The 72,089-nt window shown below is 40.2% G+C and overlaps 3 protein-coding genes across 3 annotated transcripts; all 3 read right to left on the reverse strand.

Moving 5' to 3' along the window:
* Positions 1 to 1,166: 1,166 nt before the first annotated feature.
* Positions 1,167 to 21,413, reverse strand: sdcbp2 (syndecan binding protein (syntenin) 2). The gene is made up of 9 exons (XM_040152843.1): positions 21,168 to 21,413; positions 15,996 to 16,047; positions 15,115 to 15,211; positions 10,531 to 10,631; positions 9,561 to 9,725; positions 6,416 to 6,591; positions 4,413 to 4,584; positions 3,119 to 3,210; positions 1,167 to 2,849 (listed from the first exon to the last, which is right to left on the reverse strand). Exons 2-9 carry the CDS (start codon positions 16,044 to 16,046, stop codon positions 2,795 to 2,797), a joined length of 909 nt encoding a protein of 302 aa, XP_040008777.1. The 5' UTR covers position 16,047; positions 21,168 to 21,413; the 3' UTR covers positions 1,167 to 2,794.
* A 1,467-nt stretch (positions 21,414 to 22,880) lies between these two features.
* fkbp1ab (FKBP prolyl isomerase 1Ab) lies at positions 22,881 to 31,263 on the reverse strand. Its single transcript, XM_040153962.1, has 5 exons — positions 31,130 to 31,263; positions 30,929 to 30,976; positions 27,586 to 27,698; positions 26,663 to 26,823; positions 22,881 to 24,332 (listed from the first exon to the last, which is right to left on the reverse strand). The coding sequence occupies exons 1-4, from the start codon at positions 31,164 to 31,166 to the stop codon at positions 26,695 to 26,697; spliced, it is 327 nt and encodes a 108-aa protein (XP_040009896.1). The 5' UTR covers positions 31,167 to 31,263; the 3' UTR covers positions 22,881 to 24,332; positions 26,663 to 26,694.
* A 4,162-nt stretch (positions 31,264 to 35,425) lies between these two features.
* Positions 35,426 to 48,087, reverse strand: nsfl1c (NSFL1 (p97) cofactor (p47)). Its single transcript, XM_040153795.1, has 9 exons — positions 47,918 to 48,087; positions 47,075 to 47,175; positions 46,764 to 46,841; positions 43,673 to 43,838; positions 43,321 to 43,416; positions 40,558 to 40,667; positions 40,251 to 40,388; positions 37,784 to 37,954; positions 35,426 to 36,662 (listed from the first exon to the last, which is right to left on the reverse strand). The coding sequence occupies exons 1-9, from the start codon at positions 48,017 to 48,019 to the stop codon at positions 36,500 to 36,502; spliced, it is 1,125 nt and encodes a 374-aa protein (XP_040009729.1). The 5' UTR covers positions 48,020 to 48,087; the 3' UTR covers positions 35,426 to 36,499.
* Positions 48,088 to 72,089: the final 24,002 nt, after the last annotated feature.

Consider the following 72,089-nt stretch of genomic DNA (forward strand, 5'->3'; position numbering starts at 1 on the left):
ATCTTGTTCACTAAAGATGGTAAGTTTTTATCTGCACACAAATAATTACACTAAATCTTTTTAGGGACTTTGGGGACTTAGTATTCAGTAACTTGCTGACAAAGTGTAGACAGGCCTGTATTATACTTGTATGTCTTCACTTACTCGTCCTTATAAGGTGTGGTGAACACAGTCACACGATCATTAATCCTTGGGGGAATTTTGTCCTCTACATTTTTCTGTTTAATGGGTAACATTCAAACATTATGGCCTGCAGCATTCTTGTTTTGGGTTGTGACAGTCCAGTGATTTCCCTTGTCAAATATTCAAGTGCAGGCAGAGGCTGCAGACTCATCAGGGTGTGATTGATTTGTTCATTAAAAGTTTGATTCGACTTTCCTCCAGTCAGTCTTTTACCAAACAGCACTTTATCAAACGATTATTGCAATGCCAAGGAGGCCATTATCCTGAGTGTCCCACACTGTATCTGCGAATGTCCAGAAATAATGTCATTGCACCTCTAACAATGACCCTCTCTTTTCTGTTTCTGTCCCATAATAAACCTGAACTTCCTACTGTAGTGTGAGGTTGTGTCACTGTACAGTATGCGGCGGTGACTGATTGGTTATATACTACGTATATATCCTTAGACACACGATGCTTAATATTTCTTGGGGAAGACAGGAGGAGGTGGGGGGTGTTTGGCTTTTCTTTTTTTGGCAATATTTGAATGTGTAATGTCATTTTATGCTTTGTTCTTGTCTGATTGTCTGACTGTGTGTTCTGTAGACTATATAATGATAATTAATGTATACTGAGGTTATACCAAGTCTTTTAACATCCTACCATTAAGGACATTCAATGCCTTGTATAGTAATTCAGCTGATATTAACATCTACAGATAACGTATTGTAAATTAACTATTTTAATGGCAAGAGTAGTGTACACAGTAAAAGACATCAGTAGACTACTTCTCCATTCACACTCCCACCACACTGTATAAAGAAAGACCAAAAGCCCCTATATTAAACAGCATGGAGGAAACTTTTCTGTTGTCGTCATGTGTTTGTCTCTGGATGTTTTTCTTGCTTGATATTGTTGTTGCATTTTTACCAACCACATGTTAGTATGCAGATAAAAGTAATGTTGATGGTGAAGACAAACACCACCAAGCTAATGTGAACAGAGATTGTTTATTTGTTTTACAATATTATCTGGGTTACATTCGTATATAAACTTTTAGATTTTTTTTTTACAGAATGACAAGAGATTTTTATCAGATTGCATACCTAGAAAATTAAAGGAATGCATGCATCCAAACATGAACAGCATTAAAAGGAGCAACTATGTAACAAGTACAAATTCACAACTGTGAGCTCCGCTCAGTCTCACTGTGCTCATCAGTTACGGAAAGAATATTACAGAGGGAAGTCCGCTAATAACTCTAAGCAGAGGAGAGCAGGTTCATTGGCTAAACTCATGATGTGGAATTTAAATGCCTTTAATTTGATTTTTCAGCATCAAATTTGTGCAGTTTCCTATAGTTAACATACAAGTTCCCTCATTACACAAACACAACTATTGGACTTAACTGTTGAAATGGATACAGGAAAGTCAACCTCTTAAAAGGTAGTGGAAAGTGCACTTAGTGGGTCTGCCCAGCACAGACCCTGTCCAATCAAATACCAACAATTCCCCTGAAAACAGTTTGAAGCACTAGACCGTATCAAACACACACTCACATATTGTGCTAGGATCTTGCTTACCTGTGCTTTTCACCATCTCATGGTTCTCATAATGTCTGTGGACAGGGCCAAGTCCCAGCTACATAGGGCAACAAACATCTACTGCTGCCCTTTTCCCTACACTTTCCCCTGGATTGTGCACACACTGTTCCCAGTACCTACAATTTAACACATCAGAGTCTCATCATGACTTTTGCCCACAGAGACAGGAAATGTGATGCAATGACACATTGTCATCTCTTGGCGAAAGTACAAACTGCTATGGTGTATTTCTCACTTATATGTTAGAATCTAGGGTATATAAATGTTGGGTGTCAACAAAAAGAAGAAAAAAATAATCATAACACAATCTCGATGCAACACTAATTTTCACCAGTATATGGTATAAACTAAAAACAAATTTTTTGCTAAAAATGATTAGTATTACTGGCCAAGTAAAAATGACTGTACACTGGAATCTAGAACAAAGTCAGCGAACATTTTCACATGAGGCCCTGGGTTTTAGTTCAGCCCAGATTATTTATGTACACAGATCACAGGCCAAGTGCAGGGACTGAGGGTGCAGCTGTAATCTACATGGTACTGTAGGGTTCTGATGACTGACCATTGGCTTTTACAGCATTTTGACAAGGTGAAATGTCACGTGCCAATGATTCATCTCCACACTGAGGAGGAAGCTCTGGACTCATGATAGTGTGCATGGCTTAAAAAACATTTTGTACTGTCCTTGATCTCAAATACAAAACAAGAAAAAATAAGCATGTAATACTCAGACTAAAGGGTTAACATATAAAAAGTACAAATGTCAACAGAAATGAGGAAAATGTAGAAAAGGTCAAGAATATACTGAACAACTGAAGAATAGAAAAAAAGGCATCTTAAAATTATGTTAAGAATGAGAAACGGCGATGATGATGATTGTGATGCAGGAGGTGATTTGGTATGAAGACAGAAAGAGACAGAGAGATAAAGATGAGTAAGCAAAGGAGAGAGAGAGAGAGAGAGAGAGAGAAAGAGAGAGAGCTCTGTATTGTAGACATCCTGACAGTTGACAGTCCTCCCTCTGGTCTTCACACCTCTGGGACAGAGTGATCCATGGCTGACCGCAGGAGACCGCTGGACATCCTGGAAAAGAAAATCACACCAATAAGCTTGAAAGTGTATAGGATCCTACAAAATTCCTCTGGGTTTATTTTAGGATGCTTTCACCCCTGTAGTTTGGTTCGGTTGGTCAAAGACATAACTGAAAGAACTGACAAGTAACTCATTCATTGGCCAGTCCTGGTGGAGACCGACAGCAATTCTGTAACTGTAACTATAACTGGATCACTTACACACTGATGTGAATGTACCAAGTTAATGGCACTAGATTAGGTAAAATATTGAAGTCTCACCTCTTAATCATGTGCTCATAGATGAACTTGGGCATGATGGTGATGGTCATGGTGGTGGGAGAGGTGGTCAGAATATCCTTGATCTGAGAATCCTGGAATTTTCACACAGGAACAGTGACATGTCAGGACCTCATGTAATTAATGAATTACCATTAGATTCAAGGTTTTGTGAAACACTCACTTTGGAGTTTTTCTCCATTGTTTTGATGTATTGTTAGAAAAAAAAAGCCCAGTATTGAGTATAGATGAGATAAATGCCAAAACTGTGTTTCCACTTGCAAAACAGCACATACATGCTTCAAAGAGGTGTGTTCTCAAAACTCTTCATAAAATCAACAAAACCACATAGTGATGTCAAAAAACAAAATACAGTAACGAAAAAAATCCTCATGAGAGCAAAATGAAACGCTACCATCTTTTTCTATATAGTGTAACAAATCCTGTCCTGTCATTTACATCAGGTCAACCACATCACATCTACTATGATAATCTCCCTGCCCCTCAGACTGAAAAGCTTTGTGTGACAAATCCGGACTCGGATGTCATTGCAGACCATGACCTATACGGGCATTTGACCTGACATGAGACTTCTGCAGTGTTCGTAAATTTCTTCTGAAACGCAGCACTACAGACTTGCGGAACCTGAAAGTCTCCAATATGGAACTGTTGGACAACTTTTGTCCTTTTAAAGTTTCCTCCATCTTTCATCCATACACCCCTACATCACAGCTTTGTCTCTTTACTTATGACATCATTCTGATTATACAGTCTAAAGCTTTGTGCCTTCCTAGATTCTCCCACAGTGAATCAACCAACACAGCAGAAACAGATTTCTATTCTTTGGGAAAACAGTTAAGAGTAATGTAGACAGAAGACTCTCAGGGGAAATCTAAACTTAGTGTCTGCACCTGTGCTGTTTTGCACGTTTTCTGAATGATAGTTGTATGAAAGGTAGAGAATTATGTGACGTTACGATCACTGCATCACTGCATTTAGTACACAGTGTACAAAGTGTTCACAAAGTGATCAACTCAATGCATGTCCCACATTTTATTACATTCTGCTATTATGGGAGCAGCCATCCTGGTGCAAACTAAAAGTCAGCCACCAAACATCTTACGAAAATCACAAATGATCTATTCTAATTTTTGACTATTTTTAGTCCATGTTCTTCTCTGCTCTGGCACAATTCATCAATTTACACCATACACATTACTTCCACACCCAAATAACGGTTTATATTCATCTGACTATTTAATGCAAAGACTCATATGTACAGAAACAAGTGTCTGACCTTGAGTCCAATAATGTTTTGTCCATTGATTTCACAGATGTAATGCTCAGTCAGGAGACCGTTGCGGGCAGCAGAGCCATCCTTGACCAGTGAGGTGATTTTACCAGACTTGTAGATAAAGCCCACGTGACCTGAGCTGTCTTTGTGCATGGTGACGGTGCGCTGAAATGGCCTACAGACACAAGCAGAAACACAGAAAGGATGAGGAATCCACAAGTGTAAAGCTTTGTTACAAAGAGCCTGATCCTGAGACTTCTTTACTGAAAATTACAATGTACCAGAATGTCTCTAAATTTACATATTTAAAAATATATATATATTATATATACATATACATATACATATACACAAACACACACACACATACACACACATACACACACGCACGCATAAAAAAAACCCCAAAAAACTCAATTAGATTGGAAAATACAAGATAACAAGAGACTATTTGATAATGCTTATAAAAACAAGACTAAATGATAAGCTGAGCAGAAAAATACAAATGATGGAGGAGCCAGCAGAGGGAGCCACACATTGGTATTACTACAGAAATGCTATGAAACTGAAAACAGATGACAGATAGATAATCTCAGTTTAAATATTACAAGGATATGTAAATATACACTCATTTAGACTAAAAGTTTAATGCAAATGTGATGGCCATGTTTATATCTGGAATCTCCTTGTATGATAGGAGTCACAAGACCCTATCATGCTGCTACCTGACCCGGTTGTGAGGTAGCAGCCTCTTATCTTTTCCTCAGATAAACTCAAAAGCTGGGGAAGGCAATTCAAGGCTAATTAACTAGCTTTTTCCTTTGAACTCTAACTGTTACGGTAATGTAAGTTCAAAAGTGCTGTGAAAGTACAGCAAAAATCCTGACCATTAATACTCAATCTTAAAAGGCAAGATAATGAAATGCAAACAACCTTTTTGCTAATGAGACAAATGGATGTCAAGTAATTTATAAAGCAATTTTAAACTTCAACACCCAACATTGGAAAAGAAAAGTCAGAGATATAGATGATACATCCTATGTATGTTACCATCCTCTGCTGCCAAATATATATCTGCTATAGAAGCTAATTTAGCTGCTTGATCTGCACTAATAAGCTGCAGCTTTCATTTCAGGAACTTCTTGTCTCTGCCTTATTGGTAGCTAACATTAGCAGTTCTCAGAAGGAAAAAAGTAACAGCTTTATAGACTAATTGAATCTATATTCCACAAATTAAACAAGAAGTGGCAACAAAACAGCTGGGACAAACCATGGAAACAGGCAGGTCAGCACATCAACATGTATAAAAACGCACCATTAAAATAGCATTATCAAGAGCTGTGGATGTGCATTTGATGTCAATGTTACTTTCAGTTGGCTATTTTTGGTGTTTATAGGCTATTGGCAGGAATGAGTGAAGGATTAATGTAGGTGGTCACATACGTAAATCTCCACCTACAGCATATGTTCTCTTAAGTAATATTACTGCGTTAATGTCACTGGATATCTTAGCTGCTCATCTCAAGCTAAACCTTGATAGTGGAAAGTATTTTAGTAAATGATGACTGAATCCAGCTTCTGAATGATCATGCTTTGTGGCAGTGGAGAGAACAGACCGATGCAGCTATCCAAGTGTCAGTGAGAAATAACAACAGTGAGTGACTGGCTATGATCAGAGTTTGAGAATTCTAACTTTAATTTTAACTTTAATTTAGCTGAGAAGACTGAGTCTGCTGTATTACTGACGAGTCGATCAGCATGGTCACTGTATGTATGAACCATTACAGTCCGGTATAAACAGGTATGTTTTCCATTTCTTTTAACCTTGCAATAAATGAGAGCAACACCTGTAACCACGGTAACTGTAGACATTGAAGATAGTGACAGAGGTAGCCCCAAAATAGATTAAATTGTTTTTGCTTTTTACCAAAAGAAAACAATGAGTATAAAAAGTTTAGGACACACTGTTATAATCTTCTTTCCTTAGTATATCAAATACTCCTCACCTGTCCCTGACCACAAGCTCAATGCGAGTCTCAGCTGCAGCCTTCAGGGCCTTGTGGGCCTTGTCTACGCTCCAACCAGCACAGTTTTGCCCGTTGATCTGAAGGACCTGGTCTCCAAAACGCAGCCCAGCCAGGGCCGCAGGGGAATTAGCCTGTACCAGCTGGACAAACACTCCCTGCGAGAGGACAGAGGAAACAGATAAAACATTCAAGATGACTCCAGGGAATGGAGGAAGAGAGAGGGGAGACAGAAGACAGACGCTGATAGTGGCAAGAAAACAAAGGATTGACTCAAGTGGAGGGAGGCAAGGACACAGACTAGAAAGAAGAGATTGAATGTCCATAATAACAGAGGAAAGAAAAGAGATTGCTAGATCATTTTTTAAAAATGAAACAGTAAAAGGAATGACATAAAGCAGGATCAACAGAGGGCTTATGTCTGAATCATTCAATTAAAAAATTGGCAGCAATTTGGACTGGAGCAATATATTTCATTTTTATGGCCTATTTTGAAGATTCAGCACCTTGTTAAGGTGTTGTTAATACAACTCTAAACAGAACATGTTATCTTGTCTATGACTTCAATGTTAGCCTCGAGTTTACTGCAGATTGTATTGCATGGTGTAGAAATCATGAGTGTGCTGTGTCTGTTTCATTTCAGGAGATTCAGAGTATTGGTACCTACCGATACTCTGAATCTCCTGTGTTTACCAACTCATTTCAGACATTTCAATACTGCCCACTGTACTAGTGGAACTCAATACAAACTGAATTATTAACTACTACCTGAGAATACAGTTAGGTACATAAGTATTTGGACAGTGACACAATTTTCCTAGGTTTGCCGCTGTATAACACTACAATGGATTTTTGAGCCATCAAAAATGAGCGACAAATGTATAAAAATGGCTGTAATTCCTAAACAGTTAATACAATTTTTTTGTTAAACCCTTTGAATTAAAGCTGAAAGTCTACACTTACATCACATTTTGATGGCTTCATTTCAAATCCATTGGGGTGGTGTGCAGATGCAAAATTACGTAAATTGTGTCCATGTCCAAATACTTATGTGCCTAACTGTTACCACTTTTAGAGTGGCCAAGTGTCAAAAGAGCTCATTCCCTCTGTTTTTGTTTTACAGCTTGCTCTTAGTACTAATAAGAAACACCTCCCAGTCACTGTTTTAGCTGTTAACTTAAGCAAGTTACTCTAATTATAGCCTATGCACGTGTCCCTGGGATAAGATGTAATAAAAACAGGTCAGTTGAATGTCTCAGGTAGTTTTAGGGAGCTCTCCAAGTTTAACAATATCAGAAGCGGGTTTGTTCAATAGGGGTTTTATCAACTGCTCTACTAGTCAAGTAGTCAACAACTAAAACCATCAGTCAGCGCTGTCGACAGTAATGACTAAGATTTTATCCTTCGCATTTATATCAATAAGGGCACATTAAATATTGGAAACACTTTCTTAGTTAAACCTAATACAGTTCAACAGTGCCACAAACTACTGCCTCCAAACTAATTATACAGTGGAATCAACACCTTTAAAAAAACCAAAAAAAAACCATTATAACCATGAAAGATTTAGTGCTATTGCTATTGCTGAGACTGCTGGATTAGACTGCTTTAGTTGTAGCCAGGTGTACCTAATAAACTGGCAGTTTAGTGTATTTTTTTTACTTTATGCTACATTCTTTCCAGTGTGCCACCAAAATTTGTATCCATACTTATGAAGTAGTTAGATGTAAGCCAGAAGTGTTTTGCACTTTGGGTGACCTCTCAAGCTTGTAATGTAATGTCGTTGCCAGGGCTGTAGTCTCCCAGTTGACTGGTTGGTCGATATGCTCTTGTCCAACCAAATGCTCTTTGGTCGGACAATCGTCTGTTACTTTCATAAGGAGAAAAGTGCTACATCAATAGCCTTCCAAGATTGATCCATTGTTTCTGGTAGTGGGAGGGACAGACTATCTGTGATAACAGGGGGTTGTTTTGAAAAACCTCGTTTTACAACTCTGAACTTGCCCGCCCTAATGGAGACTGCTGGGGCTAACTTATGCAACGTTAATGAACGATTACTCGGAGTCGGCTCCAAACTAATTGACACCATGTCAAAATAGTCGTTGGTGTGGCAGCATTTTGTTAAAACGACGACCTAAAAGTTGAGTATAAAGTTTGCAAACAGCAGTGTGCATATCACAGCTCAACAACTTACATGGCAGGTCATCTAGAAACGGTAGGCTGACATGTCTTCGTTAGGTTGCTTCATCAACTGTCGCGTTTAACGCTTGAGGTTTTGAGTGTCTATTCCTCAATAGTGCTTGTGCTGGGATCACCAGTCTATATAGTTCTATTTTTGGAAATCATATGAATATGGGCAGGTGCACACTGGTCGGCTCTGAGTCTATTATCATTTCATTTTAAATAATTAGGTTGAAACAATTTAATACGCTGCAAATACTAGCTTTTTATGTTTATTTATAATTCATTAAGACTAATAAGGCTACCATGTAGAGTGCAGTCAGTGTACTGTGGCTGATTTAGTTAACCCAGAGATAACGTGCAGATTTTTTTTTCCACCAATCGATTCACTGAAGTGTAGGTACAATTTCAGCCGACCAAGATTTTCTTTGGCTGACTACAGTCCTGGTCATTGCTTATAGTACGCATGTTCAGTATTTGTTCAGAGGGCTACTAATTTTATATGAGAATCTCTGGCTAAACAAGTGCGAGAAGATGATTCAATTAAAGTGTTCTTGCATCAAAATATATTTAAACAAATGAACATCCTGATAAATAACACTACCACCCTAAAAAGTAGTGGACTGTTTGGGGGATGACTTCTTTCACAAAACCTTGCGACTAGTAGTGGTTGCTAAATTAGTACATTTATGAATTGGTGAAACTGCTAGTGATCAACATGACGGATCACATGATGCTCCGAATACAGAATAAAACAGGTTGAATGTGTAGACCAAATAAAGTAGTTTGACTCAGATGTCAATCCTGATCTCGTGTGGGAGAGTGAAAGAAGTGGGTGTAGATTTCAAAGGGTCATCTGTGCGGCATCAAATGAGTGTTAACGGCAGTCAGTCTGTGCTTAATAATTAATGCAGTGTCTGTCAAAGAGTTTTTGATGCTGACTCACGTTGTCAATGGCCCTGAGCCGGAGTCCCACCTTCCCGTCCTGGTCCTTACAGAGTATAATCTCCCGCAGCCCAGGTCGGATCTCTGCACGCCTGATGCCAACATCTGCTCCTGTCACGGGCCGCACCATCCCCCCAACACCTGAGCTGGATGGCACTGCCACTTGCTGAGGAGTGGGGAAGGAAGCCAGACAACAAGGAAGGTGAGAAATTATGAAGTGTTGGGTTGAGAAAGAAGTGGGGTGGGGGTAAGAGGAAGAAAGGATTACATTAAAATTCAACTGGAGATGAAAAGGATTGCTACATTAAATAGACATATGTGGGAGGATTCGATTTCATCTCCTCCTCCACCAGTGAATGAGATCAGGAATGCTTTAGGCACTGCTTTTGAGAAATTCATCGCTAATATGCTGTGCAATAACAATGAAGACATGCAAAAAATAAAATAAAAACAGTGGTAGAGGTGAAGAAATCAACAAATGGCAGACAACACAGATGTTACATGCCAGCTGACAAGTTTGGGTGCTGCAAGAGCCTTGACATCTGCAGGATCCACACGAACACATACACACACATACAATTGGAGGGGAGTGAAGAGCTCACACCTTCCCACACACTGCTCCAGGCCGGTGGTGACTCATTCAGTAATGTGGATCTACAAGGACCTAGTACTGTCATGCTTGGATACATCCAAGCTCACGGCTCCTTCCATGTACTAACAACTGATTTTTAGCCACTTGGGGGCGGCAGAAGCTGTTGCTTACAGAGCAACATGATAATTTATTTGGAGTCATGTTTGTGTCCACTTGGTGAATGTAAGTCGAATGTTCGCTCACCTACATAATTACTGATAGCTGAGTATTTGACAACATCACTAGAAGTAACACAAGTAGCAAGAAATCACACATGTTGTAACAAATCCCAAGGTGTAAAATGAGAAAAATCAGGACCACGCGACACACACATACGTACATTGTCAGCCACAGGCAACAATGCCAGGTTCCTCTGGACTTCATCACTGTTGAGGGCCAGGCCCATGTAGTCTCCCAGCTCCTCCAGATTTGGGTACAAGCCTGGGAGAATGGAGTTACAGGTGGGAGGAGAAGGAAGAGGGTGGGTGGAAAAGGGAATTGAGGAAAAGATTGGAGAGAAGGAGAATGAGAGACGTTGTTGGTAGGAGAAAGGGGAGAGAGAATGTTGAGGAGAAGAGAAAACAAGTTTCCCTTAAGGTTACATAATGAATAAATAAATACATAAATAAATTAGTGTATACATACATGTATGCCTCTTTCTTTCTTTCAATCTACTAAATTGCAACATTGAAGACAGGCCGTCTAGTCTCCATCCAATTGTAAACGGTTAATGGACTGCACTTATATAGCGCTTTTCTAGTCTTATCGACCACTCAAACCGCTTTACACTACTGCTGCATTCACCCAATCACATACACATTGATACAGCGCTTTTTTCTATGCATACAGTGCTCACACACACACACACACACACACACGGGGGGCAATTTGGGTTCAGTATCTTGCCCTAAGATAATTCGATTAATTCGACAATTACTCAGTACGTTTTTTATCTGATCTCATTCTATCCTACACTTAATATATCATTGATGCTGTCCATTACAGCAGGGTCATGCTTGAACTTCACTGAAGCCTCCATTGGAAGGCTGCTGATAATAAGCACTTACGGTGCAGTAAAACTTTCCTGGCATCAGAATTCAATTCCTTGCTATGAGGGAAAGGCTACTACAATCTCTAAGTGTTAGCTACGGTCTGTGTGTGTCAATTCCTCCCCTCCCTCTTCCTGTTCTGTCTGTTTAAATATTACAAAGACATATAAATATACACACTGTTTTTTTATGCTAACTGGTGGTGCCTTGTAGGTTATGAGTCATGACACTCATTTGTGGGACAGTGTGTACCTGTCTGTCCCTCTTCTTGCTTGCCTGCATGAGTGCATCGCTTTTCTATCAACAAGAGCCTATAATTGCCCTTGTAGCATTGCAATGATTATTGCATTTATCCTGGCAAAGGTAACAGAAAGGACATGTAAGGAAGGTAATCTGAGGCAGGACAATGAGCATAAGCTAAATCAGCCAGTGACTACATAATGGCATACATGAATATGCATGCTAGCCAGTTATTTAGAATTTACTGTAGGTGTCTCCAAGCGCACCTGCTATTTTGGCTCATGCATGTGCGACAGTGCAAACGCAGTCTGGCTGAGGTGGAATCTAGATCAGAGGGGCTGGTGATTAATAAATACACTCTCAGCCAGTCACATCACTAGTCTCGATGCATGATGACAACACCTCAGTGTTCTACTGGATTCAGATCTGGTGACTGGGGAGGCCACTCAAGTACACGGACGTGGTGCATATCATGCTGGAAGTAGCCATTAGAAGATGGTAAATTGTGGCCATAAAGGGATGCACATGGTCAGCAACAATACTCAGATAGGCTGTGGTGTTCAGACCATGATTGTCTGGTATTAAGGTGCCCAAAAGTGTGCAAATAAAACATTCCCCACACCATTACACCATAACCAGCAGCCTTGACCCTTTAACACAAGGCAGGTTGGGTCCATGAATTTATGCTGTTGACACCAAGATCTGACCCTACCATCTGCGCGCCTCAGCAGAAATCTAGATTCATCAGACCAGGCTACGTTTTTCCAAAACTGGACTGTCCAGTTTTGGTGATCTTGTGCCCAGTGCAGCCTCAGAGTTCTGTTCTTGGCTGACTAGAGTGGAACTCATAGTGGTCTTCTGCCATTGTAGCCCATCCGCCGACGTTCATGTTGCCTGTTGCTATGTTACCGTAGCCTTTCTGTCAGCTCCAACCAGTCTGTCAATTCTCCTCTGACCTCTCTCATCAACAAGGCATTTCTGTCCACAGAACTACTGCTCAATCGATGTTTTTTGTTTTTGGCAGCATTCCGATTAACTCTAGAAACTGTTGTGCGTGAAAATCCCAGGGGATCAGCAGTTTCAGAAATACTCAAACCAGCCGTCTGGCACCAACAATCATGCTACAGTCAAAGTCACTGACATAACATTTTTTTCCCATTTCCCCATTTCCCCATACTGCAGTGCAAGTACTGACAGGAACTAGGAAAAGAGATCACATTTCTCCTGTGTTAGCTTCTTTGCATCGGCTCACTGTAAAATCGAGAATAGAATTTAAAAATCCTCCTCCTCACCTACAAAGCCCTTAATGGTCAGGCACCATCATATCTGAAAGCTCAAAGTACCCTATTACCCCATTAGAACACTGTGCTCCCAGAATGCAGTCTTGCTTGCGGTTCCTCGAGTCTCCAAAAGTAGAATGGGAGGCAGAGCCCTCAGTTATCAGGCTCCGCTACTGTGGAAGCATCTTCCAGTTTGGGTCCAGGAGGCAGACACCGTCTACAAATTTAAGAGTAGGCTTAAAATCTTCCTTTTCTGATGAAGCTTACAGTTAGGGCTGGCCCAGGCTTGGCTTGAACTACCCCCTAGTTATGCTGCTATAGACCTAGACTGGCGGGTGATTTCCCATGATGCACCAAGTCCTTCTCTCCTCCTCTTCCTCTCCATCTGCACGCATTCATATGGCATCAATGTGACTGACTTGGCCATTGAAGAATATTGCATTTCCTGCCTCGAGAAGCTCTTGGGTTGCTTTCACAGTATGTTTTGGGTCATTATCCATCTGGACTGTGAAGCACCGTCCTATCGGTTTTGCAGCATTTGGTTTAATCTGAGAAGATAGTATAGCCCTATACAGTTTAGAGTTCATTCTGCTACTTCTGTCAGCAGTCTCATCATAGGTAAACACCAGTGACCCAGGTCAATTGGTAGTCATACATGCCCATGTCACTGACTATGCAATGACTTTACCAGGTAGAGTCAAGTCTAAAGTCATTATGATTTGAGTCTGTCACTTCAACCAAAAATGTACAACAAGTGATCAGAAGTCACTCACTGCATAGTTACAGCTGACAGCTCTAGTCATGTTACAAAAAAGGAAAAAAAGAGAGAAACACATCCACATGCTGGCCAAACACAAATGATAGATACATTCAGATCATGATTCATCCTCTACTACTCCTACACTTGGCCCTAATAAAAAACACTGCATGTTTCATTATTTCAGAAATCTGAAAATGCATTGTCATATCAGCTGCCCTGCCCTCTCTTTTTCCTCATTTAGATTTTTGTGCTATCCTGTTTCATCACCTTCTCTTTCATTCACCTGTCCCACACATGCCTGCTCCAAATCCACCTACACAGGCAAATAAATAAAACAAACTCTTGTTGACTTGGGAATGAACTCTGTCCTTTTATTCAATTCAATACAGGCAGGGGTCACGTAGTGTATCTCTTGCCTGACCTCTCTCTCTTAAACTCTCTATCTTTAGCTACAGTATGTGGGAAACCGCCTTTGAGGTCACACCCACACTTTCAAATTAGTCAATAAATGAGGACCTGGATTAATGTCTTCAGAGAAATTTCACTGGCTGATTAAGACTCTTGCTTTGCCAGGCAGATGTTTTAAGGTAAGGAAGAGTCAAATCACAATTGAAATAATCTTGCAGCTTTGAAAATACAGATGCAGGATATGTATGAATTGTGTTTTTCCTAAAGGTCACGTTGCTGAGGCAATTTAAATGCTGTGACCACAATTTACAGCATTAGCGTATCTGGATAGGCTGTGGTCCAGAATTGATGTCAATCAGGCTCATTCCTTGGTCTCTCCTCACTCCCTCTTTTTCAAATCAACTCCTCCTCCTACTCTCTCTTTATCCCATCATTCCCTGTCCCAGCACAACTGCCAGAGCCAGTCTCCATGGTAACTCATAGCTAGCACTGCTGGGGTAAAAACAAAAGACCAAAAGCCCACAGGACTATGCATCCAAACAGAGAAAAGAGAAGTAGAAGGAGCAAGAGAATGGGAAAAGGGGGGAGAAGTGAGTGAAAATAAGCAGAAAGGTTGTGTTCTCTAACCTCTAATGGGCTTGCTGCCCATCTTTTACATCCTTCTAATCTTCTGTGGATGCCCAATTTCTCTCTTTTTTCTGAATATAGCTTACTGCAGAGTTCAGGTCTACTTTCACAAAAATTCAGAAAAAACAGACATAAGCCTCTGAGCCAAAATTCAATAAGAGAAACAGATATAGAGAGTCACAATAGCGATGGGGGAAGATAGAGAAATTATATCCTGTGTGGGGGGCCCATTTACTCCCATTATTGTCCAAAGACCCCTTAACTCCACCTCCCATCCCAGTCTTCTCACTCCACACGTCTTTATCCACCTCAAATACTTCATAACTGTTCTTCTTCAAAGAGTAACCACAGACCCCCCACACAGTGCCACAGATAAGAAACAAGGGGAAAAGACACAAAATGATAAGGAAAAAGGGCTAGCATGTACAGGTGAAGGTGTTTCTGCTACAAGTAAGAGAAAGAAGGGCTTTTACTAATTTTTCTGACTATAAACAAGTTTGTATCAAAACAGAAGGATAATATACTCTCTAAAAACTTTCAAAAGCATATATGAGACTCACTTGATCCTGGCATCCCAGCAGTAGCAGGCTGAGGCTCGTTGGTTCCCTCAGTGATGGCAGGCATGGGGGTGGTAGTCTGGGCAAACTGGGCCTGGGCCTAGAAAGTAATCACATGCAACAGTCATCTGGAAGTGCACTTAGACTTGAAATGGTAAATACTGGATGGCAGGCAACTGTCATCATTACAATGCAAATGAGAAGAAAGGAGAAATAATTGATGCAGGGTTGTTAAGGAAACGTGATTCTTCATTAGAAATGGATGTACTTTTGAAAAAATATCTTAAGTCTCAAACCATGAAAAAACATTTTTAAGCAAAGTGTACCTTCATATAACTCAAAATTAAACTGTGTATTGTGGGCCTAAGCAATACAACAGCAATAAATTACATCATCAATGACATGAAAATGATGCTAAAATGACAACATTAAAAGGAAACTCCGTGATATAGTACTCAGTGACTTTCTGTTGACTTCCATGAAGTTGGGGACTCACAAGGGACAGGTTAAAGAAGGAATGGTTAATAAAAATCGAACCAGCCCAAGGCAAGGATATCCTACCCTTGGGTGAAGTTCCAAAACCGCTGGATACTACATTTCCCATAAAGCTACTATATACCATTTTTTATTAAATTTTTGTTGCTTTTTTTCCAAACTTCTGAACATCTCTGGAGCAACAGAAGACATTATGAAACTTTTTCAGAGGCTGTGCATTACTCCTCTTGACAATTAAACTTAATTTCCTAATATAAAATCGCTGGTGTACCCGTTTAATACTAGAACAATGGCAAAAAAAACAAAACTGGCACAGACTACTAAAGACAGAAGTAATCATCTTCAGATAGATGGCTCTGTCTAAAATTGATCCTCCCTTACTCACTCACCTTGATGACCTTGTCGACCTTTAGGTCCTCGAGAGATGGATACAGAGACATCCTAAGGAGAAAATACAAACAGCAGTGAGTGCAGGACCTTGAGAGGAGGAACACAGCTTGGCTGTATGAGATAACAACCCAGCTACATATGCCTCAACAGACTAATGACCAGGATATCCTAATGTTACCTTAATGTCATCCATTACCTTTAAACTCCATTAAGCTACATTTTATATCAAGATTGAATCAAATGACTCTCTCTGATTTAAAAAGGGTGCTAGTGCTGGTGATTCCACTGAAAATCAAGCCAACTCTTTAGCTGTATGTAGCTTACAGCCATATGCAGTTCAGTGTTTGGGTTTTCTAGACTTAAACAAAAAATAAATGCATGAAATAAATAAATGAGTGACTGATGCAGAAAATCAAACATTCAGTAAGCCAAAGAGAGACAGATGTTCTGCTCAGGAGCTGAAAGCACTAACAACAGCTACAACAAAACAGAACACTTGACATGCATTTGCCAGAATTTGATTCCAGCAAATAAATATTCAAAAACAGTGTATCATATAAGAAGACTGAAATGCCAATAAGTGGTAATTGAACAGGGGGAACACTATGCTCTTGGGAATTGTTGATTTTAGAGCTGAAGAGTTTGGTCAAATGATGGAAAAATAAATCAGCAACTATTCGATAACTGATCACCTGTATCTTTTAAGATTCTCAAGCAGCTTCTCCAGTGTGAGAAATACTGCTTTTCTTTATCTTATGTTATTGTAAATTTAATATGTTTAAGTTTCGGACTGTTAGTTGGAAAAAAAAAAAAAAAAAGCCCTGTTGAAGACGGGCGAAATGTCCAGGATGTACCCTGCCTCTCGCCCAGTCTCAGCTGGGATGGCTCCAGCCCCTCCGTGACCCTCAAAAAATAAGTGGTATAGCTATTGGATGGGTGAATAGACAACAAATTAGAAATCATAAAATTTATAAGAGGTATTTTTCACTTTTTTCTGGCATTTTATAGATAATATAAAATGTCATGATTGAGAAAATAATCAATCATATAAATACTTGTTAGATGCAGCCTTAGTTTAATTTACTAACAGATGTGATGATAATATTTACAGTATAACTAGTGTTGGGCAATATGATCAAAATCAACATATATTGTGAAAGAAATAATTTACTTAATCCTCTGAAACTTGATGCTGGATCGTAGACAGATTTCTCACAATATATATTATCATATTGCCAAACCATAAGTACAATGCTACATTTATAAATGGCGTTTGGAAGAGTGACAAATATCTCAGATAAGGCCATCCAATGTCCAGATAATCTAAGTATGCAGTACTTTTGTCCATTAAAAAAAAAACAGTGTAGCATTGGCAGCAAAACTCCAGAAATAGAACAGTAGCACAAAATGTCACAACACATTAGCTAATGGACAAATGCATGCATAGACAATGTCAGTAAGTGTAAAGCAAAATGGAAATAGTGGCATTTATTCTGATTTGTGTCATGGCTTTGTGACCTCACAACTGATCACTTCACCCTGGCACCACATCTTCTCATGTAATCTTGTTCTCACACTGGGTGGACTTAAGGTTTATGTGTGTGATGTCTTTTAACTTGACTCATTGCTGTAAATGGCAAACATGTGGACTAAAGTACCAGATGAGAGGACGGCAGAGGGTAGGTAGAAGTAGCTCAACTACATTCTGCACCTGTATTTCCGTGCTGTTTTCATGATATGACTTTCTGTTCAAACACCGACATTACACTAAAAACCCTTGGGCCTGTATAGGTGACTTGTGTCGAGTAAAAGCTGCCACAAAACACAATAAATGAGTAAACATGGTAGGAGGGGAAACTCATTAAAGAGCCACAACACAGGCAATGATTAATGGCTCTCAGGATCCAATCATGTTGCAAAAACCATGATGGTTATGCATGACATAGTCTGAACTCCCTTGTGGTCCAGCTCCAACCAAAACTAGACTTAGATGAACTCATTACCAAAGCAGATAAACAAAACAGCAGCCTTAAAAGGGATGAGGAAATGAAAGATAACAGTCAGTCAGCTGACTGGCACTATGCCGACAGTACAAAAACACAAGCTGAGACACGCAGTAATGCTACGACAGGTAATAATCACAAGTATGTTTGAGTCTAACATTTGTTTTTAAATCCAATTCATTTGTTCATTTGTCTTGATATACACTGATGCTTACATTTCTCCCCGTGCCCTGATGTCTGGAATGATTTGGGGAAAAAAATAAGGTAACGGCTGCTTCTCAAGCACACTTATTAAATCTAGTGTTAATAATATTGAAGATCCTAGTGATCTAAGGCACATAAAATGTAAATAGCAATGTCCCCAGATTGATTCAAGTTGGAGACCTTTGCTGGATGTCACCCCACTCTCTCCACGTTTTCTGTCTGTCTCCACTGTCGAGTAAAGTATAGACACACCGACCCAATTTCCTCTTTCCTGCTTAGGACTTCTACTATTTTAATTATCAGTTTATCTACTAATACTTTTTTAATTTTATGATCAATAAAATTTCAGAGAAGTGTCAAAGCTGTTCCAAAATGTCGTCTTCAAATTTGTTGTTTTATCTGACCAATGGTTGGGACCCGAAAATATTCAGTTTATTCTTATAGGAGACTTAGAAAACCAGAAAATATTCACATCTGAGAAAATAGAACCAGCAAATTTTTGCTTGAAACTTAACGGCTTATCATTGCAGTTCTAATCCAGACATAGATTCCAATACTTCAAGTCAGGGTATGTTCTAATACTGAGTGCCAATCCAACACCAGAGCTAAGTTTGTACAATATATGAGCTCAGTGTTCTGTTTCTTTTTCTTTTGAACAACAATATTCCTGTCTCTCTTTCATATTAAACCCAACCCCCTTTTTGTTGGGCATATTTTATAACTCTGAGATCTGTGCAAGAATTCCAGTGTGCTTGTACTCCGTGCTTGTGCAAATCCCAAGTTAAGTTACTTAAACTTCAATCTGAATTTAAAATTTTATATCTCACAGCATGGAACTTAATAACGTAAAGGTAGCATGAGGCCAAACTGAGCTGGCAACCCACCATGACTGAATGAATGTATTAACTGATAACAGAAACACTGATTTTAATCATGACTGTAACAAAGAAACTGTAATTAATGTGGATTTGTCATGTCATGGCTGATACATGATTCGCTTGACAAGGTCAGTATTGGCACAGACACCAATCCAGTGTATTGGACTGACGAATCTCTAAAATACGGACATTAATGCGAAAAAACTAATCTTATAAAGCAAACTGATTGCACTTTAGTCTTTCCAGTCTTTGTACTTTTATATAAAAAAAAGATAGGGACAGAAGCATCACTAATTTTTCACCCATTTTCTTCATCACACTGTGACAACTGTGTGTCACCATCACAAGACATGTGAATACATCTCTTACTCAATAAGGAACGGAAAAACAGTGAGGAGGACGACAGTAAGACGTAAAAAAGAACAGATATATGACAAACCTCCAAAAACAATATGCAAAAACAAATAGCTAATGATAAACACGGCACACCATAGACAGCAACATGAAATAAAAAAACAAGTCAAGGAAAAAAAAAAAAAAAAAACCTCTGACTCATTCCCCTTTATATTGATTAACCCCATCACATATCATTCCTACAAAAAGATAATAGACCATACTGAGCAACCCCATCACAAAATCAAATGTTTTAAAGAGTATAAACCACCACATATATCAGTCTTCACATATGTCCTGTACACACAATGGTAAATACATGTGGTCAAATATTCATTTTGACAATTGTAAGTGAAAAAATGTATTGCTTCCCCAACCATATCATTCTGGCCATAATCACATTAGTGCGACATCTCACTCTCCCAGCTACTCCAGCCACTACTCTATTCTGATATTCTCAGTCCTCGTAGAACAAGTGTATCATTGTGTTAGTGGACACAAAGGGGCATTTTAATACCTTCTAGTGTTTACTTTTCAGCTGTGTTTGTTTGCTCCCTTTATATTCCCCCCTCGTTCAGACTAGCAGGCCAGAGGTATAAGTGAATAAGCCTGGAAAAAATGAGTGTTTGGTTAGCTCCTGCAATGACATAACCTAATACTTGAGTCACCTCTGCTACTGCAGCTCAGATGAAGGGGACAAGTGACATTATTTGAAATGTAAAGGGTACTTTCCTACATTTGCATTTAAAACAAGAAACAGAAATAGTGATAAAAGGATTGGCATGTATCCCATAGGTGCATTCATTTACTGAGAGCAGCTCAACTGTTTTGCTCATTGCTACTCAGCCTCAAAGTATGTAGCTCGCACACCAAAAGCTATGGTGGAAAGTGAAAAGGAAAGAGAGGGCTAACTTCAGTAAGCCTGAACGAATTGGTTAGATACAAGAATGTGGTCTTCTGGGCAGCTTATTCCGGTCTATTGACATGGCTGGAAAAGAGACAGAGGGAGGGGGAGGAGGGCTGACAACGGTAAAAGGAGAAAGAACTGACCCACACCCATCCCTTCATACTGTACATATTAAATGGGCCACATTATAGTATATCAGTTCAGACGTTACAGACAGATTACATACCTTTACGTTTTATAAACAGGCAAAATAAGCTTTTGTATTAACGCTTTAACAACGCAGCAATGCATTTGGCTGAGAGATAATACGCAGGGCTTAACAGACGTTATCTCAATTATAATAGATTAGGCATTTCCTCGATAAAACTAATATTGAGGAAAAAGTCTGCGGTTAATTTTAGGGCGGTATTATTGCTGTGTCTCTGTCATGTGACTGGTTAAGTTTACGACATTAAATGTTGCAAATCGACGTTTGCTAACGTGCCTCACTTCACTGTCATTAAAAATTAAGCAAAGGTTGTTAGCTGATTTAAGAAGAAAGATAAATATTTTATTCAAAAGCTAGCAAACTGTTAGGTGAAAATAGAACACACTATAAAGTATATGAATGACGAGAAAACTAGCTGAGTCGCTAAGCAGAGCGTCTTTGTTCCAACACAAACAGCAGGGAAGCAGAGAGCTAACCTTAGCCGTAACGTTAGCTTGTTAGGTACACGAAACCTGGAAGGAACAGTTAGCTACTGCTAGGAAGGATTGGGTACAAGGGTGTGGTAGAGACACTCTCACCTTTAATATCTTGCTTGTTAAATCAGCTGAAACACTTGGGAGTCACACACAGCAGCACACTCCTTCACCTTTCAGCTTTTCTCTCTTCGTCGCTCTGGTTCTTCGTCGCTGAAACGGTACTGGAGGGGAATTCTGGAAAGTGATGTCACTGCTGGCTTCCTGGTAGTGGTTACCACGTCAATCAATGTTGACGTGGTAGGCCACGCCCCGTATCGGTCACAGCTCGTGACCGATACGGGGCCATTTCACACCTATGAAACAGCCCTCGTGACGATAAGCGAGTGGGCATGTGTCCTTCCTTATGTATTGTGCTGTTGCACTCTGTCAGGGGTCAGGTAAGGGTGGACCAGGCCAAATCCATGTGGCAAGACTGTCCCTTGATCAGCCTCTGCCATATTATAAGGGCTGTAATCCAAATTTTTTTTACAGTCACCTAAAGATATAACCATAGACTTATTCCCAAGGAATAGTTATTTAGAGTATTTTATTTGACTGCCTGGTAAAAATGGGGCTGTTGTTACTTTATGTATGGCTTCTTACTGCAACTAATGGTTCTTTTTTCTTTATTGATTGATTGACGTTTCCTGTACCATGTGGTGTTCACCTCCTATGGGCCTCACACAGGACTAGACAGCAACAACAACAACCAAGATGACCACATGGCAATTTGTAATTTAAAGAGCCACACATTCAAAAACGAACATTTCCTCATTAAAAAGCCATCAAATGCAAATTTCAAGTCCTACCTTTCTGTTATGGAAATCACGTAAAGTAGGAACCCTCTAGTGTGGCTTCCTTGAAAATACCCTTTTGAACCAATTATTCCTTAAAACCAATGACTGAAATCTCAGGACATAAAATTACTAATTAAAACTATATTAGTTATGTTTTATTTCTTAGCAATAGATTCCAATTTATGTTAGAAGAAAAGCTATTTTGTTAACCACTCGGTGCTTTAAATCCGACTTGAAATAGAGTAATTGCCGCAAATCCTGCCTCCCGGGGTCACTGGACTGCACTCATATGGCAGTGTAGTGCCTTAACAGACAAAGCACTTTACAGATAGCCTCTCATTAACCATTGCAAGACAGCTCCTTAGGGTTCAGTGTCTTGCCCAAGGACACTTCGAAAGGTGGACAGGAGGAGTCAGGGACTGAACTACCAACCCTGCAATTGGTGTACAACGCACTCTACTTCCTGAGCCACAGATGTAATTTGACAGTTGTAACCCTAAATGAAGTTATCTTTAATCAAAGTGCCTAAAAAAATAATTTACAGACAGAAAAACCTGGGTAGTGTCCCAGCAGAGGCGTACTAGTCAGTTTCTCTGGTCTCAGGCAAATGGCATAACGAAGGAGGGAGTACAGTAACGGCATTTGTCCCGGTTGCCGTAACAGGTCAATCCAGTCATTTGAATCTCAATTCATCCCTTCTTTGATGATGTTTTTTATGTAAAAGCTTTATCATCCTGGTAGCCAAATGTTCCAGATGCATACCGCAATGTCCCTGACTGCATGTCATACCTCCCGATCCACATGTAAAGTCATTATATTTAGAAACATGATTAGTGTTGCAAAAGTCAGCGTGGTTTACAGAACCCCCCCACCACCTTTTCATTAATGAATCGTTTTAATGGCATAAAAATACTTTCTTAATAAGTCAAAAGTGTAGTGTGGTAGAGAGAAAATACAAGAAAAAACTTCCAGAGGCAGGTGGAGAGCACTTCTTTTATTTTAAATATGTCATCATTGGTTTAGCCTGCATACAGTAAAGTATCAGCACATAACTACACAGTACAGAGGTGGACTGCTGTCTCACCAGTTGCAGCTTGGCCAATTAGTAACATCGACAGCCAAAGTCAATATCTGACAACCAGGCTGGTGTATTTCTTCATTTAAACTCCATTTAAAACTATTTATTTGAGATACAAAAACACTAAGATGCCCGTGTGTCAGCATTTTTTTCTACAACCACACAGACTTTAGTTAGGCAGCGTGGTACTTTACTGACACGCACAAAATAACTTTTGAAAAAAAAAAACCTACAAAAAAAAAAGAAGCACATTATCTATCATAATATGTTATACATTAGCTTTGTTGATTCTCAGAGATAGAAAGTTGGCATCTGAAAAATACATGATTGAAGTTGTTACACAAAATAAGATTGGGGGAGGTCAAAATTTGATTGATTCCTCAACCCCCTTTTGTAAATTTCAAGCATTTCCCTTGTTTCTAAGACAAAAAATAACAAAATCCAATTGATGTGCGTCACCACAAATCCTATCTTTGCACTGTTCGACCTGTGTATGGCTTTAAATGGGTTTAAAGACTTGGCGAGATGAGAAGGCAATAATAACACAAATCAAAAGCAAAGCGTTCAATATCTACAAACTAAGACTTCCATCGGGCCTAGGACATGCAGACAGGGCAAGGTAGTAAACCATGTGTCTGGTGAGAATATTTAGGCACACATTAGAACTATCTACAACTGTGATTGGTTCTCCTTTGCGCCAATTACATCTATGGAGCTCACACTTCGGTTAACAATTTAAAAGAAAAAGAAAGCACAGTGGCACTATATAAAAATGGCCATTTTATAAAGCAAACTCAGTTCGGTCTCCATGACTTGACATTTCACTACAGGTAGCCACTAAATTCAACACTAAACCTTATCTCCCTAAAAGAAAGTCATTATCATTTGCTCTGATTTGAAGATGGATAGGGATTAGAAACGTGTGCTTTTTTTGTACATTTTCTTTTGTACACCTTTTTTTGTTTCTGTAATATAACAAGCACCAGGTCTCAAACATTATAATACCAAGACGCATCCACTCATTAGGGATGAATGTCGCTGCTAGTGGTTCATTGGTACTTTGTACTTCTCAGCGTAACCATGCACAACCAGCACTTCAAAAAACACAAAGAAAAGTGAAGCGCAATTCAAAACAATTCAAGATTAAGAACATGGAGGTTTGTAAGGTTATGGCCCATAGTTTTTAGGAAGAAGAATATGATGGAAAAATAGAATTAACTCAGTCACAGAGACAAAAGAACACAAACTGTCATAGTTTGATGAAATAAGTAGTGAAACTATAAACTCAAGCCTCCTATAGATCAAGTGCAGACTCTCCTAGCTTCTCTCCAGGTCACCCAGGTAGGAAGTCACCTGTGAAGAAAACAAGAAGGAAAATTCAGGATTAAGCGAAAATAAAAGCATGGCTCACGTCTACCGCAGTGCATTTCAGCGTATATACATATATCTACACACACACACACACACACACACACACACACACACACACACACACACACACACACACACACACACACACACATACACTATTGAGCCAAAGGGTTTAATCACACAGCTACTAAATCTCCACATAATGCAATAATCTGGCTTTCTGAGATTTTGGTCTTCAAGGTTTGTTAAAACAAACAGGCAACTTGGAAATTCTATTTCACTTACTAAAAAATTACAACTTTTAAAATAGAGAACATCTTTACTCTAACAACTTGTTTTATTCATTGCCCAGATTAAATGCAGAAACTGACCTACGCTGTCGCAAAAAAGGGCCACACGTGCAGGGCCCCAGATTGGCTAAATTAAAGTTGTTGTTTTGTTTTTTTTTTGTGGATGGATTTGTGCAAATTGGGAATGTCCTGTATGTAATGAGGCTATGAAGGATTACCCTCAGTCAGTAAAGTAATACAAATCCATTTTTTTCATTTAAGGTTTAATTTATCGAAAAACTGGCAGGTAAGAAATCATGTGTCTGCTCCATCAAACATCTTCTCAACTCAACTCCACCACTCATGGGAAGCAGGCTGGACTATGACTTCAGTAGTTTGGGAAATCCCTGTTAAGTTATCAGTCAGACTGGCACACATCACACACCTACTGTTTTCACACTACAACAACATAAAGCAAAAGATTTTCACAGTTACAGTTTCTAATGCATGATGAAATTAAATCCTTGACTTGTGAAAACCAAAATAAAAAACTTTACTGATGTAAAATAATGCTTTACAATACGTTTATATTGAAGAGTATGAAGACTATTGGCTTGTAAGATTGCTCGATAAGATTGTATGGCGTTAATTAAGTGAATTAAGTGTACATTTCTATTTACTTTTGCACCTAACCTTACAAATATCAGTTTTGCACAGTCAGGAGGAGTATTTCCTCTCAGACAGCCAAGATGGGTCAAAGTCTGTTCTCCTATGCTTGTCGGGGGGTACAGCTTTAACACCAGGAGAGTTACTAGTGCTGTGGCCAGGACTAGCTTCCCATCAGCAGCGGAGCAGCTAGCATCCTCGCCACTGTCGCCAGACTGCATGCGTTTAAAAACCGCTGTTATTTTGGCCTGATTTTCAGACGTTTGGGGTCAGCATCTGTCCATCTCAGGTTTTATTGCACTTAAAGTAATGAGTTGTCAACCTGTCTCTCTTCTGCTCTGCTCCACTCCGTGTATGTGGGGAGAGGCTAAGACACACACGGTGAAACAGAAAGCAGAGGGGAGGAGAAAAACACGACCATACATATGTGTGTATGTGTGTGTGTATATACACACACACACACACACACACACACACACACACACACACACACACACACACACACACACACACACACACACACAATTGAGCCAAAACATTTAAGCCTGTAACTGGTTTTAATGTTGTGGCTGATCAGTGTATATAATTTAACAAGTATTATATGCTTCAGAAATAGGTTGAAAGTACTAATGGCCAGGTCATACCAGCATCTACAACGAAGGCTGTCAAGTCTGATTTCAATTGACTGATCAATTCATCAGTGGATTCACTTTCCGGGTCGAAGAAAATCCATTTCCATTTGAAATGCATATTCACTGCAAAGTCAGCAATAGCAAAGCGTCACGACACTACTGACCTTTCAGGGAGCATCGTTCCAGTAAATGGAATGCATTTTACAAATTTGCAGTATGCACCTTGAACAAATTTGTCATATAATGGGAAATAAAGCACTGGGTAAACAAGCTAGTTAGACATTGTGCTAAAATAACATGAAAATAACTATATGGCTGGCCAGTACATATGTTCTCTTTCTATCCAGACAATAAATGACAGCACAGACACAGAAGTTAGAAGCAGGCCCTCCGCCCATCATTCCTCCACCCAACACAACAACATAGAGTCAAGAGGTTGCTTTAATAGCCAGTTTTAGTGGTGTAAGTTTCATCAAGTTTCAAGCGGCCCAGTACAGAGAAAACACAACAGAAGGTACTGTGACTGACCAGCCCTAGCAGGCTCCCGTTCTGCTGGTGTGTTAGCTGTTAGCTCCCCAGAAATAGCTACGCTACAATACGGCAGTTCAACAGCTCTCCCTGTGAGTATTCATTATGTCACCAAGGCCCTGTCACCACTTATTTCAAAGTGATGACTTTTGCTGTGCCACTTTCTGGCATAAATGTGATTTGTAGCTACAACTTGCAAAACCAACAGATTACTTACACAACACAAAAAAATAGGCTGTGGATGTGTTTTCATTCCAAACCCAAGAGCTCAACGTCAAAGATGAGGGTGGCGTTAGGGGGGATGATGCCCGGGTGGCCTTTGTTTCCATAAGCGTAGTCAGGTGAGCAGGTCAGCTTGGCCCTTTGACCAACACTCATCTGGAGGGAGGAGGAGGCCGACAATACAAACAGAGGAGAGAGAAAGAGAAAGAGACAACAGGAGTCATGGAACAGGTAGTCTGCCTCCAAGATACAGTTAATTAGATCATACAGACCGAAAGTAACGGCGAAAACATCTTGTTTACTAATAATGCTTCGTTAGTTCATCTAGTCCTGTCATCTAAGGCCTTAAAAACAGAGGCCTTTTTGAGATATTAAAAAGTGATGTTTTAACCCATAAGCGGAGTATAACAGAGCATGTGAAGCTACGCCACCATGACTCTACAAGACCTTCAGACAGGCAGCACCTTTCGCCAGCCACCTCTTCTAAATGCTGCAGGGCTGAGTGTGCGAGACATAGAGCTGTGCCCATGCTGTACTGACCCAGTGTTTGCAGAGTTAATGGAAATCTTGCTGAGTGAAAACTTGACAATGGAACCATGTCAATAAATGAATGTATTTCAACAGAGAAAATAACAACAATATCAGCAGTAAAATATGTCTTCTTTCTTGCAATCTGGATTATTTATGACTCTGAATCATGACTGGTAAAAATCCTTAGTTGCCTGACTTTTTCCTTGAATCTGTCTTTACTAGTGGCCTTAATAAATACACTGCACCGTGTCAAGTATATCTCTGAGGGGCTGAATGAGTGCAACCCTCAGGATTTGTATCAGTTTACAAAGCTAACAATTAGATTCATCAAAAGACGTGCGCAATTTAAATGCACAGTTGCCAGGTGCTTCCAGTTCTCCAGCCTACCTGCACTACTCCCTCTTCCCAGCCTCGGATGACTTCCTGCTTGCCGATCTTGAACCTGAAAGGTTTGTCCCTATCACGGGATGAGTCAAACTTGCGTCCATCTGTCAGGGAGCCTGTGTAGGAGATGGATAGAAGTACAGAGTCAGGATAAAAAGTGGAGCAAGTGCACAACCTTTTTCTGTAGGTGAAAAATCCAGCTATTACCGATGAATATGCACAACATTACAGGATTCCTGCTGCAGAAGTTGTTTAAAATGATGAGAAAATATTGGTTTTCTGTGCAGAAAATTTCAGCCTAAAGAAATTATATTGGTAACATTTCATAAAAAACACTGGAAACAAATCACATCTTCCAAGCTTGTCTGACATCCATCTTCCCTGCAGCGTGTTTATCGAGAGCACAAATGAAGGGATTCCAAGGATCTCAGAAATAGCCGCTGCAGCTGTCTGCAGGGTGGGTTTCAGTGTGACAGTCAGGAAAAATGCAAGCATCAATCCGCAGAATAGCATCCCCTCCAAGACTATTTACGCCAGAGCTATTACTGTTATTAGCGCCAACGAGGCAGCATGTGTGTGTGTGTGTGTGTGTGTGTGTGTGTGTGTGTGTGTGTGTGTGTGTGTGTGTGTGTGTGCGTGCGTGCGTGGGAGAAGGTGCAACAACGTGCATGTTGTCGGGCACATCAGGGGGCGGCTGGCAAGATGCAGCCTTTAATCCAGGCAATGGAGTGGGTGTCTTGTCCTCTTCTGGACATCTAGACAGCAGCCTAATGGAATTATCTGTAGGAGCTGAAAGGTCCTGTCCAAGTATCAAAGGCAATGAGCATCAATACACTGCTTTCCCCATTCACCACCAAACAACACTGGGTTGACATCTTCTCACATCAACCATTTCCTGCAGGCAGGGCCTTACCAAAAATCCAGCAAATCCAAATTTTGATCTTCACTGGTACGTCCACATTTAAAAAGGCTTGTGTAACAGGCTATCCTGTTTCATGTCCCATTTAAAGGCTGACAGGAAGGGAGACCGCCCAGAGAGGAAATCCTGTAGTTTGTTTGATATTAAAAAAAACAAAAAGAACGCAGGCTCATGCCTATAAAGAAACACAAAAAATACTCCACTGTGCAAGGCCCAAATCTGGTTTGACTTCAAGTTAATCTTGACGCAAAGAGGCTTGTATTACAGAGAGAGTTATGTCTGTCTTACCAGACAAGTCGGCTGAGACCAGCTTTGCCAAACCAAGAACAGGTGCAGACACATATACATTCTGGCATGCTGGGAAGCAGAAGCATCTGAAATCCCATTTAGTTTCTAATGCTACATGTTTCATTGTCAGTACTGTATTTAAACTGTAGTGTCTTTCAACACATTTCATGCTGGCGGCCTGGCGCTAAGAATGGCATTGCCTCTCTGCCAGTCGCCCCACCACTTTGCTCCAGACAGAGATTTCGCAACAACTGTTGGACCGGTTGTCTTGAAATTTTGTACAGACATTGACTGTCCCCAAAGGATGAATGCTAATGACCTTAGCTATCCCTTGATGTTTCCACTAGCGCCATCCTCAGATTAACATTTGTGGTTTCGAGTCAAATGTCTTGACAGCCATTGGATGGATGCCATGAAATTTGTTACCGTCATCTCCACCTCAGGCTGAATTGTATTCACTTTGCTGATCCTCTGACTTTTCCACTAGCGCCATCGTCAGCTCAAAACTTTATCTGTCCAATACTTTGGTTTATGACCAAACACCTGTAAATCTAATAGCATTTCCACCAGCCCTCAGCTGTACCTTGAGTTTAGCACTAATTAGCAAATGTTTGCATGCTAACACGCTAACTGCGATGGTGAACTGCTAAACATCAGAGCTGCTGAACACTAACATGTTGTCATTATGATCATGTTAGGATGCTGACATGAGCACTGGGCTCAGAAGCTAGCATGGCTGTAGACAGTTAATCTTGTTAGGAAATGATTAGAGCTGAAACGATTTATCGCAAAATCAATTAGTCGATTGGTAGATCTGAAGATCAGTTAACCATTTAAATAATTCTTTACGCAAAAAATGGCATAAATTCACAGGTTCCAGTTTCTCGAATATGAATAGTTTCTGATTTTGTCTCTAGCCTTTTTATGATGGTCATCTGAACATCTTTATGTTTTTATTTACAGTTAAACCAAGACATTGAAGAGTCGACTTGGGCTCTGGAATATTGTGGTGGTCTCTTTTCTTATTTGTTAATATTCTATAGATCAAATGATGAATTGATTGAGATAATCCGTACAGTAATCAATAATGAAAATAATCATTAGTTGCTACCCTAGATATAATGTGGTCCCTTAGCTGTATCATGATGGCACAAAGGAGATATAAAGAATCTAGAGCTACAACTGATATTATGAGTCCCTGCAGGAATCATTTCAGAGGTACAGTGGGAATACCTCAGATATTTAGTTTCATTCAAATGTTGTGTGTCTGTGGAGAAAATACTACAGGTTTAATACAGTGAGTCTGTTATTATTCCTGTTGCCCAGACGGTTATAATCCGCTCAACTAAACGCCACCAACCCCCCCCCCAAACTCCAACAAAGACAGAGAAGCGCTGGAAATCAGACGGGATTTAAAACCCCGCTGTCTCTCTGTCTGTCTGTCTGTCTGTCTGGGCCCTGTAAGTGAACCCTGCGGCGGAATCCGTCTGCGTCTTTTTTTTTTTTTTTTTGCAATTCTCTCCAGACAAGACAAATGACCACATTATCCACTGATCTTGCTGAGACTGTAACGGAGCGCTTGGCCCAAACTGGAGCGCGCATTATTTTACGCAGTGACGAATCCAGAGCGCTGTCCCCGGGACACCACCACCACCACCACCGCCGCCGCCGCCGCTGCTACGAGAACATTATCACCTCCTAATATAGTGGACACAAATGTGCTTCCCGGGGGCTAAAATGTGGTGAAGGGGTTAAATTAGTGTGCATCCCAGTCGGTGACTGACAGTCCTGCCTCTTTGCCCTGCTGAGGAATCACTGCCTGGAAGGTTTGAGGCTAAAACATGTCTGCTGGCATAGTTCAAGGCACTCCACGGCGTCTGGAATTGTACTCCAGTATCACCAGGACCCAGGGGTCCTGTGAGGATTCACAGTTTTCGCTGTGACACTTACAGGATTACCATGCACTGATTTTTTTTTTTTTTTTTCTCTCTCTCTTTTCATACGAGTGTAGGAGACAGTTGCCCGCAGCCGTCACTCCACTTGTACGGCCTTCATTAGTAGAAATGCCCAGCTGGAGCAGCTACATGTGCAGAATCTGTCCACGCATACAGAAGAACAAGTTTCTTATTCAGAACTCACCAACATAATGCACCACACACGTCTGCCCTTTTTTGGGGAAAGTCCTTCCTGTGGAGAAACCAAAGAGGCGCTCGTTAGAACGGGCGTGCGCAATTAAGGCGGTGTTTTCTGCGCCTGTATGGGAGACATGCAAACAGAGAAGTGCAAACATGCGCCCGGTAATTGACACAAACACGTTTCCCTTTGGTGCAGTCGCTTTACCGTCGCCCGGGGTTATGGTCTCGATTTCGACTCCCATTTTTAGCGGTGTGCTCTGGAGCTCTCCCTGCGCCCGGCAACACTCTACCCGCAGTCTGTCTGTCTGCTCCTCCGGCGGATGTTCTCAGCTGTCTCTCTCTCTCTCTCTCTCTCTCTCTCTCTCTCTCTCGCTCCCTCGCTCTCTCTGCAGGGAGACCAGCGTCAATTCGTCGTGTTACACAACAACACTTCCGCCCACCACCTCCAAAGTAAAACCTTGCACGGGCGGGGATTTCAGGCGGCGGTGCGAGCCCCCCTGGCGGCCACAGTGGAGGACAACAATAACATGAATCAGTCCCATTAAAAATGATGCATCAAAGTAAATGAATCACTCGGTCCGACAACGACACCGGCAAATGCAGCCTGCCTCTTCTGGCAGCGGTGTGGCACACAGTGCGTTGTGCGAAAAAAGCATCAGAGGTATATGCAGTCAATAAATAGTTGCTAATAAAAAAAACTAAAATAATGGTCAAATATCAACGAAATACACAATAAGTAAAAGAAAAAAATGAATAAATGTTACAACACTTCAGGGGGATTACAAAAGCATCTAGGCTATTAATAGCCTAGATACAGCAATGTACACACACGTTTCTTTGGTTGGACTATTTGTGCTCAGTCCTCAGGAGTTCCTCCAAAAGAGATTTCTATCTTGTCAAGGGGAGGACCTTTGCTCTTTGGGGGTCAGATTCACGCACTGAGACTATTACTGACTCAACAACGGAACACATGAGAGTTGTGTTTAGTTAGAGCACCTTTCACCACCGTTGTAGCAGAGAACCCAGTGTTGGCGAGAAGAAAAATCCTGTGCATCTGTCCCAAACGTGGTCCATCCGAAGGAGGGGGGGGGGGACCGATTCTGGTTACAGATTCTAGATTACAGAATGTACCACAGACTAATTGCCTAAATTGCAGAGGTGGATATTGTACTAAATTTTAATATGGATTTTTATTTCATTTGAAATGTAATATTAAAAAGGAGACAACCATGCCTTGCACCAGTCTAAGTTATCTAACTGACCAGGAGGATTTTCCATTTAGGAGAAGCTTTTTATCGTGATGTGGAAGTTCTCTTCTTAAATGCCGGTTTGTGCGTTTTGAATCCATTATAAAGAGATCACCATCTCCATCAATCATCTCAGAGACTCCAATTATACCCCTTTCGTGTCAGATCAATGTTTTTGTACATGGTCCCTGGATGACCAAAAGTAATACACTAAACTAAACATTAACAATTGCTCTGTTATCATCAAGTGTCCCACTAAGTCCCAGGCCAAACATTTGTTGCTGGTCCCCTCATGAACCCTGCTGCACACAGCAGTTTCATTATTTCTCCAGGCACCCAGAAACCATCAGTGCTGTAAAGCTGAAATGATCATTTAATTGAATGAAAATGAATTGGCAACAATTTTGATAATTGATTAACGACGCAAGTAATTTTTTTAAGCAAAAATGCCAAAAGTCCAGCTGGTACCAGCTTCTTAAATGTGAATAGCTGCTAGTTTCCCAGCTTTCTATTACAGTGAACTTAATATTTTGGGGTTTTGACTGCTGAATATTTTAACTTATATAATAATGAATAATGATGGGCATTTTTTTCACTTTTTTCTGACATTTTATACACTGAACAATCAATCCAATAGTAAAGAAAATAACTGTGAGATGTACTGATGATGAAAATAACTGTTAGTCGCAGCCTTACAGTTCTCTTATGATGGAATAATACAACCTTGCCCGAAGTTTTCTGTGTATTAATTACTTGACACACAGAAAAAGATTAAAGCAATTCTATAAAACACTTTACAACAAATGACCACAGTATAAACTAAAGTAGTTCAAGTCCTAAAACTAGATTTGGAAGAAGATTTCTAATACAGCTTCATCACTACTTTGGTCGTGCAAATTTATAACAAATTTGTAATTAATAAATTATGTAGACCCAGATTATATGTGGTAAACCTGGCGCTTTCAGGGCCCCTGGGCAGTTGCCTATTTTACCAAGGTTCCAATCGAATATTCAAAAATGACAAAAATCAGCCTTCACAAAGGGACAAAGATTCCAGTTCCCTGACTGCAGTTTACTTTAGGCCTTTCTGGTTAACACTGCAGTGTAAAACTAAAGAAAAGACAGCGAGTGAGGCAAGCAGGTAGAGAGAGAAGTGGCAGTGAGAGATGGTGCTAATTTAGGTCAAAGCTTCCCACTGTCCCAGCAGACACTCAGATACTCTCTGCTCACATCACCACAGCAAATTTGCAGCCATAGCAACACCTGCATCTTACGTCCCGTGGAAAACAATAACAGCAAGTGCTTATGATATCCACTCATAATCTATTCTTACTAACAGAGCAGTGAAACACAGTATGTTCACCCTTTAGCTTTTCAATTTTCAAACTTTCATGATTGATTAAATTGCATCTCAATAGTTTCTATTATTCTGAGGTCAATGTAAAAGAACAGCTAATTGGCTCCAATGCCATGGAGTGTCCACAACGGCGGGCATCACCAAGGAGATAAATGTTGGTTGCGACTACATTAAACTAAAGGAAGAAAACATTTAATGTGATTATGAGATTTATAGGACCAAAAGTATTTCAAGTGGATGTTTTGTGTTGACTGGAAATGACACTGACTATCCCCTCAAGTATCCTCAGGCTCCTTAAAAACAAAGCACAGCAGCAAGTCATTCTTACTTTATGTAGTCAATAAAACTCTGCAGAACCAGAGCCAAAAGGAGAGCCACTAGCAACACGTCGGACCAGGACCTACATACTGTATCTGACCAATACTCAAAGATGTAGTGAAGAATTCACATAGTATATATAAGTATAATACCTGTGCTGCAACTATGCCACTAAATGTTTGTGTCATACGTCTTGCATCAAAGAGTACTGTCATGAGGTTTGTGACATTGGTATTGTGTTCACTTTTGAGGACCCTCAATAAGATCTTGACACAGCATACAGAGAGTCTGAAAATGTAAACACTGGTCATTTTTCCAGCAGAGGTAACATAAAAACAAGCCAAATACCACAGCACTTGGCTAAATATTTGTATTAAAATGTACCAAAATTGTTGTTTAAATATGAAGAGTTTATAGATTAGCCATGTTCATATTAAACTCAGCCATCGGATATGTCCACTCCTAAGAATCCAAAACCTGATCTGATATGTGAAACTGGCATTACACATCCTGTCACATTAGTTTCATTTTCAGTTTCCTCTCTCAGTCTCCTGCAGATCGGAACACGCAGTCACCCAGTAGGGAACAGATGAAAGCAATCATTTTTGCGTGCCAGCGTTTTAAAGTCAAATGCAAAGATTGCTCCTCGTTTTGTGTCATGCCATCAGTAAAATTTACATTTATAGCAGCTGACAAAAGAGTGCGACGGGACAGATGGTGAAAAAGAGGGACGATATACCACAAAGGTGTCTGATTCACTGACAACATTTAAGCTTTGCAAGCAGTGGTGGGGGACTTGCAGACTTTTCCTCTCTGGATTTTTCTTTCCAGGCAACAGACAAGCTGCCCCATATTCTTTGAGGAAGTTTTTGGGGCTCTGTGCTGCTTGTGAAGAAGACTACAGACAATACTCAGGTCTGAAGGAAAAGTCCCCCAACTCCATTGCATTTTGGCATTAAAAATCATTTAGCCATTCTTATCTAGGGATAATTATCCTACAAAAAGCTGCTAGAACTGATCATCAATCAAAGATCATGCAGTAAAAGACTGTTCTCTGTAGTAAAGATAGAAATAAAACGTATTGAGTTTTAAGCTTCACTGTTGACATTAGGACGGTAGTTTGACTTTTTTGTCAAATTTTCTTATATAACAATATTTACTAAAAAAGTATCATCAGGTTCAATCAAGGAAATTATAGGTGATTATTGGGTTAATGTACTGTGATGCAGGAACTTAATATGATGGATTCAGCATGAAACTGAGAATAAAATGATGCAGATTAGTTCTGTGCACATAAAAAAAAAAAATTAAAGAAAAAAAAAACTGGTTTAAAGGTAAACAACCAATGAAAATTGTTTCCATATAAGAAAATCGACATTACTGAAACATGCCTACTGCCCAACGCGATCTGGTCCAACAGTTTATGTAAATGCACTGAAACCAATACGGTTTTACTGACTGATCATACTGAGAAAACAATCACAAAAGTTGACACAATCACTAGAATTCATGTTTCTCACTTTGTGAAGGTGCTAAATACCCCGTTTTCCAACTATAATAAAAAGACAAGACAATAAAGTTCTTTATACATCAACCATAAAATGGATTTATTTTACCAGAGGTCCAAACATGTTTCTGTTGCCCCAGGATGCATAGACGATGTTAGTGTGTGTCATAGGAATTCAGCTTCCACTACTACAAACCAGAATTTATAATCTATATGTTCTTTTGTTTGACCATTAAATTGACAGTAAAGCCATGTGTAGCTGTGATGTTACACAAAATCCAAATGTGTAACTGGGACAATCTTACAATCTGTAAAGGAAAAAAGAAAGGAGAAAAAGGCAGCTTAAAAAAATAATTCCATCTTGATTTGAACAAAGGGACAGGTGTGTTTGTGGAGGTGAAGAGAGGAGAGTAAGGCTACTGGTATAGGTTGGTTTGGAGGGGGGGAAAAAAAACAAAAAAAAAAAACCTCAGTGTTTTGTGACATCGTTACACTTCTCTCTCCAAGAAAGAGATGTGGAGAGAAAAGGAAACTTCTACAGAACCTCACTATTGACATGTACTTTTAACTTCATAAGACTAGTATTCCTTTTGTGGTTCTGGTTTGTGCTGTTGAGGCAGAAACAAACCCGAGAATCTGCCACTGATCTGGTGAAGCTCCAGCATCTGATAGTAAATAAAGCTGAGGGGTCGAATTTAGGTTAATAGAAAAGGAAAAGTGGGGAGCAAGTTAATGGAAAATAGAGCCACGTTTAGTCGACATCTCTGCAACCAAACTGCTCTTCAGAAAGCTGGACTGCTGCTGTGTTTTTGGGTTAAACCATCTACTGCTGTCAGTTAAACATGTCCCCATCACAAACACAATCCAGCATCGGCAGCTTTCCAGAACACCGAGACAACTCTGCTCCATTTTAGGAAGGTTGCTAGTTTCCCCCTCATTACTGTCTGTCACAGACCACGCAGGGGTGGAGGGTAAGATTGGGGGGTCTGGGGAGCAGAATGTTACATTTCACTTTAGAAAAACAAAAATCAGAAATTAGAAGTCCATACATAAGTCCATGTTTTCTCCTCCCTCAGAAGGGGCAGCAGGGTTTCACATGGCTGCAGTACTCAGCCACACCAACAGGGATTGACCTTCCTCTCCCCCTCACTTTAGCCGCTGGACGATGACAGCGTTGAGGAGGTTGGCCTGCTCCAGTGTCTGGCTCTCGTCCTCCAGCTCCTTGTTGGGGAAAGTGGTCATGAGAGCAAACTCTCTGGCTGCCATGGCGGGCCGAGCCGCTACCACAAACCGGCGCACGTCGGACACCCTGGGGGAAACAACAGTACATCATGAAATGAAATATGAGTTTTTATTCCATAGAACTGTATACATCCTAGAGAACATTTTAAGATTTCTTGCAGTGTTTGTAAAATATATTAGCTTTCATTAAAATTTGTACAGTACCTGTCTCATCACATCCTCCGTCCAGCTAAGCTACTCAACAAGTGGAAGTGTGTGTGTTCTGGTGAGTAATCTAATTTTTGGCATAAAAAATGAACCGAGACAGATATGAGGCAGTATGCATGACTAATGCATACATTGGGACAGATTTTACCTTTTCAGAAATTAATAAAATTATCTAAGCTCTAGAAATCTACCCCTATACTGAAGTCTGTGCCCTTGAACCTCAGTTAAACCAGTCTACAGCAGGTTGAAGTTACACCTCAGACACACTGAGCTCTGCAAGCGTCTAGGTGATTTCCACAGAACACAGACCAAACCACAGGTGCAGTCGAAACCACAGCTGCAGAGGACACAGCAATGTGGCTTAAGAGAACACGTGATTTAGCTCTAGGCAACACAGGTTTGAACCTGTCTGAAACTTCAAAGCTAATGTGGGAGCAATAGCCTCATTGTGTTTTGTCACAGAGATAAGTATGTTTTTGTTGTCAGATAACTGCACAAGAACTGCACATTTTCAGACCTTTACCATATCAATGTATTATAAATAATCAATGAGAGAGACACATATGGCTTTAAACTGCTGGCAACAGCCAGATTTGCTGTTAAGACAAAGTACAGAGTGTGGGCCATATTTATGAATAATGATTTGCTGATATATATACTTTTCCATTGACCTTTGGTGTTCCTGAGCAGGTGTTACAAGTAACACAAGCGCAGGTTAATTTCTCTGCCTTTGCAATCAAACTTTCCATTTGTTTCTGCACCTGGGCTTTTACCAGGGACAGATCTATTATGCATTTGTGGTTTGAAAACTAGGAAACAGAGGTTAGACATGTCATTTTCAGACTAAATACATGTCGGTATGCTGTTCAGGTATAGTCCTGTCAACATTTCCAAAGAACTGCAGAAACGTAGGTGTATCTGCTCAAACTAACTGTGTAAGTTTAAGTGCCAACTTCAAGTTCAAGAGAGCTAATCGGTCACCTGTGGGTATGGTTGAACTTTTGGACCAGCCTGCCACCGTCGGCCAGTCGGATCTGAATGTTAGTGACGGGCTGAGAGGGGTCGAGGGTCACAGAGGCACTGGCTTGGGCCTCGTTGGCAGCCTGGTCCTGCTGGGAGGTGGCCGGAGCTGAAACCAACTCTGGGGTGGCACTAGAGAGGGGGGGAAGAGGAGGAGCAAGGAAAAAGATCAGAATTTACTCTGACTTGATACTTTGTCGAGCTTTGGCCATGATGAAAATGCGTTAGCTCAGGCTATATGTAAAATTCAGAATAGGGTAGTTTTACCCTATCATTTAAACATGTGACAGGATGTTACATCCCTTTTTTTTTTTGCTTTGCTCAGGGGTCCAAAGAACAATAGTATAGCTGGCACTGACTTTGTTTGCAATTATTTTCCAAGCATCTTAATTTTCTGCACTTGATTTATCTAATATACTCCTCTACCAGCAGCACGGGAGCAAGTGGTTCCCTGCTCCAGTTTGGTTTTCTTTTTGTTACCAGCCGCAACAGCAAGGCTGGCATTGTTTTCACCTTGTGAGTCTACCACCATGGCAAAATGTGGTCCTGGAGACACCTACTGTAGCTGAAACTACCAGGGAGGGGGTTTTGAGAACTTTGGTCTGTGTGTGTCTGTTGACAGATTTTGTCGCTACGATAGCGTCACAATTGTGCAAGACACAGTCGTGAAACTTTACAGGTGTGTAGTTGTGATCGAAATGAAGGCTGAGTTCGAAGATGGGTGTGGTCTGACCCGTGACTACTGAGTACTCATCTAATAATGTACTAATGACTACTGAGTACTCATGAGGTGGAACGTCAACATGTTGATGGGGGTTGCGGCAGCTGTGATCCCATCACATGATGGTCTCCAATTTCCATTTTAACCGTTTCCTATTATTTCATCTCAGTTTTGTATCCCTATTCATATAAACAAACATATGTTATTGATTGTTATTACTTTAATTGCCACTGGAGATATTAATATTTCAAACAAATGAAACAAACTTTTAAAAAAATTCAAGTTACATACATCGCTGTCCTGTGGAAACCATGCATCTCCAAAATGTCAGGTTTCATGATCTATGAAAAACAACCCTTTTTGCATATTTGTGAAAATGCACTGTTTAGATAATCCAAGGACTTTTAAATTGTTTATTAAGCTTAAGAAATGAGAGATTTTTCTCATTCTTTTGTATTTGCTTTTACCTGATTATTTTTATCTTGTGCACTAGGAACCCTGTTTTGAAAAGTGCTTTATAAGTATATTATTAGTAAGTTTATTATCATAAATCTGGGGGGGGGGGGGGCATAAAATTTGGAGATATGTGGTTTTTACTGGATGGTGACATTATGTTTTTGCAGAATAACATAACTGTGTAAAATTGAAGTTGTTTTATTTGGTATTGTTTTGTTTATTTAAGAACAGGGCAGATGAATGGTAACTCCTTGTCTCTGATTATTGCAGGGTTCCGCAAAAAAAAAGGATTGAACAGCGTCCTGCAGCACAATCTACTGTCAAATCAATCTGATTTTTAGTTTACAGGTATATGACACTTCCCAGGAGACAAGAACCAAGTATAAAACCATTTTATAACATTTTACCAATAACATTTTTATAACTAGCATTATTGCCTACAGCAGGCAAGAAGAAATATTCAAGACCTCTCTAAATGAAATTTAAGACTTTTTAATACCCTGTAATGTTTTTGTTTTTTTAAAAAGGGAACTGCATTTAATGCTTTTAAAGACTTTAAGACCTACAAATACCCTGTATTCCTACTCTGAGCCTACATATGATTAATCATGAACTGCTCTTAAAAATGAACCTTCCACTTTGCTGTAAACAGGCGTAAGTAGCTTAATGAATGTGTCTTTGTCTTCACTTTTAGCAAATAACCCTTTTTTTTATCCTAAATTGGCTTTAAAGAGAATTCTGAAGTGTAATTCTTTTAAGTATAATAAATAAGGGCTCTGTACTGAAAGGGAAAGAAGAGCACTGCTGGATCATCTGAGTTGTACAAATTTGACAGCATAAAAAAACAAAACAAAAGAAAAACATCTGACAACTGCATGGTGATAGTGTAGAATTTACAGTACATGTGCCATGGTAAATGTATTGCTTTCCTATTTGGATTAATTTAAGTGCTATTTGTTAAAGAGTAGAGACAACTCTGTCATTGAGATTTGAATGTGCTCCGATAGTTTAAAGTAAAAATAACATTGTCATATGACTTATTAGAAACCAGTCATTTATCGGTAGGATCCCACACCTAGTCAATACCAACACTTAAGATGATTCATTCCCATGTAGAACAAGCAAGACTGGTTTACCAGACTGAAGTCTTGAATTCAGCTGCTACTTTTTCATCTGTAATATTTTGCTGAGGAGAAAAGATACAGAAACCATGTTAAATTCAACAACAACAAGACTGCTCATCAAGCTCACCTTCCCAGCTTCTGTCCTTCACCTTCAAAGGCCTTGAAGGCCAACTTGGGTTTGGTGAAGTCCTCGTCCCTGTGGTCTTCCATGTCCAAGTTGACCTGGCCCCCTCGAGACCGCTGCCTCAACTCCAGGGGGATCTCCCTGCAGGGTGACAACCAACAACTCCTAATGTGTACTTTTCAAGCAGACAACAGTGTCTCATAGTCAAAAAGATGAATCACTGATATCAGTGAAACGCCAGTACACATATTTACAGTATAAACATTAAGGACATAGTGTGTCCTCATGGACCTATGATGAACATCCTCACCCCCTTCTGATTGCCTCGAGGAAGTTGGCATTTCCAGGATCGTTGTAGTTTCTGAGCTCACCATTATCCAGACTGAAACCTGTCTTCCACAATTTAAGCACCACGTGTACCTAACACACACACACACACATACAAAAAAAAACAAACACATCATGTATTTACATGGAGGTCATTCTTCAATATGGATGTTAGAGAAAAATGAATGGATAAATGAATGATGTTTGAGTTGGTCTGTATCAGGTCTGTACTGGTATGTAGTTCATTCAGGAAATAGCCACAGCCTTTCACTTGGCTTCTGTAGAGTATATTACTAAACTAACCGCTAGAAATCAAAACCATGGGATTACAAGCTCCAATACAAATAATGCAGTGACAAAGTTTAATTTGCTCTATGCAGTGTGTTTGGCGAACAAATCATGTTTTGCCCTCCGTACAGCAGTGCAAACCCCTGTTCTCATCTCCACTCTGCTGCTACCGGCTCTTGCACACTCTCTGCCTTAGAAACTTCCCATACATTCTGAACTGTAGCCTGTACGCTGCAGAATACAGAACTGACTCCCTGATTTTGTCAGTTATCAGCTTTATGTGGCCTACAACTTAACATTCTGTACGGATAATGACGCATAAATCGTTTTTTCTTCCAAATCAGATCCAGTTGGGAAGTCAAAAACATGAAAAACATTCAAAGTTCAACATACTTGGAGGTTCAGACCTGGTCCATACCAAGGCAATATATCAGTCAGTCTTCCTAGCAATACCAACAATATGGTATGTAATTACACTCACAAGTGCAAGAATGCCTCCAGTATTGGATTTATGATTAGTAGGCCTCCTGGAATGACCATGAATTAATCATACTCCATCTGTTCCTCTGTGTTCTATTATTACTGAAAATGTAACTGTGTCATCTATAGAGCCAACTAAAAACAAGAATCAATGTAAATGAGGATAAGTGTTGTGTCTATAGATTTCACTCAGGACATGCGTGTCAGCCATTTGACACAACAATGTTACATAGAGTCCAGATCGTAAATATCTGGAGAATAATAAATCCATTGTTCTTCAAACTCCGAATTTTTGAAATAAAAGAATGAATACTACATTAAAGTGTTCTCCCAGAGCTTTCACGGCAGCCCTGTTGTGCGGCCTCTCTGCCTTCAGTCTGGTCTTCACCAAGTTGCATGCTGCTCATTCGGACTGTGCTCAGACTCGGCCGGTCAAGGATATTCCACCCCTTCACCCTGAAAAACTCTGGCTGCTTTGGCTGTATGTTTAGGATCATTCTCCTGCTGAACGATGAAATGTCGCCCAGTGAGTTTTGATTGGATCTAAGCACACAGAAGGCTCCTGTACACCTCTCAACCTCATTTTCATAGAGGTTGATTTTTTTTATTTTTCAGTCCACAGAACTCTGTTCCAGAACTTCATAGTTTTCATTTTGTGAACTGCAGCCTGGGCCTGACTGTTTTTAAGGTTATTAGGGCTTTCTGGTGAATTCCCTGAGTTTATGGTCATGAAATCTTCTCTTGATCACTGACAAGGAAACATGTATGCCGACACCCTGGAGTGTTCTTGACTTGCTTTTTTTTTTTTTTCACCATGCAAATGATTTTCTGCTTATCCACAGGACTTCTTAGGATACCAGCTCGTTTACCATTTTCTGCTTTTTTCTAATGCAACCAACTGCTGATTTAGTTAAACCAACTACCTTTGAAATCTCTGATAGATTTTTGCTTATTTTGAGCCTTAGTATTATCTTCTTAACCTGCATGGTCACCTCTTCACTCCACACATCGACAGACAACTCCATCTCAATCTAAATTGCAACTCTCAATTATGAGCCATTGTGTAAGTTTTTTTGTGCATGTACTAACATTGAAAGTGTCCAATTACTTCTGAACCCCCCAAATTTGTGCACTACATGTTAAAAGGGCTATATCCCCCCACAGCTGAGACGTAGTACTTTAATGTTGTATCCATTATTTTATTTCATATTTAATGTGCTGAAGCTCAGAGCCTGAAGAACAAAAAATGTGTAACTATCCAAATACTTATGGTCTGAACTATATTTGAGTTGTGACTCTGCTCATGTGACGCTCCAGAGCAAACCTGAGTAAGCTTGACATGGCCTGTCCCTGAATTCCCAAAAGCGCCAGCAGCAGACACCTGACATTTGAATAAATCGAATCACATAAGAGTCCTGAAATCACGTCTAACATTAATGAAGGAGCAGGCTGGGGAGGTGGAGGGAGTTAGGGCTGGTTTATTGTGGTTTTTTAGAACTAGTTCAGAAGACGGAGCACATGGTCATCTGGCCTTGGAAGGCCTCGGGATCCCCCAGGATGAGCTGGAAAACGTTGCTGGGGAGAGGGACATCTGGGCTGCGTTGCTTAACCTGCTGCCACTGCAACCTGACTTCAGATAAGCAGCAGAAAATGGATGAATGGAATGTCAGATTGTCTCTCCAGGGAGACATTCATAGTCTTGCATTTGGTTGTTCACATTAAAAGTGCCACAAACCGTTGTGTAATAAATGAAAGCGGAGAGTTAGAGAGAGACGTTCAATGCCTAGCTCCTCTCTCACCTCCACACAGCTGGCCATTCGCAGCCTGAAATGGGTGTGAATGTCAGGTCATCAATTTCTATTGGCTGAAGAGCCACCTTGAGGCGTTGAATAGTGCCAGAGATGCAGGAAACAAAACAAGAACTGAGAGGGGGGGAAAAAAAAAAAAAAAAACTGGACCCATCAGGATCTGTACTCACATCCTGCTGGCTGTTGGAGGCTTGCCTCTCTCCAGCCACATAGGTTGACTCCTCCTCAGGAGCTGCTCCTAGTCTGTAACCTCCACCTACAAAGGCCTAAGCGATGAGAGGCGATAATAAAAACAAAATAAGACAAAACAGGAACACCAAGAGGAAGTACTTTTACAAACACAAAATAAGGTCATTAAAATTGCCAATTCACCCATTCGAGCAAAAGCAAAGTATTCATACACTGCAGAAAGAAAATGTGCTATAAAAAAGGTACAAAAAAACATGACAATATAGAAGGAGATCGAAATGTTCAGCAGAGGGACAAAGAACATCAACATTATTCTCATGAGCTTCCCTTTACCTTGGCTTTACTGGGCTCTCCTGGCCCTCTCCCACTCCGGTCCAGAGGCACAGCTCCATGTTCTCTGGCTCCCTTGAACAGATCCTCCACCACTTCATTAGAGCTCTTCTTCTTGGGAGGGCCAACGATCTGCTGCCCACTGCGCTCTGATCCCCCCGCAAAAAACCTGGAGAGGGACATGGCAAGGTGTGACTATAGACAGTAGGGAATTCTTCCACAAAATGCATAATGTAATAGAAAAAATAAAAAAATAAAAGGAACAATCATCTAAGTCAAGTCAGTATTACAGTGATCTATGTGTAGCTCCTTGTGCTGAATGCGGTATGACCCTTTACAGCACCTCACTATGTAAATGTGATGGGACATTTACATAATAAAAGTCACAATGGTAATTTTACCATTTAAATTTGGGTTAGATCTGTAGCAATTCTGTAAAACTTTCAAAATGGCATGTCTGAATTGAATCCCATCAGATTAACATTAAGACTCACAGAAGCCAGGGTCAGACATAACTGATGGCACAGGGCCAGTAAAAGTTTATGCAGAGCAAGTGGATTGACCAGTTACTGGTCCGTCCGGGCCAATGACTGTTGCTCTTCTTTAGAGTGGATGGATGTGGGATCTCAATATAACATGATGTTATACTTCGAAGTTAAATTAAAGTTCAGAACTACTGTGAATCTGCTCATTATAGTTTTCAGACCCAAAATGTGACAGTTAATGAGAGTCTCATCTCGTATAGCAGTCTAACGTTAGCCCTATTATGAGATATTGTCGCTGAGGTACTTGTGGCTAGCTAGCCATGTAGCAAGCTGTGTTGTCCTCAACAGCTATGGTAATTTCTGAGGCTGTTTAAAGTTTAATGTCCAGTATTAACGTTAATATAAGAATCTGAAAATACTGACTGGATCTTACACATGTCCCTTCTCTCATAGCCATTGTTGCTGTTTTTTATAATCTGGTATTTTCAGCAGGAAAACACATCCACTAATGCCAGGCCAACACAATAGACAGGCTGCTTATAAATTGCTTACCACAGGTTCCAATGTGTTTGTGTTCAGCACAGACTATTCTGTTTCATCTGCTCACTGCTCAGTGACTGTACTGAGCTAACACTAACGCGAGCTAACATCAACCTTTACTGCAGCTGACCGTCTAATGACCCGTACTATGGGTTTTTAGCAGGCAGTCGTTTCTTACACAAATCTCCCAAGTAGAGACATACCCATCCTTGCTAAATTTGTGTGCCTCACCATTTAAGATGTCGTTTGCATCAGGCAAGGACGGATAGCAACAACAACAAAAATAATAATGATAATAATAATAATAACAATGATGGTATCCCTACAATGTTCCGTACTGTACTCTTTGAATATGTAAATATTTAACTAATGTCTCATAGTGTAAGAGAATGATTGAAGTCTTTTACCATAATTGTTGTAATATAGGTGCCCAATGAGTTTTAAATTATTAAATTATGGCGAGACAAAAAAAAAGTTTGTTTCATTTTTTGGCTGCCGGGCCAGTACAACTCTGATCTACTGGGGGAAAAATGTTACACTGGACACTGACAGAAGCATCATCTGACCATATAATCCTGCAAAAGTGTTAAGTTTGCTGTTTTGAAATGGTCATACTCAATGGTGGGATGAAAAGCTAAGCTTACTGTCAGAGAGAGTTCCAATAGAGATAACAGCACACTTTTGGACAGTGTCAACCGTGATGGCATTCATGGTGTTGCACCTTGTAGTACACGCAAAACGTAACTGATGTTGGTATGTGAGGGCTGAAAAAAAGAGGTTGAGAACAAAGTTCAAACCCTGCTCAATTTCTTGCTACCACACAGTTGTCCAATCGCTGCATGAAGTGGGCATGCTAATCAGATTGTCAGATACAGAAGGAGACAAAAATGACTGAACTCAGCCTCCCCAGGTCCAATGTCAGAAAGGTGTAGTAGAAGGGTGTTTCAGATGCTGTTCAATTGGCTGACAAGCAGTTTGTTTTAAATTCATACTGACCCTTTAGATACTTACCAGACAAAGAAAATAATACAGTAAACGAATACCACTAAAATCACAGACTCACGCTTTGTGATTACAATATGCATACTGTGCTTTAAAGGGAAAACACCAGCACATAGATGCTATTATGCCAGGTGTCCAGGTAATCCCTCGTATACATTGTTTCAAGTTGTGCACAGGCAATATTTAAACAAACTCAAAAATTACCTGAGCTACAATTAATTCAATTCAAGCTAACTAAGAAATATTAATGCCATTATGCACTGCAAAACTGAATTAGGAGTTAGGAATCATCTATAATTGACTCTAAATAAAACAGCTGTTGTTTTATTGTCCTTTTTTCTGTTATTATGCACGTGGTTAAATTACATTTTGATGCTTTGGCAACACTGTTTTTTGAAACTTTCATGCCAATAAAGCACCTCTGAATTTGAATTTAAACAAATACTGTTCTTTAGATCAGCTTGCTTACTAACTGCAATAAAAATGTACCAAAAGCCCATTAGCAATCCCACACAGTCCCTTAACAATCAGTCTACTGCACTGCTCCAGCAGCAGAATCTGTTGATGCTGCAGAAAACTACTAATGACCAGCCCACAGTGAATGAGGTGAGACCAAAAATAGTTTGGTGCATTCTGGACTCACACCCACTAGGTGTGAGTCCATCCAAACACTGTGAGGATGTACAGCTAAGACAGAAAGCCACATCTGTACTCTTGAACAATTGTCACAGCCATTGAGTAAAGTTCAGAAAGACATCCAAGGGCTACTGTTACAACACACACTGGGTAGTGACTTCATTTATTTATTAACTTGCCTCTGAGTCCATTTTAATCCCTGATCCACTCTGAAGTGTCCTTGGTTATGAAACGCAATCCCTCCCAGGGCCTTGAATGCTTTTCAAACTAATCTAACCCTGATTTGTGAGTTTCTTTAGAAGGAGGAAAAAACATCCTGTATGGTGATCAATTAAATGGCGGTGGAAAAAAAGCCTTAGAGGTTCCTGAATACCATCTAGGCGTATTGCTTAATCCGGTACTGGCACTGTTAATTTAAATATTTAACTTACCTTTGGCCTTCCTCCTCATCACTCTCCTCCTCTGCCTCATGCATCAGATCTCTGAAGGAGGTCACCCTGGGCTGAGTGCTGATATTAATGAGAAAATACAAGGTTGATGCACTGAATTGTATGTCACAAAAACATATTGAGATGAACAAGAAGCCATGTCATTTTACTGATGTGAACACCGCTGCACAGAATAATAGCCAAGGATTGTTTGCTAAACCGTCCTGTTGGACTTTGCACTGACAAAGAAGCAGCTTTTAAGTGGGGCAGTACATTTTCATCAGAATCAACTGTGGTATTAATAAAATCATTACCTTGGCCCTGCAGACCGGGACACCGAGGAGCCCCCCTCAGGTTGAGGAAGCGTCACTATGTCGTCATCAGCTCCATCCTCAAAGAAACTGGCGAGTGCGAGCTGGGGGGATTCAGAATTAATGTGACGATGTCTCGCCAAAATCCTGACACACTGCCCACCGACCGCATGCAATTAGCACCTCAGGCAGGAGCTAGATGACTCAACTTCATCTACGTCTGAGGTTCCTGGGATAGTCTTTTCGTGTTAAAAACGCCAGCTGATCAACATATCTACGCCACAGTATCCCAGCTGACAGATTGATTTTCTCTCTCTCTATTCTGACAGGGGAGGCGCTAGTCGAGTGAGAAAACTAACCATAACAGTCGTCCAGTTTCATTTTTCTTTACGTGTTAATCTCCCATGACTCCGATAATGGAGTGGCTCGATGGGAAAAAATGACAATACAGCATTAGAAGCTAATCAGTGTTCTTTGCTATGTTAACTAAACTAATATTAACTCAGCGTTATATTGTTACAGGTTAACGCTTGCACGGCTCAATAGACTCTCGGCAGACTTGCGTTAGCAAAAACCTATCGGTAACCTACTTTATAAAGACGACAGGAAAGGACATTCATGAAACAGTGATCATGTCAGCTAACTAACTATACAACAGCCTTGTTGTTGGTGAAAGAAAGCGGTCAGGCCATTGTCAAAGGGTGACTTGCACAAATTACCGGCAACACAGGCTAACATTAGCCGGCAAGCTATTCGCCTGACACAGGTTATGTTACCGCGGTTTCCTTAGTATTGCTCATCGTGCAGTCCACAGTAGCTCTATAGAAAAGCACAGAAAAGACGTACCTGCAAATTCCAGCCGGCCGACTCCAGGAAAAAGCGGGCCCGCTCCTCATCCACATCAGTAACGGCGACGAACTCCCTCACAGACTCCTCTTGGCTCGCCATTTTGATTTGCTCCTTTGACGTCGCGTCCGTCGCAACCTGAGGAAACAAGCAACAGATGATGGTTCCTATGTGGTTCCAAACCAGGGACTATAACGACAGAGACTTAGACTGACATATAAAATGAAACAAGATGGCTAACGTGTGGGTAAAAACACGCGTTAGTTTTTAAAGAAAATGAGGGACTTTATGTGGGAAATCTTAACAGTCCATAGTGTCTTTAATAATCACGGTTTGCTGCACTGCTAACATTGTTTTGACCACTAGATGGCAATGTATCCACAGGTTACATAAAACTACAATAATTCATTAGCATTGTCTGAGTACAGCAGAAGTCTGGACTATTGACCCAGGGATCATGGAGGAAGATGTGCCAGTGTGTCTGGTTGCATATGGTTGCATTAGACCCACCTTTCTGTTCTCTGTCCTATGCATATGTTTTATAAGAGAGATAGTGGAGGGTCAGTAGTTCATAGCTATTTATTACAACCAAATTATGTAACAATCATTGAACCATTAACACCTTTACTTAGGCCATGCACAGTTGATGATAATTCAAATCCTTGATAGCAAAGAACGCTACAAATCCACTTGATCAAGAAATATATTTACTTTAATCATAGTTTTATCATCTACTTTTACTATCTACGTATTTCTGTAATGCATTTTGATTTTCCAGGTTTTTTTTTTTCGAGTCTGATGATGTTCATAGACCTAATTAAGGTTTTCATCTCGTTTCGTTTCATTAATCTGACGCACCCCATCTCCAGCAAGATGTGACAGCTCAGTGTGAGACCAAATTGCTTCTAATAAAGCAATCAGATCTTAATCTGCATCTTATCACACTTTTCAGCTCTCATCTCTAGTTTGTCGTCTTGTGCACGTCCACCATGAAACAGGTGCTTACCTCACCTCTGACAGAACTGATCCATTAAACATGTAACTCTGATTTCAGGACAACAAGCAGATGGAGAGAATATGCCCCCGGGAGATACCTTTGTACCCCCGATAAGGTGTCTGGTGGCAGGCTGGTCAGATGGCACAAAGCAATAAGTACTAGACAGATTGGGAGCATCTTAATTGTTTCTGGGGGGAAAAGGGTTGATTGGGTTTTCATACGTTCACTGCTAGTTGTTTGATCTTCGAGGCTAATTAATCTGTAGCAAAGTCAGAACACCATGTTGTCACATCACCACGTGAAGCACAACCCCCATCTCTCCTCAGATGCACACAAAGAACAAGATAAAATAGAAAAATACAGTGCATTACACTGAGGAGGTTCAAGCGGCAGTGATTATATGTTGTTTCCCCTTTGGATGTTTTTAGCTTCAGGGTTTGTGTGATGAGGCAACAGCACCCAGATACAGGGCAAGAGGAAAGAGACAACTGAAACATTGAGAGCAAGAAAAAGTGTGTAAGAGAAACTGAGAAAGAAACAAGACAAATAAAGCACCAAAGGCTACAGTGACAAACCAGGTATTGTGCTGTAACTGTGTAAAAACTGTAACTGTAAAACACGAAACACAACAGTATCAGTAAGAGTCAGCCATAACCCAGGTGATAGGCTTGACAGCAGGGAATGTCGCCTCAGGAAACCCCGAAGGCATGCGCGTGCTGATGTATGTGTACATATGTGCTTTATCTTCCCGTGAGACTTGAGGCTGATGTGGCTGTAGTGTAATGTACACCACCAGTGTATAATTACAAAATGTTAGAAGCAGACAATGTACACTGACATGTCAATTTGAATGTCAGCACAAACAGAGAAATGTCTGAGAGAATATTACACAGAGAGAAAAGACAGTGCAAGGAGCTGATTTAGTGAACCTGCTGGAAAGAAAATGAAAGTGTTGGAATGTGACTCAATACAGTCATAAGGTGAGTTAGAGAGACATGTAATAGGACGAGATATTTTCTGGTTTAGTAAACTGGTTGAGACTGATAAGCACAGAGATTTAGATGAGAAATCAATACCCCTCTCATGTCTGCATGTAAAGCGAATTTTTGAACTTGAGTGAGCCGGGCTAGCTATTTCCCCCTGCTTCTAATCTTTATGCTAAGCTAAGCTAAATGTCTCCTCACTCCAGCTCTATGGTTAGCGCACACATATGAAATAACTATCTTTCCCAAAATGTCAAGCTATTAATTTAAAAATATACATTTGGGTATACAAGTAGTAAAAAGCAGTTTAATCATATGCAAATGCTTCTCATTTTAAATTATAAAATTTAAACTGTAGTAGGATTGTTTAAAATCCCCACTGCAGTAAAGGTATCTCAAGATTATGGCTAAAGATTATTTGAAAAACTAAGTTGTTTTAGTAATGTAAGAACAGAAGAGCACATCTTGCGTGAGTATTCAGGTTATCTGACCCTTGCACTTTGCCATTAAAAGAGAGAGACACTCCTGTTCCAAGATACCAGCCAAGCACGGTAATTTAACCTTGAGCTGCATGCAGGTCAATAACCAGTAGAGCATCGTGGAAGACAGGTGAAATGACAGCTCATAAAAGTGAAGCTGTCGGAGCAGATTGATTAGGACAAGCATCCATAAACCCAAGAACATCCCTCCATCTCTGTGCCCCCCACGCCTCTACATCACATACACACAAGTTGTGAAATTATCTTACTCTTCGTACCCCACTGAGGCAATTGCGCCATGTTGTAAAGAGAACCGCTGCATCGTTCATGACTCCCGACAGTCAGTTAGTGTAGGGTGGGTCTCACCCCACTCTGATCACAGCTCGTCAGGTTCAGGAAAACACCTAACCTTTTGACTGGAGCGTACTTTAGAATAATACTTCATGGAAAGCATTGGGAAGTGAAGGCACAAAGGAGTCTCCATAAAATAAGACATCTTATCTCTTGCTTGTAAAATTAAATATGTGGCGTTTTCGCTCCGATCTGAACAGCGTGCAAAACTACAACTGCTGACAGATATTGACTCCAAGAAAAAGTGAACTTAGTACACCTCTTTTTCATCCTCCTCCTGCTGCAGGAGTGTCAAGCAGAACAATATATCTTCCTCACCTCCTGGCAGGCAGTAGCTAATAGTGACAATGCTGTTTGAAGGGTCAAGACCTTGTGTTAACTGCCCTACTAAAGGTCAGCAGAGTCAAAAACCATTGGTGTTTTAGAGAGGAATCCCAAAAACAAAGACTGCACATTATGTATGAGCAGCAGGCATGGGTGATGCTGGGCTACATGTATAATAGAAAAACATGTTTGGCAATAACTCCTAATCCAATCAGTTATCTTTGTTGCCTCATAATTGCATGTGTATCCTGACCTGTAGTCCTCCATTTGATTTTTCTTGCAACACAGCTTTGTGAAGTTTGCTTTAAAAGTAGATTAATAATCATTATTTCAGTTTACCACAGCATTTGTAGCCAGCAGGCTGTTATTATCTCTTCATTATGTTTTGTCACAAGGAGCCAGAGGATTTTTGGATACTCCTTTTACTTGTATCAATGTCATCACCAGCAGTGGTTTAGTCTGTTGAAACCATTAGTGCATTCACAATGTTACATTGGTATTTCCCTTTGGGAGAACTTTTAGACCACCAGACAGACACCATAATAGACGTCCAGGTGAAGTCAGCTCCAACAATGGCTGCCCCGAGGGTCACTGTTACTGTGGGGCTTTGTTCCAGCCCATCAACAGCCATAACCATAATACCAAACTGTCAAATCAAAGTCTTGGGACCCGGCTGACGTAATACCGCTGGGACATACCTTACATCATTCTTTAATATGTTAAACATGCAAAGTAATTGACTATTAGTGACTAAAGGACCCTAGACAACGCAATTGTTCACCATTCACGAGATGCGATAGACCAATAACATCTGGAAAAACAAATGTACTTTCAACACATAAAGTCATGAAAGCAGATTAGAAACGGAATAGAGCACCAAATAGCTGCCACACTTCATGATTGATTATTGAAAAACATTGATTCCTGATGCATGAACATAAACACACAGCTGACATAGATAAGAGGCAGCAGTTCTGTATGATCACAAAATAGGATGACATGTGACAAGTGTTGAAAAAAGTAAAAATACTCATGTAAAAATCATTCAAGCATTCAAATGTGTACTTAAAGCCCTTGAAAACTTGATTTCAAATCTTATGCAGTAGTCAGTCGACCACTTTGGTCCAAACTGAAGTATTTAAACAACTTTTGGACAGCTTGCCATAAAATTCGGTACAGATATTTTCCCCACAAGATGAATTGTAATAACTTTGGTGACCCCTTAACTTTTTAACATCAGGTCAAAATTTCACTTTGCCCGATAGGGCACTTTAGTTTATGACCAAATACCATCAAAAGAAATGACAGTCCGATCAGTCTCAGCTCTCCTTTGTGTTTAGTGTTAATTGGCAAAAAAAGCTGATGGTGATGGTAAACATTATACCTTCTAAACATCAGCATGCTAACATTGTCATCTTGAACATGTTAGCATGCTGACTTTAGCATTTAGCTGTTAACTAAGCATTTGTGTGTCCAGGAAGCTTCACAGAGCAGCTAGCGTGGCTGTAGACTACAAGTACAATATATACTGATAGATAGTGTAGGAGCTATTCATTATTTGTTTTGAGTATTTGATTTATCCTAGATATTTTTTTATTTAGATCGATTTTTTTGCTAGTTCTTTGATTTAATTTGGAAGAATTGGGTAGCACTACAGGCGCCTTAGGTTTATATAGGTAGGCAGGTATCGGACCAGCATGCACCTCAGCGGCTGTATAGTTATTTTACCAGAACAGGAGAGGCAACAGGAGCAATGATTTCTTTCTGTGTTTGCCTGCTTGCCACTGAGAAATTAAGCACAAGAAAAATACAAGAAATTTTGTATGGACATTGGACCTCTTTTGCCTGTGTACAATATATTCCAATCTTGTATCAGTGGCCTTTTCATTTAACATGGGTTTGATTTTGGTTATGGCCAAGTAATCAGTAAAGGTAGTTTAATGTATTATAATAATTTATAATTTATATACATTGTATTTCATAAACAGAAAACATGCTCTATATGTAAAATCTTAGTCTGAAACTACTGACTGACTAGTAACTATAGCTGTCAAATAAATTTACTGGGGTTAAAAGTACAATATTTTCCTCTGAAATACAGTGGAATAGAGGTAGGCTGTAAAGCAGCATCCAATGGAAACACTAAAGTGAAGTACAAGTGCCTAAAGATTTTAAGTACATTGCTTGAATATAATTACTTTCCACCACCATCAAAATCTTACAGAGAAATAACACAACGCTGCTGTAGGCAAACGATATCTACATTTTCAATCATCACTTTCCCTTGAGTAATGTGGGGCAGGGCGGATATCCCTGCAATATCATCTTTAGTTTTCTCTGTGTTTTGCTGTACAGTGTGAAGAAGAGACACAGTCTGGTATCAACAGGAAGAAGGAAAGAGGAAGGGGTTTATTATCTCTGTAGCCATTATGCTGTTAAGCTAGCCCATTAGTTTTGCCTGCATCTCAGTAGGTGCTTCTCTGCACGTGCGCATACTTGAAAACTGTCTGTCCGCCTGTCTGTCTCCAAAAACCAAAACCAGAGCCAGCTCAATTTTTGTCTCCATGGCAGCAGACAATCACTTGATACAGTTGGCATAACCGGGTCTGCAGGGACCAGAGAGGAGCCACTGACCTATATACGACACGAGTATATCCACTGTAAATCACATTGGATTAAACAGTCTGTATATTGTAGCAGATCTTAGAGTATATAGATCATCATATAGCAGCACCGAGGTTGCTCTGATTTTGGCTGCAGGCAATACAACACTGTGAAGGGGGCGATTGAAAGGGATCCAATCCATTCTCTTATTACCCCAGCAGGCAGCCATAAATCTGAACATAGCCCTTTCCTCTCTCCTCTGCCAGTGAGAGATTTACTACAACCAGCATGCTGCCTCCCTCTTCCTCTCGGTCATCTCTCCCCTTCCTTTATTTTCACACCTTTGTCTCTTCCTTTCTTCTTTTTTCCTTTCCTGCCCCTTTTCCTTCCTACATTTCCTCTTTTTACTTTGTGCATTTGGTCCCCCAACATCCAAGTGTCACTGAGGGTCAAGCACCCACCACTCCCTCATTGTAACTGAGAGACACACAGTGACACAGCAGTGAACAAGTTTTAATTAAACCCACAGTGATTTACAGCTGACAGACTGGCTGCAAATGAAGGCAATGAATGATGTCGAGCCAAAAATCAATGTAGCTTATTAAATAGAAAATATTTTGAATCTGCTATCTTGTGCACTTTCAAGTCTAATTTGGGGTAATGTGGATAAAGGGTCAATCTATGTAATCTGTTTGCAATTGTCTTATTTATAGAAACAGAGTAGCTGTGTAAATTGTTTCACATAACTCTTTGAATTAAGCATATTTTAATCTAAATGGCTCGTTTGCATTAAAGGATTTAATTAAGTTTATAACAGCATCTTCTGGTGTAACGTATTATAGTTAATACTCAACATTTGAGACAAATTTATTATTCATTTTATGTTTTTTAAATATTTTTTATTGATAAGCAACATTAGGTATAAACATAAAACCCTCCCAAGATAATGGCTGCACTACAGTGCCTTCAGCATAATACATTCAAAAATGTAAATATATTTACACATGTAACAATCGTAAAGTGTATTTTCTATGTGCTTCGCTTCAGACCAAATATCATTATTTCCTCTCTTCACCCCATGTTTTCAGGCGGCCCTTTTTTGAATAAATAATATCCAACCATTAGCCATTAACTCATAACCTGGAGCTTCAAATACAAACCAGAATGTTTTAGATATACATCACTGAAAAGGGGACACCAGGACAAATGCTGTTATTAATGTACTATGTGGAAGGCGAGAGCAGTTTATTTGTTGGATAGAGAGCAATGCAAAAAGTGGCACTAATATAGATGTTCTATTGTGACTTCTAAACATCAGTATCATGATATGTAGAAAAGGGCCCCACCTGCAGTAAGAGGTCGACAGAATGGAGGAAAGCGAGAACACAAGACTGACACCAGACCAGCTTGCACGCCATTGACCAGCTCTCAAGACAGGTCGCTGACAGCTCCACTCTCTCTGTTCCATACTGTCAAAACAGCCTGTCGCTTGATTCTCTCCCGGACGAGAAGACGGAGAGGTGCAGGTGACGAATCTGGTGGAGAACAGAGTGCCGGGTGCAGTGCAGTCTTTTCTCCGTTTTTTTTTTTTTTTCTGCAAGAGAAAATAAAATCGAGCATTTAAGAATTCGGTCACACTGCTGGTTTTTAGGCTTGACAACTACTTCAGTCTATACAATATATACTGTTTTACCAATGTATATACAGTATAAATTGTTAATTTGTGAGCTTTGGAAGTGCTATTAGCTGTATTTTATTACAGCTGGACAGAGCCAGGCTAGCTGTTTCCCCGTTTACAGTCTTTATGCTAAGCTATGCTAACTGTCTTATGGCTGTGGCTTCATATTTAACAGACAGAGTCATGATGGTTTTTCTTGTCTAACTCTCAGCAGGAAAGCAAATAAGCATAGTTCCTAAAATGTTGAACTGTTCCTTTCATTAGAAAGAGAGACAGAGAAAAGGTAGTAAGTAAAACCATTTCTTAAATCTTGGAATGTGCAGAGTTAACCTCCACTGTAGGAAACCATTAAAAAATTGATTATTGAAGTCAAGCTTATTGAAGCTTGGTAGGCACTTCATATTCTTCTGAGACATAGATCAGACTGATACACCAAACTGCACCAAAGATAGCCATAATGATTTCGAAAGGAAATTTTCAATACAACATGTTTTAATGCTTATATTTGTGTTGGTGCAAACAGTTGTCAGCAACAGCCTTCGAGAGAGACGCAGAAAATGTGGTAAGGGCCACATGTGTCAATTCAAATAGCACCTAACAACACTCACTGTATACACACTGGAACTTAAAAAGAGAGTCAATGAGCCCGTGTAATCATCGGTGCCCCCAGGCACTGTGTGCTGCTTTTAATGGCTACTAAACCTAAATCAGAAGCAGATAAAAACAGCCTATAAACAGGCATTAAACAGCCCCTTCTATTTGTGTGTGTTTTATTACCACATTAGCACACCAGAGCATCCAGACAACCTCCAAAGCCCTTTCAAACCCTTTAAATGTCCAACACTGACACTGCACACTCGCGGACACACACGCACACACACACACACACACACACACACACACACACACACACACACACACACACACACACACACCCACACACACACACACACCAGTACACTCTCTGTTTGGGGTAATACCACATGACATTCCACTAAATGCCTCCCAGACAATCCCCCCTCTAGAGCTTTCCAACATTTTTATTGGTGGTGATAGAGAGAGACCAGGGTCACCGTGGTAACCACATGCTCGGCTAGATACAGGACCTCATCTGGCTATGTACAGGCGTCTGTGCCATGCCTGCGAGGAAACTGCCCCAGATCTCAGTTGACATTTGGCAGCCTTTAGTGTCTGTGTGTCTGAGTTAGTGTACAGTACAGTGGATGTGTTAGTGGTGGGGGAGGGTATGGTGACGCTGGTATGTGGTGAATATGAATGTATTTCTTTTTTTATGACTGAAGTCCGCTGAGAGTATGTGGATGCATCTTAACTGGCTCATGGGAAATGCCTTTCATCTTCTGACACCTTTTTAGTGTCTTTTTCATTTAAAGGTGAGTATACTGACTTACGGCTGGTCTGGCTAAAATATTGATTTGCCTCATCCAAACTAGGTCTTTCAAAACACATGCTCTCAAGTGTCTCCTTTTCGTCAGAATTAAAGATTCTCTTTCCTTTTTTCTGTTTTTTCATCTTCCCAGTTTTCTGAGGTCTTTGAATTTCTGCTTCAGTCATGACGCTTTAAAAAGGCTTAGTTTCTCTCCTTCCACGCATGTGCTTATGTAAGCCACTGATATTTCATTGTTGCAGCAAAGGAAGATAGGGAGCGAGGGAGAAAGATGGAGAGAAAGAGAGAAACAGGGAGACAAAGAACCAAGATTGAAAGACTGAGAGCGATTAACAGGATTATACAGATGCATGACTATTGCTAAAGACTTACAAATCACTGTCCTCACTGATGAATAAGTCTGCCCTAATAACTAAATCAATTATTACCTTTGCAGCAGCAGGGTAGTCATCTGCAGTGGATCAGTAATAATGTTTTACTCCCCAGCATTCGTCATGTTCTGTGACAACTGAAAAACACTTTAGAAAACTCCCAGACACCCAGCAACATATCTTTATAGATGATAAAAAACTGGGGGTGGGAAAACATTTTTGGCAGTGTATGCCTAGCCACAAAAATCTTGCAATTGGGCTGCATTGTGGGAAGTCTAGCATTTAGCATTTTCTGAAGCTTGACCCATAATAGGCACTGTGTAAGTCAACATATGTCTGCTTCACCAATTTTGACTATTCTGCTTTTAATCTATCTCTCACAAGCCCCCCCCAACTTCATGGACATGCAATACTAAATTGCTGGAACTATGAAATCACGCCAGATTCGCTAGTTCATAAAAAATAAATACAGTAAATGTAGAATTTTTGCCTTTGTTTTTATTGTCCTGTGCACAGGGAACCCATGCGTCATTGGTCCATCCTCTGTTAATAAAGCTTGAATAAATGAAGTAATTCATTTAAAACAGCTACATTTCACAGTGAAATCTATTAACCTCTGGATTCACATGCAGGCGTGAAGTAAATCCGCAAGAATCTTTCATGTTGAGCTGGTTGGTGAACCTTGACAGGCAAAGTCACAGCGTTGACCATGGCAAACTGTCTTAGCAGCGCTGACCTTTAAGGGAGCAGCGAGCCAGTGAGACCCACACGGAGGAAGCTGCGGTAGCTTATTAGAGATGTGAAGTGGGAGGAGTTCTTTCAGGCAACCCTGCTTTTTCCCCTAGACAATGTTACACAACTCACAGCTGGAGCTCTTCTACAGCTTCAAATCATCAGTACAGCCATCATCAGTAGATTTTAAAACTTCAGGGGAGACCTTAACTGCGACTGCCAAGGGGCGTCCAATCACAGAGCTTAAAATTCTGTTAAGTGTGCATGTTAATGAGGCTGGAAGCTAAAAAATGATGGTATTGAGAAATGTGAAAACACCACCCGCAGCTGAAATCAATTCACTTCTGGATTCTTGGATCCTGGATGAATTCAGCAACGATGGCGCCGTATTTTATTCTCAAATTTAATGACCCAGTGTCGCAACAGCAGCCGAGTCTCATGGGTATTGTAGTATTTAATGCCACAAGGCATGCCAAACTGACAAATGTGAAACTGGGTGATCTTATTAAAACCTGTATGATTATTACATTATCCAGGAGAGTATCCTTTTTATGTAAAGTTGTGACCACCCCTTTAAACAGAATATCAGTGCTCCCTCTCTGGTGCCGCACAACACAGGTTTTTAAGTTTTCAATTCTAGCCAGTCTCTCCTCAAGAGGGAACTCCACCCATAGCGCGGATTTTACCGATGTAAATGTGCACATTATTGGATTCACAGCTGCAAGTCTTGCTTCAAAACAATACACACTAGCTCCTCTTATTCATTACAGCGTGACATTTCAGCCCCGGAGCTTCGTCAGATGACATTAGGATATCAAAAAAAAAACGTATTATCCCACAGACGTCACAAGTTCAGTCAGAGGGGCCGACCTCTGTCGCCTGATGACACCATGAGTTCAGGTCTAATTTCAATTTTAGACAGTCACATCTTTCAGAGACTGACTCTGATGTCCTCAGTCATTAGGATATGACCATGTAAATCCACTTTCAGGGTAGATGTTCCCTTTAAATCAAACAGAAAATCTGCCCCTCCAGCAGATACTTTCACTGATTCGTGAAATTTCTTAAAACATTTGAGTTAAAGCATTTGATAAACAAGATGGATCACTCCTAATAGCCAGTTTGGTAACTTAATTTAAAAGAAATGATATTCTTGAGCTCAGTAAAGCCCAAAATTTTTTTTTTTTTTTTTTTGAGATTTTTTTAGGAATGCACAGGCTGACAACTGCCCAACATGTGATACCTTTGTCCTTTCAGTCAATAATCAGGTTTATTAGATGCTCTAATAAGTCTCATCTAATCCTCACCTCCTCCTTTTAATTCATTCAACTCTAGGGCTTCATATATGGTAATAATATTCAAATGCTTACACACGTGTCAGGTCAAGAACAGGAGTAAGACAGAGCATTATTTCAGCCATTCACTTTTCAGCCTTCCTCAAATCGGTTTAGATGGGAGAAGCAGGCTGAGGAAAGCAGTCCAAAGCTGTGTTGCAGACACTCGGTGTCGGTTACAGAGTCAGCCAGTGCAGAGAAAGCGATACCCGGCCTGTGTGTGGAGATAACGAGGAGACAGAGGCACAGTCTCAATCACACATGAAAGGGATTTTTGGAGGTTGAGTCGAAGTTCTTTTTCCCTGGAGTCCCTCCACCCTCCGTCACATGCACACACACACACACACACACCAGGCATCACACAGCAGCAACACCACATCCCTGTCTTTCACTCTCTTTCACACATACACATGTAGCTCCTGGCTCCCTCCCCCCTCCTCGTCTCTCTGATTCTGAAAAAGACAAAACAAGTCCTTGGATCTTGTGACACTGTTGTTGCCGTGCTATCTTTGTATGTTTTTCTTGCTGCCTGTGTCTCTTTAGCACTGTTCCCTCAAACTGTCTGTCATCCCTTACCCCCTCTCTCCTGTAATCCTCATATATACATACACTCTCTCTCAGCCTTGTATCATATTTGATTTGATTAGACAATTGCATGGCAGTTCCCATTTTTTATCCCAAACAACCGATCAATGGGAGTAAATATATTCTTTTTCTAAATGCATCCTTATAACAGCTTTTTTCCAATTTTCTCCAACACTCCTGTTTTGTTTTTTCACCATGCAGTCAACATGATGCCCCACCTTCCCTTTTCCTCATCCCTGTTTCTTCTGGTGTGGTTTCCTGCGGTCTCCCAGACATCTGTGTTATCAGACAGGAAGTATTGGAGAGTGGCTTCCTGTCCCATATACCCAGAGCAACATAATGGTGCCAATGCAAAAAGGAAAGTCAGACTATTTATTAAATATTAAGCGGATACAGCCAAGAGCTCACCAGAGCATAACATCAATTTTTAACTGAGGGCCTCAAGAGGCATCCCTTACTGTTTTTCCTGTATCTTATTTTTGTGGTTATGGCTTTATTTGTGCATGTTTTAACAGTTATAATTACATCGTGCATTTGAGCTGCACCAAACAGGTTTGTGGCACACAAAATTAAATATTTCTGCCGTAGTGCATTTGATGGTGAGGAATAATATTACAGGACTGCAGATCAAGGATGTATAATGGAGAACGTGATACTGCATTCAAAGATGGTGCCCAATTCCTTCCCTTCAGATGTTTCCCACTCATTCTTAACTATATGAGTGCTACTAACTCTGAAACACACACATTCTCCATGTATGCATATCCACAGTATATTGGAAAAAAAAAAAAAGTCATACCTTCTTTCACAAAAGATCAGCAGTTAAATGTAATGTATCCTCTGGAGCCCTAAACCGTCTGTGTGGAAATTATGTTAAAGCTTGTGATGCTGTGCTACAGTTTCCTACACATTTCCTCAGTCTTTAGCAGCTAAGACTTTTCTTAACATGCCCCTCTACTCAAAAAATGTGTTTTACTAATTGTTACTTCACTTGGATGTTTGAGATGCAGAATGAAGTATGCGCAGAATTTGTTTTCTCACAATTATCTGCTGAAGGCTGAAAGTTTTTCTGCGCTCACCTTAAATCTCTATTTAACGCACCGATACACCAGCAGGAGTTTGTAACATCACAACTAGTTTGTAAGTCCGTCATGGTCCAGAACGTACACAAGTGTGATGTGGAAACTAGAGGCCTCCAGTGCACACACACTGAGATTGAACATTTCAGGGAAGTCCAGCAGTTAAAATTTTGCGTAGTAGAACTTTTGGTGAAAAAAAAACATCAGACACAAATTGTTATTCAGAGGATTTTCACTACACCTTGTGTCTGGAAGGGATCTTTATGTTTTGATAGGTCAACCTGGTTTAGGAAGTCACTAGCTTGAAACTAGCTTGTAGTTTCTAAAGAATTCAGAGGGACTTAGCACACAATGTGGATGATGGCTTTATGAGTAGCTGAAGCACCTCAGTCCGGATCAGTCAAGAAAATACTCAAAACTTTCTCATCAGGAACACATCTATCACTCGGCTCATGTAAAAACATATGTAGACCTGCTCTCCATTCTCTGCACTCCTGAAGAGTCATCTGTCAGATGCCGAAACATCACAACTATGCCGGCTATGCAGCCACTGACTGCATCACTAACTTTAACAAGCCTATTAAGTGAACGTATAGAGGAAGACAGGGCAGCCGTTAGGCAGACAGTAGGATGTTTGTGAAGGGTTAATCAGACTGAATCACTTCTGAAAACAAGAAGTAAAAGAGCAAGCACAGAGAAACGAACAGGGAAGAACGTCAAGCATTCATCAGAAAATGGGAAGTTTATTGTGTTTTCAGAAGTTGCACAAGTGTTGCATCTGTTGTGTGTTTTCTGTCTGGGAGGGCAGACAGCGTAATGATTTAGGGCTGATAAGACACCCTCAGGTACACTCCCTGTTACCTGGGGGGACTGTTTGTGTGCAGATGCATGTGAGAGTGTGTGAGCTGAGCATGCACACTAGCACGCTTGTCTTACAGCAGTGTGCATGTAATGGCATGTTTGTATGAGTGTGTGTAGTTCAGAGTTAGGTCCCTTCAGCTTAACTGACGTCACAATGACGGTCAGCGGTGATTCAGTCTCCAAGTCATATTTGGGAGTGTGTGTGTGTGTGCGCGTGTGTTAGAGCATGATGTTTTAGATTTTGATAGAACTTTTTAAAGGCAGAGAACTGGGAGTAGAGAAGATTTAAAGTAGTTGACAGCACAGTTAGAATGAAAAGATGAAATGTGAAAAATGGGAGAGACACCCACTGCCAAAATATCCACCTCAAGAACCCTTTTAGCCTTTAGACTTTGATTTGTTTGCGCCACCAGACCTATTTTCCATAAGTCACACCATGCTCACCAGAAGCATTGTTATCTTTTCCTGCAGTTTCACTTGTTTCAGGAATGTTCTTCAACCATTAACAGTACCTTGACAATAGAGAAAACAAGGAGTATATCATCCTACTGGTGTCAATAAAATGACACAATTCAAGGAAATTCTTCAAATAAGCAGACTTATACTGTGAAATTGTCTCATCCCTTTGGCATATTTGTCTAAAAAGAGGGAACTTTCAGAACTAATAATAGGTTAAATGAGTAATTAAGATTTCTTTGCATTAAGAGAGAAAATGTCTGAAAACATAAAGGAAAGGAGGATAGACATAATGACTGATAGAAGCTTTTTCTCAGGGCCGTTAGGATCAGGTTTTGACTCCTGCTGTTGGCAAGCATCCATCCTGCTGATGTGTCATTGAGCAAGAATCTCCTCCAGCCCAAGGACTGCTGTTCTGAGGCAGATCCTGACCTCAGACCTCAGTGTGTAGGGGGATATGATAAAGCAATCTTCCTATGAGAAAACATTTACTCTTTGACCAGCTGTTGAGGCAACATTGAATCATTTTTGAGACAGAACTAGAAAAAATGGCTGTGGAAAATAGGATATGTGTTGGACTGGTAATGTTTTGCTCTGATACGAACAGCTACATGATCAGACCTTTCACCTGGCTTTAGTGACAAGGGAATACGATAGAGGGAGCAGAGAGGACAATACCCTGCAGTGCGGAGCGGATGACAACATGACAGGCTATAATAACATGCATTAAGTCCTGAGCGGGAACAGAAACCAACGCACTGTGATATTAGCTGTTCTTTACCGGGAGATGACCATAAAAGCAGTACAAATGTGTCTCCAACACAGACACACATACACACTAACACACAGCTACAAAGATACAGCGCACACACTGTCTAGCAGTCAGTCACACACACTTGTGTGATACAAACATACACACTCTTTCCAGTGAAATTCCACACCATCCCTCTGTTCTGCCTCAGGTTACACTGTGGTACATGAATAGCAGCTATTTCACTGGTAGAACTGACTCTGAAAAACAAGTGAATGGTGTAAATGTTCCTGCTGGAATGTTTGAGAACGTTGAGAAACGAGGATAATTTTGACAGGCAGCGATGAGAAAAATGTTTTAACAAAGGCAGAGAGGAGGGAGTAGGACATTCATTTTGTGCATACTCCTAACTATATTTATATCTGCGTTCCTCTTCTGGATGCTTCTTTTGGGAGGTGCCAACTTCCAAATGCATCTTGTTAGAAACTGCTTTCAAATTTCAAAATGTGCAGCTCATTTAGGTCATCTGTGTGTCTATTTGTGTTTCAGAGTTGTGATATCTTTCATCTCCCACCTCCTGCATAGTTGACTGAGATTTTGACATCATTTGTTGAATTGTTGAACTCACCTGACAATTGACCTGACCTGACACCTCACCTGACAATTCAACTTCCACACTTCATTTTACCAGCTGTCAGTGCACACACCTGAGAGCACTTCCACTTTAACTGAAATTTGAACTACTTTTAACACTGATAAGTCAACTGACAGTTCAACTGCCTTCAGCGGTTACATGTAAACCTAAATTTGTCCTGCTTTCATTTCCATGTGACATTTCAACCGCTTTCATTTTACTCTTAAACTGACAGTTCAACTGCTTTTATTTCTTACTCTTCAGATGACAGTTCAAATGCTTTCAGTGAATACACTTCAGCTGACACACCAAACCCTGTCAAGTCTTAGGACTTCACTTTTGAAAAAACAAAACAAAATGCATCCTCAATTTCCACCCTTCATACACAATTTATTCCAACTGCGTTCAGTGCTTAAGTGGCAAGTATACTGGTCAGAACAATAAACTCATTAAAGTCATTTGATTTCCTACATGGTCGGAGAACACGTTGTATGAGCCACTTTTCTAGTATAACCCGACCATTACACTCTAGCTGATTCAAATGACATTGCGTTTCAGTTTATACACTTGAACTGGCACTAATTTCTTTGTTTCTTACTTTGACCCCAACTATTGAACTATTCCAGCTCAGCTTATCACTTATACCTTTCCACTCCTTTCAGAACTTTCCCTTCAACTGATACTTTAACTTCACACAATACTTGTGCTTAAATTATTGCATTATTCAGTGCAACTTTCTCAATTCAACTTCTTTCAGAATTTCAACTTTTTCAAATGTTGTATAAGCAAATTCGCAGCAGCAAGCACACACATAACTTTTCTTCAGAATGCGTACTGTATGTTTACCCTAGCTTACTGTAAAACACACACACACACACACACACACACACACACACACACACACACACACACACACACACACACACACACACACACACATCTTAAAAAAATTAATCAGATCTGCTACATACTTTGGATACCAGCTCTGTATGCCAATACATGATTAGAGCCAAAGCTATTATCTGCTAAATGTGTTTTGAACATTCATGTGAGTTTGGCTAGTTGAAGACAATTTGATATGAATACAAACTATTCCTAGAAGCACTGGAGTTAGCACATTTGTAAAGAAGCAAACACGTCACAGAACTCACACCTTTGTTTTTGATCTTCCCTGTTCTTTCTGTAACTTTGGATATGTTAATCTGAAAAGTACTCACACAGTACAAAATGTTGGAAAAGTACCACTGATGATTCACAGAGTGCCAAAATACACCTGTGTGGAAATGCCACTATTAGTCAATGGACAGTGTTGCAGCATTACATAAACCTAGGATGTGAATCCACAGTGTAGTTAAGGAGTTAATGTGTGAATCAGACATGTGATTCAAGTCAAACAAAGTCAATTTTATTTATATAGTGCCAATTCATAACAGACGTTATCGCAGGGTACTTTTCTCAGGGAGCCAATGCAGAGAAGCTCACACAGGAGAAATATGATCTCTTTTGCTAGTTCTTGTCAGTACTCGCGCTGCAGCGTTCTGGATCAGCTGGAGAGTCTTTAGAGACTTGTTGGGACAGCTTGATAATAAGGAGTTGCAATAATCCAGCCAAGAAGTAACAAAAGCATGGACTTGATGATGTGCCCGATGTTTTGTAGGTGAAAGAAGGCAGTCCTTGAAGTTTGTTTTGTGTGGGAGTTAAAGGACATATCCTGATCAAAGAGAACACAGTGCCATTTAAAGTAACTATATCATTAGATAATGTGTTTCTGAGGTGTTCAAGGCAAAGCACAAATAACTTCAGTTTTGTCTGAGTTTAACAGCATGATATTGCAGGTAATCCATGTGAGGAATATTGTGTGCCCAGCCTCAGTTCTTCCATGAGAGCCACTGCCTGTTACATTTAGATTTTATTGACACTTTGCAAACCTAAGTCACCTGCCTCTGAAACACTGATGTTAACAAAATGTACTCCAATTCTGGGAAGCTTGAAGCTTAATTTCAGTTATATCCAAAAAATATTAATCAAATTTCTCCAGCATTTAAATTCAACACACAAATTCATCAGTAGTTAGGATCAAAGCATATGTTCAATGTGGAAGGGCTCACTCGTAGTGATGAACCCACAGGGAATTATCACCAACTCCGTATTCCTAGAGTTACATCAAGAGTTTTAGCCTCTTTTTTCCCAATGTTTTCGTTTTTCGGTCCACAGATACCCTTTTTTGGTTCACCCTCAGAGCTCTCACGAGTGTCATTTTCAGCCGGGCACATGTTTTACGCAAAAATATATACCCCTGTACAATACCTGTCCAGCGCCACACAGCAGACAGACACAGTTAGTGACTAGCTGCTGAACATAGTGGAGCATTTAGCAGCTGAAGAGTCACATATTTCCCTAAGCTAAAAGGAGTGTAAATATTGGACACACATTCACCAGTTGGACTCAAACACAACTCCAAATGATTGCTAAAGGTTTTCCATGTCTGCTCAATACGTAAATTAGCAACTGTTTGCTAACATATTTCCCATGTCAACTTTATACGTCAGTGTTGTGTTTACAGCTTTGATAAATGAACGTAAATGCAGCAACAGTGAACTCCATTCTGTGTATCTAATCTTCTGTCGTCCAAACTATGTCCACCTTAAAGAAATAGTTTGACATTTCGGGAAACAAGCTTGTTCGCTTCGCTTATTTGCTTCGCTTGTTCACAAATCTGTGGATAAAATATTAAGCTTATCTTATAGAGGGCGGAAGCAAGGGGAAATCGCTAGCCTGCCTCGGTCCAAAGTTTTAAAAAATCACCTACTATCACATCTATGCTCCCTACTTAAAAATGTGATATCTTGTTTGTTTCTTCCATGCACAAAGAGAAATGTAAAAATGACCAGTTCATAGGGTGTTACATACTGAATCATTTCTGAGCCAGCTCTAGCATCATACCGTGTGGACACTCGTGAGAGGGGTATCAATCTTCTCATTTAACTCTCAACAAGAAAATGAATAAGCATATTTTCAAAAATGTTGAATTATTCCTCTAATTTCCACATCTTTTTATATTTTGGTATGGCATTTTTGTCTGTTTTATCCTAGGTTGTTGTCTCAAGGTTCTTTAAACCAAAGGCTTGATCTGTGCAAGGTTATAGCAGATAGCAGGCCAAACATTAGGAGTAATCGCTGTTACTGTAAAGACTGTTTCTTTTGTAGCATTGATCAGTAGTCTTCGGCAATATGGAAACCAAAAGTACAAATGCATCTTTTACGACTCTCCACGCTTTACTGCATACTACAGCAAAGGGTTCCAATGGAAGTATTTCCAATCAATGACTGGCGCAGGTTGAGTAAAACTCTGCACTGCTCTGTGACAGTGTGGAGCTGACTGGGAATAAGGGGCCAAGGATTAGATGGCTGCAGGTCGGGGTACATGTAAGAGGATTGGTCATGTGTCCAATAGTCTGTGGGGAAAACAGACAGATGAACAATCAACCAGATGTAAGCCCGGAGTCAACAACAGTTTATCATAATCTGCCTTCATCTCTTTCTCTTCCTCAAACAGGAAACTCTGCTTTTTTTTTTTTTTCCTACACTACCTTGTGCTTAAATCCCACTATAAATTTTTTTCCAAGTAATCTCATAATTGAATTCCCAGAAGTCATCCCCCGTGTACTTACTCTATATGTTCCATCTCTGTAGTCTGTATTCATCTCCTGCCTCCATTATTATCCACTATCTCTCTCTTCCCTTCCTTTTTTTAACCCCTGTGTCCTCCCACCCCCACCCCCTTCTCTTATGTACCCAGCACAAACACATGAAAGAGGTTTACTATCATCATTACTCTAATCACCCTTTACCCTCTGAGTACCCCCATTTCTCTTCTGTATAATGATGAAAATTGTAGGTCATCAGGCAGAAGCCTCTGTGAGCTGAAACAAGTGTTCCATCCAGAAGCCCCCCATTTAAATACAAAACAGAGAGCACCTCTGCTTATATTTACAATGGATAAATTACATCATTTGCCTGGTTTAAGAGTAAAGGTGATGATGGACTCTTGATGGACTATTCTCATCCAAATGTCAATAGGATTTTAAAAAGGAAATGCAAAGTAAATATAGTCTGCTTTGTCAACATAAGAGGAATGTCCCTCAAAATGAACTAAACTACCCACATTACCTGCGGTTTTGCTTTGTTGGAAATATAACAGTTTTGACAGATGTAATAATGTCAACAACAAAAAAACAAAAAGAGTAAAAAACAATAATTTCATATAAACAGAAAGTAGCCATTAGCATGACAATTAATTCTGCAAACAATAAAATAAGGAAATACAAAAACAATAATAACAATAATAATAATAATACAATGTATTTTATCTAATATAATTATGATCAGGCTTTCAATCTAGAGGTTGCGTTTGATGAATATATTTTCCGGCAAACTGATTTGCAAACATCATCTTAACTCGTAATATTAAAACTTTAAATATTAAAAATGTATGCTCAAAGGAATCATTTGACATTTTGGGAAATTAATAATTCATTTTCCTACTGAGATATTAGCTTGACATCAGTCTCATGTCCGTGCACTAGCTATAGAGCTAGTGCCAGGGGTCGATTAGCTTAGCTTTAGCACTTCTAAAAACTCACTAATTAACATTGTGTATGTTGTTTGATTAACCTCTGCACAAACTGAAACGTAAAAACAACAGGCTGTGGAGTTAGGTGCTGTAATTATATTTTCTTGGCGAAAGAGTCACTGCAGAAAATCGCCAAATAATAGCATACAGACATGAGAGTAGTATTGATCTCATCATCTAACTCTCAGTAACAAAGCAGAGTTTATTTCCATGTTGATCTATTGCTTCAACATAAAATTCCTACTCTTTGCAGTAGCAAAGTTGTTTAAAGTTTGCCATTTGATCATCTTGTAATTTGCATGCAAGTATTTAAAGCAGCCAGTGGATGAAACTGGGTTTCATCTCTCCCACAAAGCTTAACAGAGAGAAATGTTTCCAGTTCAAAGCAGATATGTAGATTGCTGTGTTTCGGTTACAGCCACAGCACTCTCCCTACAGACTGAAGCTGTATTTTGACATAAAAAGCTGCAGATCTTTTGAATCTGCTCTTACTACTACATCTGGACTCACACTGCATGTTTACCTGGCCTCCTTCTTTCACTACTCAGGTGCTGCGCACACACTCACACAGACATATACAGTACGTTACAGTCTCTCGCTGCCTCACGTTATGCATGAGCAGACCGATCTCTTGCATGTTTTTTCTCACATTGTCAAAGCTTCTCTTTTCATTTTCATTTTATGAGGAAGTGTTTGGCTAAATGCTTGTGTGATATGACCATTCCACAATTCACTAAAGGCTCATCTTTCCAATTTCATGTAACAAAGAAAATGGAATTCTTATTAAATCTTCCCATGTCGTTCTCCTTTTCTCTCTTTTTTCTTGCTAATCCTCTTTTGTTTGACCCTCTTTGCCCTCCCCCCCTTCCCCTTTCACCCTTAGCTTTCCCTCCGCCTCCATTTTCTCACTTCTCAGCCTGATATACATTAGTACCTTGTCTCCTGTTAGCACTGCTAGTGTTGTGACATCATACAAGACTCCCGCGTTTGTGACCTGGGTTCGATTCCTGGGCAGTGCACAGAGTGTTCCGCTCTCTTTCCTTCGTCAGCTCTTTGTCTGTTGACCCTCTGATGATCTACAGCCTGAGATTTGTCGTTTTTTTTTCCTTCGACTAATTTTTTTGTATTGTGCAGTCATTTCAGAAAGTTGCTTTTTAGCCAAGTTAGCATGCTAGTTGGCTATGTCAATGTTGGTCAGGGCAGGTCCGGACTGAAATATCTTGACGACATTTGGATGGATTGCCATGAAATTTCGTACAGATGTTAATGGAGATGAGGATGAATTCTTCTTTCCCTGTGGCACCATCAGTCAAGTCAAAATTGTAATTAGTCCAGTAACTTGGTTTAGTACTAGTACTCCCATCAACCTCTGCTGTGATAGTACTATTTAGTTAATGTTAGCATGCTAACATGCTAAGCTAAGAACATGTTAACCATTATACTGAGCTATGGTTGTGGCCATGTCCCAGGGCGGGAACATGTTAACTCATTAGTATGCAAAAGATCACAATGGGATTCGTTCTACACAGTTTAGTTACTCATCTGCATTTCCTCTGACAATGGCGGGATGTTTAAAAATAGCAGTAACTCATTATATTTGCTTAAAATCAGCCTGTTTAATCATTGTGAACATTAGCATGCTAATTTTTAGCTGAAAAGCACCACCATGCATTGGTACAGCCTCAGAGAGTTGCTAGCGTGGCTATCACTCTTAGTTTTCTTCAATTAGTAATCTAGGAAGCTTATTCTAAATGGCTCCAATTTACTTCTTTGTGCAACAACATAATGTATAAAGCACAGAAATAATACAAGCAATAAAAATATGTCACTGACGTACTGATTTAGACTAGCTTATTCTCATTCTACCCACAATTTCCAGTAAAGCACATTCTGTACCCACCTCCCCCTAGATGCAGTGCCATTATTTTCCCCCACTTTCATGCATCAGCTAAATAGCTGAAATACGAGCTCCAATGTCTGCTCACTTTATTAACCAGTCCCATTTGAGGCGTCTACTTCTCACATGAGAATTCTTACATGAACAACCACCAAAATTTGCCTTTTTCTGCTCCTTTTGATCCCACGGCCACAGGCAGGGCTACATGGGGAAACTAATGGGGTATGTACTTGTCCCTCCACCAGTAAATTCCACATGAAAACCACATGAATTTAAATGGTTAATGGGCCAAATCTGAACAACTAGTTTCTGTTTTTATTGTCTTGAGAGATGTCTTCGCTTCATCAAATTTGTTTTTTCTGGGCTGCAGATTTTAAAATGACAAAGCTGCTAACTTCTCAAAGTTTCTGCTAAGTGGATGGGCTGTCTATAATTACCTATATCAGTGAGTCACAGTGTCAGACAGGCTGCAGGTACAGTCAGGTCAAAGAATGTAAATACTGTATGCACAGTTGACCTATTATTTTTCCCAGGGGGCCAAATGAGGATCCCATATTGTTGCCAGGGGCCAAACAAATTTTGTCATGCCGTAAACTCTCATTTTATCACTAGATTAAATTATACAAATATACTGTGAATTTATTCTTCAGCATTTATTATATTGAAAATCACTCCAAACTACATCTTATTAAAAAGGTAATATTTAATGCACCATGGAACAAAGCCACACAATATACCATTTGTATCTTTGACAAGAACTGTTACCTTTTAGACTACCGCAGTAAAATCTTTGTGATACAAATTACAGTCCATGGCTATTTTTGCCAACTTACTGAGTGGGAGGAATCAAATCTGATGGGCTTGAACTAGGGACCGAAAGTAAGGTGTAATTCCTGATGTTGCTATAAACAGCACAGCTAACAGATGATCTTCACTGAGAGAGGATCTGTATCTTGCGTTGTTGAATTTCATTACCCAGAAAGTCTGTTCACATATGTATGTTGGTCCAAAGAGAACCGGCATCCTCTTCAAATCGCCTGGAAAACTCACCAAGCAACGCCTTCACCATGGCTGAATATCTGTTAAGTTTATTAGCAGATGGAGTCTTTTCTTTTAGAGTGGGAAAGTGTGTGAGTGTGTTGCTTTCCACTTGTTGAGAGAGAAGCAGCAGCTTCTTCACGAAGGCCTTGACTAGGCTGTGCAACTCATGTGTGAAAGAAACCCTTTCCTTGCAAATCTGAACTCCGCTCATTCATGAGGGCAGTTACGCCAACAGGAAACGCCAAATCAGCCAACCAGTCCGCACTGGTTAGTACATGGATGTTCTATCCTTTCATCTGACGAAACTCCTTCATCTCTGATTTCAGGTCCCTCACGCTTTTGAGCACTTTGACCAGGCTGAGCCACCTGACAGCTGTGTGGTAGCGCAGATCAGATGGTTCAGTCTCATCCTCCTCCAACAGCACAACAAATTGTGTGACTCAATGCTCTTGCCCTAATGAAGTTTACAACTTTTGTAACAACATAAACCACGTAGTTTATTTTCAGTACTGACTTGCATAGCACCTCTTGATGGATAATACAATGCAAAAATAATAGTTTCTGTTTTAGGTTGATCTCAGTCACTTTATCCTGCATCCTCTTCAAAAGGCCAACATTTCCCTGCTAAATTAAGACACCCGTCGATGCAACACCGACTATCTTTTCCCACTCTAGTCCCAACTTTTGCATGCATTGATTTACCTCCGACTATAAATTATTACCAGTTGCTGTCCCTTTCATTGATTGCAGGGAAGCCAGTTCTTCCAAAATGTCAAAGTCTTTGGTTATTCCTATAATGAAGACCAGTAGCTGGGCCGTGTCCTACACATCACAGCTCTCATCCAGGGCTAGGGAGAAGAAGCAGACATTGTCTGTCCCCTATTGCTTTTCAGTTGTAGCTCCAGATTTCCACGATATCCTCAAGCTGCCAACCTGACTTATTAAACACTCTCAACATTCAGCATCGACCTTTTACT

The sequence above is a fragment of the Xiphias gladius genome, chromosome 18, assembly GCF_016859285.1.
Source record: "Xiphias gladius isolate SHS-SW01 ecotype Sanya breed wild chromosome 18, ASM1685928v1, whole genome shotgun sequence".
Taxonomy (NCBI): domain Eukaryota; kingdom Metazoa; phylum Chordata; class Actinopteri; order Istiophoriformes; family Xiphiidae; genus Xiphias; species Xiphias gladius.

Excerpts from the sequence above, each read along its gene's own strand:
- sdcbp2 (XM_040152843.1), bottom strand. The coding sequence starts at position 16,046 with ATGTCTCTGTATCCATCTCTCGAGGACCTAAAGGTCGACAAGGTCATC. Across the intron at positions 15,212-15,995 it reads AGGTCGACAAGGTCATCAAG|GCCCAGGCCCAGTTTGCCCA; the intron begins GTGAGTGAGTAA and ends ATTACTTTCTAG. Across the intron at positions 10,632-15,114 it reads TGCTGGGATGCCAGGATCAA|GCTTGTACCCAAATCTGGAG; the intron begins GTGAGTCTCATA and ends CCATTCTCCCAG.
- fkbp1ab (XM_040153962.1), bottom strand. The coding sequence starts at position 31,166 with ATGGGAGTCGAAATCGAGACCATAACCCCGGGCGACG. Across the intron at positions 30,977-31,129 it reads GACCATAACCCCGGGCGACG|GAAGGACTTTCCCCAAAAAA; the intron begins GTAAAGCGACTG and ends GTTTCTCCACAG. Across the intron at positions 26,824-27,585 it reads GGGAAGAGGGAGTAGTGCAG|ATGAGTGTTGGTCAAAGGGC; the intron begins GTAGGCTGGAGA and ends TCCTCCCTCCAG.
- nsfl1c (XM_040153795.1), bottom strand. The coding sequence starts at position 48,019 with ATGGCGAGCCAAGAGGAGTCTGTGAGGGAGTTCGTCGCCGTTACTGAT. Across the intron at positions 40,668-43,320 it reads CCTCCAACAGCCAGCAGGAT|GTACACGTGGTGCTTAAATT; the intron begins GTGAGTACAGAT and ends TGTGTGTGTTAG. Across the intron at positions 37,955-40,250 it reads GAAGGACAGAAGCTGGGAAG|TGCCACCCCAGAGTTGGTTT; the intron begins GTGAGCTTGATG and ends CCCCCTCTCTAG.